General features: G+C 44.3%; 1 long non-coding RNA gene across 1 annotated transcript; it reads left to right on the forward strand.

Annotated features, from left to right (window-relative positions):
- Window positions 1-1568: 1568 nt before the first annotated feature.
- On the forward strand, window positions 1569-48864 carry LOC119171933 (uncharacterized). The gene is made up of 3 exons (XR_005109902.2): window positions 1569-1745; window positions 45735-45805; window positions 47410-48864. It is a non-coding gene; the product is annotated as an uncharacterized LOC119171933 (long non-coding RNA).
- Window positions 48865-57386: the final 8522 nt, after the last annotated feature.

The raw sequence follows: 57386 nt of genomic DNA on the forward strand, positions 1-57386 counted from the left end.
CGCACTAACACGTCCTGCGCTACCGATAATGCCATCTACCACGGGGCGAACACGGGATGTATGCGCTGTAACCCGGTTGTTGTCACGTCTCTGAAACGCTACCACGCTATTCGGGGGTCTAGACTTCGATGATTCTCCTATGCAGGAAGCAAAAAGAAGCAGTGCTGGCTACTTTGCTGGCAAGTCGCTGTCTTGTAATGCATGAAAAGCAGAAAAAACTGCCGACGTCAGCGGCGTTGGTGAGTTCGTCTTGGTCTGCAAGACCGCGATTACTCGGTCGCCAACGACAAGCGCGGTCACATATTCCACGAAATAGGGACGTGAAGTAAGCACAAAGTGGGTTAAACTCCCGTTGGTAACAACATTCAGTCAGTTGTACGGCGGCATGACAAGTGAGTTGACCGCCATTTTTCAAAATTCTTTGACTATAGCGCTCCGATTGGTTCGTGGTGATTCGGCGGCAGACGCTGCAAAAATCGGCCCGAGAGCAATCGGCGCGGAGAGGGCTTTTTAGGCGGATATCGCCGCCGCCGAATTGGATTCGGTGCGCTTTCGGTGGCCGAAATGCTCAGTGTAAACGCGCCTTTAGGGCAACACTGCATCGTGTAGGAAATCTCGTTGCTTCTCACGCTACCACGACAAAGGGCCAACCGTTGCTCATTATTATGTTAGCAAAAAAAAACAGCATGTTGTTGTACTACAAAAGTATGACATCACGATCTTTTTCTCGGAGGTGAAATCATTTTTCACCAAGAGGAATAGGCCAATTTAATTTTTTTTTTGGGGGAGGGGAGGAGGGAAACGCTTTCTGATCTGAAGTTGGGGCCGTGCAGGCAGATGTGGTCGAGCATCATTTTGGTCCATGTATGCTGTGGCGAAAAAAAAAAAAAAATCTTAGGGAGGGGGTGCATGAACCCGCAGTGTTGTAGGCCCCTGGCTAAGTTATACTGCTTCTATCACAGCGAGCGAGATTGTTAATGTGGCAGTAGTCGTTTGGGTCTGTCTGAAGCGATCGGTAAGGTTAGACTGACCTCAAATCAATAAGCACTTGCTCAGGCGAGTACCATCTTGTCTTTATCTTTCATTCAATTGACAATGTTCGGTCATTCAAATGCTTTGACCAGCATGTCGTATCACCACGAGGGGTAGCTGCTTACATGCCTTACCGTCTTGTCAAAACGAGCGCTCAGTTCAGCGGGCGTCGCCGATTTCAAACGGCGGCGGGAAATTCAGGCGCTGACGGTTCGTCGTAACGGAGGGCGCGCATTTAAAAACAACGAACAAAAAGACACCGCGAGCCCCTTCTCCTATCTATCTCAAAACGGCCTATCGCGAACAAGCAGTCTATAGTATCAAACGCGGGGCGACATCTTGAAACATACCGAATGGAAGCATGATGTAATATCGAGTAACGCCATGACGAGTGGCACTGGCGAGAAATTCTCGCCCTTTCGCTAACTTTTGCTGTGCTACGCACAGCAGAATTCCGTAGAGTATTCGCAAATAAGGTGGCGACCGGATATAAAACAGGCGGCGCCAGCGTGCCAGTGACAGGCTAATAGAAATAATAAAAAAGTAATTCGGGCCTGCTCACTACCCTGGGGATTGCCTCTGACGTCACTCACTTTCATTCTTGTCACTCACTTTCATTCTCGCCTTCTGCCGAGTAGACGAGCGTATGCACATTCCCGTCGTTCGAGAGAGCAGAATTCGAAGCCTGCCGTTGGGCGCTGGTGTTTCTTTCGGTGAGTGCATGAATATCACCGTGTTTTTCTGCGTCTGTGAAGTGCTGCGTGTTGATGTGATGTGCTTAGTTCACTCACTGAACGTTAGCTAGTGTGCTCTCGCAATGGGGACTACTAGTGCATGCTGGCCTGTCACGAATATTGGCGATGTGCCGAAGGTCGGAGTGATTTCGAACCCATGCAAGGACGAACAAAAAGAGGAAAGGGAGCGTGCCCTTAATCGAGATGACATTGCCATGCGTTGTCTTTGTGATTCGAAGGTATGCTTTTTGATTTCGTTGAAAAGCGCCACCTCTAACACGTTCGGTTCTTTCTGTAAACTGATGTCGTGTGCGCTTTCGAATTGTTAAACGTAAGCGTTGACGTTAGACACTTTTGCCTGAGCATCGCTGACGCTGAACCCCGCGGTAGTGTCACGAGACAGTGCTAGGAGCTGCACAGATTTCGCGTTTTTTCGGTGAGCATGTTTGTCGAGACGTGGTCTGCCTATAGCTGCAAATGACGGCGAAATGAAGTAAGCGCACCTTTACGCTCCGCTTAACCGAATTCACAAGCGGAGCAAGAGATGCCTTTCACGCTGCTCCGCTCGCACCTCGAACCATCAGAATCAAGCAATAAACTTGTGTGTCAATAACTTCTTAGATGAGGCGTTTTTCCGTCAGGGTCACTAAACATCTCGCCACTTGCGTTTAGCACAACGGAGGAGGAGAATAAAAACGGAAGAGCACGTACGGTGGTCAGTTCTCCTTAGCACTACGGCTTATCGTAACAACTCTAATTACTTTGTTTAGGAAAATAAAGGAAGAGGAGAACAACGAAAACACCGCGTGATATGAAGATATACGCGCGGGACAGCAAACACGGGTGTGAAACTACTACTACCCATCGCTCAGTTATTCAATGCCAAGCATTTCTTAGTGAAATTCGGTGAATTTGAGCGTATATATCCAGCCGCTTACGTTTAGGTGCTCTCGTGCTCATCCCCTTAACTTGGTGTGAACCAAAATTATAGCATGGTAGGGTAAGATAGTTTGACGAATACAACGCGCTGGTCGACATGAATAATGTCACAGTCCCGTCGCGTACGTTTTTAAACGCTTCTCGCCAGACAGTGGCACTTACCCACAGACAGGTACGTGCCACTGGTATGCGGATATGTGGCACGGGTGATTGACACTTAGTATTTACCCAGGAACGACAGGAACACACATGGGCAATTTTAACGCGCGAGTATTAAGAAATACCCGACATCGGTAGCGTCGACCCCGATGAATGCAAAGAATAAATGTCAGGGTCCCAGCTGGAATCGTACCCAAGCATTCTACGTGGCCATGAAGCATTTTACCACAGAGCTACGCCAGCTCCCCGAACTACTTTTCAAATGGACGCTAATCTTCGTCAAACGTCAAGGGGGTTGCAGTGCTGCCTACCCAATTTGATAAGCATTACATATGTACTCCTTTGATCCTGACGTCACGTTGAGTTAACGTCAATTGTGATTAGTCGCCATGCGCTGAAGTTGATTTATGTAGCAGTGTTCAGGGCCAGCATCCTCGCGAGCATCCGTGCTTCATATCAGCTTCTGGTGTTTCTGATACGCATGCTCCAGTTGGCATCGTTGCGCAAGTGCAAACAACTGGTTATATAAACATCTGCAACTCTTCAACATATGTCTGTGCGTGCAATATTTGTACATATATTTAGCGTCATTTTATGACGTGTGGCTCAAAAATTGTAACATAATTTCGTCGATTCCCAGGTACGTGGTGTCTGCTGAATTTTTTTTTAAGCAAGCTCCACAAAACTTTGCAAGTAGTTTGATTAAAGATCGTATACATTTCTTGTGAATGCGACAAAAATACGAAGCTCTTCTATATGTAACAAAATATATAATTTTACTATATTTATTTTTTTCTAGGAACATTTGCGAAAAGATTCTTCCTGAATGGTAAAATCTTTTCTGGTTATTACATGTGTCCAGGGTGTCCTTCTGAACCAATATAATAATTGTAGGCTTGATATAATAATTGTAGACTTGCTAAATGTCTTCATGTTTGATGACTAGAATTTAAGGGTTTTTGTCCTTAGAGAAAAACTTTTGCAAAAATGCAATTTTAGTGGCAACACTATTATTTTGCTTCAGAATGGGCGCACACTATTCAGAAAGAAGTCAGGAAAGTTTGCACATGATAGCTGCCGTAGTCACACAAAAAATGTAGCTTTTTTTGACGAAAAGTAGTGTTTGAAGAAAACACCACTTTAAAGTTCGAGTTCCCTCGGTGCAGACACGAAATCAAGTACGCTCGTTTACGTCGTGCACCGTTTACGTCAGGTTATACGCCTGCGGAGAAGCCGCTGTATCCTCCGTGGTACCTAACTCTTCCACGAGTACGTCTTACAATTCCAGGACTGCGTAAGAAATCAAATGAGCCTTCGCCAGCATTAAAAAAAAATCAGCTTGATCCTTTTGCACAAGGTGAACAGTGGTAATTACACATCTAGACCGATGGCTCAACTACAGTGTCTGGTTCTGGGGTATTGGTGGTGATAGTAGCTCGAGGAATAGCCTTGCGAGTCAAGCTGTCACAGGTCACTGCGTCTATACGGCGGTAGACCTTGCGGCTCGGCGCGGTGCCCTGGAGTAAGTCGCAAATCGGAGACCAAGCTAATGGGCTGTGTTTTTCTGTACTTGAAACTGGCCTTACAGTGCGCGCAGTCTTTTCTTCGACGAGGTTGACGCGAACAGCTCACGTACGCGATCGTCAAGCTACATCGCCACATCCTAGAAACAGGCCACGAGGTCAGTTTTCAGTGGCTACCTGGTCATTGTGAAATCAGTGGCTACGATTCCGCAGCCTATGCACATTGCACCAATAAGAGCATATCCTTCCAATTCATCTGTCAAGGACAGACGCTGCAAGGCAGCTTCGTCATCTGGCATGTAACCTATGTCTATTAGAGCGGAACATCCAAAGCATAAGACATACAAGACTCCACAAAATAAACTCTCAACTGGAACCTCAACCTCCATCCGGGCTTCATCGACGTGAAACTCCGCTTCTATGTCGGCTTTGGTTGGGGGTTGCTTTCACAAAAGCATATATAACCCTCATAGGAGTAACCGACAGTGTGGAATCAGAGGTCTGCGGCACCGATGAAGATATTGACCATCTGCTATGCCATTGCCCTCGATTTGCCTTTGAGAGACACGTTGCGACAATTGGACGATCGGCCACTGCTGGAGCACCGTCCTTGTCTTTAGTCGGCTCACAAGGGAGTCAAAGCCCTCTTACGCTTTCTAAGGACTACGGGTATATGTGAACGCCTTTTACTTTGGCATAGTACTACTAGTACTACCGCTGTATGCGCGTCAGCCCATGTACTGACAATTTTATCCTCTCTTTCCATTCTCTTTTCCCTCTTTCGCTCTCATCTTTATACTCTCATTTCACATTCCTCCAGCGTAAGGTAGTAAACCGGGCGTTCGCTCGGTCAAGACGCGTGGCGTCTTGGCGGCATTGAGCGGGCCTGAAGTTATTTTTCTAGGTGGCATTGGACAGGCAGTGAGGGAGTGGGTGAGGGGTGGTGTGAGAAGTATGTTCAAGTCGGTCGGGTAATGTGGTTAGTCGATCATAGAGAAGGTCGTCGACGGGCCGACGATAGGAGGGAACACAATGACGCTGGAGTCTGTTTCCTTGATGAGGAACGTTCGAGACACGTTCCAAAAATTGTGGACTGGATGTGTTTGGTAGATATTCAAGACTTGACGTGTTCTCGAATAGTTTGTAATGCATGATATTGAATTGTTGCACGAGTAGTTTGGTTGTTCTCGATGTTTTTAAATCTCATCTGAGCCATTGGCATGCGAAGAGCTCCCCTTCAAGGAGGAGGGGGGGCGCGAATGTTTGTAAAGACAATGTGTGGGGTGATCTTGCGCCCTCCCCCTCAGAGTCGCAGTGCCCCCTTCCTTATTATGTCAATGTATTAGGCTGACTTTGCTTTGCGCCTAATACATTGACATTCTCGCAGTTTTTTTTAACCACTGATGTTGTTGGGGTAGCCTAAGCTGTGATAGCAACATTCTTATCGAGAGCAATCATTGTTCACCAGAATGTCGTAGCAGAAGATATATACCAAGAATAAAGTTTAAAAGTGTAAAATAAAAAAAATAAACACGCATTCGTGACTTGAGTGCAGGCAGTGGAAGGAACGGCACCACTATCTCCATTTTCATATTTCACCACTGCGCAGTGCCACACGCGTGGCATAAGTCTATCGTCAGCACGTTCGTGTATTCTCTTTCATGAAAAAAATGACTGATGTGTCTTAAAAAATGCTAAAGAAATACATACCCAAAACTGAAAATGCAAAAAAAAAACCTAGCAATTTTTCTGTGTACGAATGCAACCGATGAGTGAGGCTTCCTCTAAATGAGACGTGAACTATGATGTAAGTTTTGAAACTGTTTATTAAAGACATTTTAATCGAAGATTTCTGGTTTTCGCTTGGTCTTGAAGAAGGTAGCCTTGTGCTTGTGCAGGCGTATCTTGAGGGGCTTGATTAGAACGTCTCGCAACAAAATTCGACTATATGTTTAGAACGGCTTGATGTTGACGCAAACATCCACATCGTTTGACATTAAGCGGTAAGTCACTGCGCATCTTTTGAACGTACACTTACACGTTGATGCACTGTTCCTTGACACCTTGTTGACGTCGTAGCCTGGTGAGGTGGCAGCCGTACCTGAAGGGGACTCGGATTGAAATTAGGCGTTCTTCGACGAGGTTCAATCTTGGCAAGTGATGTGGCTTCAGTGGGTAGTAGAAGCCGTTTATCATGCAAAACGATGGCACGTTGTCCTGCACAAGCGATTCGTCGCACGTTCCACACAATGCAGACTCGACATGATCATCCGCACTGGAAACGCAGTTAAGCTTGGCATGACTGCTTCTAAAATTTTAGCATATTCGAAGTAACGAGTCAAGTCTGGAGAAGTTCTCATAACCTCGCAGCATGCCTTGACGTTGCCGGGTGTCTTGTTGTCACAGGGACCACCACATCGGACATCGAGGAAAACGTCTAAAATACACCACTCTGAAAGTAGTTTGGCAAATTTAATCTAGTTCTTTCTTTATTTATTTATTTATTTACCAGACCAAACTGGAAGGTCGCCAAGGCTAAAAGCCGTGAGAACGGCTTGACAAAGGCCCTGGTGACCTGAATATACACATGGCAGTAGTGCGGAAATGAAAAAAAAAAAAAAACATGAACAATACACAATTCAAAAATGATTTTTTAACTGATTATTTTACAATACCTGTTATAAAATGTGTAAAAAAGGGGTTTCAATAAGCAAAATACATCATGCACAGACAGTCGTATACATTGACACTTATCAACCTAAAAAGAAACATATATACATTTATGTGAAAACACATACATTCATATCGCTAATACAACGCAAAATAACGAGATATAACATGATACAAAAAATTACATAGACTGTGAGAATGGGTTGTTGCGCATGTTCCTATGGAGCCAGAGAGCAGAAATGTGAGTGTAGTTGTTTTTTGTTACAGGAGATTGTACTTTCGTGCGTGTTAAGTGTTGTGGGAACGTTGTAGGCCAAGGCTTGGTGTCTATATGTAGTGCGGAAACGCGGTACGAACCAAATATCTGTATTTCTTGTAGGAATCGTAATGACACGACGCTGTAGGCATGACAGTGATCTAATGAAGTTGGAGAATTCCTTATTCGAGAAATAAAGTGTGTGCAATAAGCGAAATGTGTAAAGGTTGTCAGCTCGTATTATATTAAATTCTTGGAAAGCTCCACGCGTCGTTCCGAACGGTTCAATATTTCCAATCTGGCGGACTATTTTTTTTTGCAAAGTAATGACTTTATTGATGTTTGCTTTGCTTGTCGTGGCCCATACAAGGCTGCAATACATTAGATGTGAATTAAATAGCGCATAATATATCTGAAGTTTCACTTTGAGCGGCAAAATGTCACGGCAACGAGACATCACTCCTGTTACCGAAGAAAGCTTTTTACAAACAAAATTTACATGTGTATCCCAGCCTAGATTGGAAGAAAAATAAACTCCAAGTATTTTGTAGCTATCAACAATATCAATCGGCACTGATTCAAGAACTAAAGGTTGATGGGTAGCGAGTACTTTATTTTTGGCACGAAAAACAATGGCTTTGGTTTTATTTGGATTAATTTTAAGCTGGTTCATTCTGGACCATGACGAAATTCTTGAAAGTATATCATTTGCTTTGCTTACAATGTCATCTAAGTTAACACCATCAAGGATTATTGTTGAATCGTCCGCATATATGACGTATTTAACTGTTGTGTCCAGTTGAACAATGTCATTAATGTAAACATTGAACATCAGCGGACCAAGTATACTGCCTTGCGGCACACCACGAGTGAGGGGCAAGAATGACGAGCTATTTTCATTAATGTAAACACTTTGGCACCTATTGCTAAGATATGATCGAATTAAAGATTTGGCAACACCCCGAATGCCATTTGATTCTAATTTGTCTAACAATATATTATGATGAAGCGAGTCAAATGCCTTACTGAAGTCTAGAAAATATGCTGAGTGTGAATTTATTTTGTTCAAAGTTATGAAGTATAGCTTCCTTTAATGTCAACAATGCAGTTTCAGTGGACTTGCCGCTTATAAAGCCAAACTGCGCATCTGTTAACACATTGTGTTTATTAAAAAATTTCGTTATGCGGACATGAATAATTTTTTCTAAACATTTAGAGAAGACAGGAAGGACCGATATAGGCCTGTAGTTACTTTCACTGTTGCGGTCACCACCCTTAAAAATGACTGATACGCGAGCTTTCTTCATGGCTTCTGGAAAAACACCATGTTCAAGAACTAAGTTATATATATAGGTTAGTACACTACTAAGTAAATATAAAACATGTTTTATTGGTGTGATCTGCAGGTCATCGGCATCAAGAGATTTAGTACTATTTAGATGCTTGAAGATTTCGCATACTTCACTTTCGTTAGTTGGGTCAAGAAAGATACTTTGGCTCACGTTACTGCATCCGGCGACAAAATCCGCGTTATCATTGCACAACGCTACTGCATTTATGAAGTAGTTATTAAAATGATCTGCGAGTGCTGCACCTCTAAAATCTTTACCCCCAAAGGTTATGGACTCAGGCAAAGCATTTTTATTATCACGACCGAGTATGGTATTAATTAGCTTCCACGTAGCACTTGAACGTTGCCGATTGGCATGTACAAAGATACGCTGATAGTAGGCTTTCTTGGCACGTTGAAGTTCAGCGTTTAATCTATTGCGAAGCTTTTTAAATTCTTTCAAAGTTTCGGCAGAGCGCGTACGCAGAAAAGTGTGATAGCAGATGTTTTTACGCTTTATCATACTCAGATGCTCGCGAGTGACCCAGGGTTTCCTTGCCTTTCTTGCAGATTTTAATGTTTTAAATGGAAAATGTTTTGCGTAAATGCGTCGAAAAGTTTGGATGAATGCATCATATGCGTTATCGGCATTTTTCTCCTTAAATACAGATGACCAGTTTTGTTTGGATATATCGAGCGTAAAAGCTTCAAGACTTCGAGATGTAATATGCTGTATGGTAGGCAGCACCCGCCGCGTCCCTTTATCGAGAGGTTTGCAAAAATAGTTCATAAACACAGGACAGTGGTCACTAATATCAGATGTTATTGTGCCTGCGCTATAAATTACTGTGTCAATATTGGTAATGACAAGATCCAGTGCTGATGAAGTGGAGCATGTAATTCGTGTTGGCGTATTAATTAGATTTTTAAAACCACTCGAGAGCAAAAGGTTATTTAGCTCGCGGGTGACACAGTTTTCCTCCAGTAGGTTAATATTAAAATCTCCTGCAGAAATAAGGAGGAAATTATTACAACAAGCATACTCCAAGAAGTTCTCGTAAAATTGCATGAAACTTGCCATGCTTCCATTTGGCGGTCGGTAGGTTACCGAGATAAGCTCATCTTTAAACTGGACTGTAAGTATTTCATATTCATCTGTTATCTTACTGAATTCAGGGACGACGTGGCAACTCTTTTTTGTCGTAACGAGCAAAGCAACCCCTCCCCCTCGCTTATGCGTCCGATTAAGATAGAATGTATTGTAGCCATCCAGAGTAAAAGTAGGTTCATCATTTGTACCCCAAGTTTCAGTCATCATAATGAGGTCAAATTTTATTTGGAATTGCTCTAAAAAGAGTGCAACGTCGTCCCTTTTATGGTTAAGTGACCTCGTGTTAATATGCAGAACTGAGTTGCCTGTTTGATTGTGTAAGCAGATATCGCGAGGAAAAGCAAGCTCTAGGTAATCCATAGCGAAATAAATGCTATTTCAAAGTTTCAAGCAAGCACATCAACTGACATTATGCAGACACAGAACTATTTTGCCCTCCAAAAATCCTGTCGATATCACGCTCGCTGGGTATGTGTACAGCAGGTGTTTCGTCAGTCTGTTTAGCGTATATCTTCCCGTTGTAAGACCATACAGATTTCCATTTCATTTCGTACTTCTTTTTTACAGCGGTCGCGAGCAGTTTTTTCAACGTCGGGCAGAGATGTTCATTCACATACACAGGCGGTGAAAAGGAAGTTGAGTTGCCAATGCCCAAATCTGCATTTGTAAGGCGCGCTTTTTTTGCCTTCTTTAGCACCCTGTCCCGTTTGACGCGGGACTTAAATTGAACAACGATGTTGCTCTTGTTTTCCGTTCTACTCGGCACACGGTGACACGCCTCTATGTCATCCTTGCTAAGCGGCTCTCCGATAACCGTGCCTAGCGTACAAAGTAAGTCGCTGACCGATTCAGTCTCCCTTTTCACAACGCCTTGTATTTCTATATTGACATTCCTAGAGTACTGTTCACAGCCGGTCAATCGATGCTCCAATTCAAATACAGAGGTTTTCAAGGACGCGTTTTCTAGGCGTAGAGAAGCATTATCACTTTTAAGGCGAGCACTTTCAGCGACAGCTTCTTCTAATTTTTTCTTCAACTCCTCAATACTGTCGTGAGCGTAGTCAATGCTTTTAGTCATGTTCCTTTGTTCTGTTTTCAAGTCTCGAATTTCATTCCTGAAATCCCTTACCACAGAGTCACGGAACATCTTAAGTTCCTGCTGCACCTCCTCCTTTAACTTCACACATTCAGTCTTCATTTCCTCCTTCAATTTAGCCATAACAAATCTTAATGATTTACGAAAGAAGCAAGAAAGCACCACAGATAATTCAAAACAATTTGGCAGTGACGACGGAACACACAAAAAAAAGCTATAAGCAGCTCAGTATACTTGGTCACTGACCTGTACAGAAAGCAGATTGCTTATTACGACGTTCACAGTTCCGCCGTCACTGCCAAGTGATGCAGCCGGCGACCTGAGCGCTCTTCTTGTAGGGTGAATTTGATGACGTGGACGAAGCTGCACCGCGCAGGACACGGCAGCACGCAGGCGCACAAATGAAGCACGCAGCAGCGTAACTATGCAGCCAGGGACCACGGTACCTTTCCTTCCAGGGTTGGGTATCACCGGTGAAAAACGTGCGTCAGCCTGTACAGAAAGCAGATTGCTTATTACGACGTTCACAGTTCCGCCGTCACTGCCAAGTGATGCAGCCGGCGACCTGAGCGCTCTTCTTGTAGGGTGAATTTGATGACGTGGACGAAGCTGCACCGCGCAGGACACGGCAGCACGCAGGCGCACAAATGAAGCACGCAGCAGCGTAACTATGCAGCCAGGGACCACGGTACCTTTCCTTCCAGGGTTGGGTATCACCGGTGAAAAACGTGCGTCAGCCTGTACAGAAAGCAGATTGCTTATTACGACGTTCACAGTTCCGCCGTCACTGCCAAGTTCATGCGCTCACGTAGATCCGACTCGTCGTGTAAGTTTCACTGCAGATGTGCAATCATTCGCTTGGATATCCTCAAGTTCATAAGGCAAAGAAGATACGTGTCGGAGAATCTGTTACAGCGAGGGCCTAGAAAAATGCACGCAGTTATTCTGAGCTGAAAGGAAGCAGATCGACAACTAAGCACCGCAAGCTAGGGAACTGTTCAATAGCGTTAATGTAAGGTGCAATGCGGCTAGAATAGTGTGGCCTCGTTTTGTGTGCTCCATCTTGCACGTATCCGTCCGTTAAACAAATTGCCGGTATGCATCGGTGTAAGATGAGAGTCCGCATGGTCTCGACGTGAACTAAGCTCGTAGCCAACGCCTCGACGTCCGCAGTGTGCAAGCAAAAGCCGCGCAGCTCCAAGTTCACGAGCGTCGTTGATGTCGAAAGCGCGGAGGCGATTCCACTCACGGTTATGTATTCGTGCCCTACCGCACTCTTTAGGTGCAACGTCTTTAGCGTATTCCTTCTTGCCAACATGTTCAGAAACAAAGTAGCTTCATTTTCACCGAAGCAGGTGACATCAAGCGAGAGATGGCAAAGTGTCTGGCACTGCTGCAGGGTCAGCAACAAAGTGCGCCCGAATCGGGTAGCATTTAAAAACCAGTCCACCTTGAAAGTCGAGAGTTTGGTGTTTCGTTCGATGACACCCGCCAGAATGGCCATAATCCCCCTGTTTGAGTCACGTATTCTTTTAAAACACAGCTCCTCAAGGTTCTCTAAAGAGAGGCACCCTGTAAGCAGCTGTCGGCAGTAGGTGGCCTCGTCGTTGACTGCGTTAACCCTCAGTGTCTTTAGGCCCCTGCATTTGCTGATGCCGTTGCAGAGAATGCTGAATAGCCCCTGATTGCAGAACCGACCCAGGTCATCCAGCACGATCGTCGCCACGCAAATGTGTTTGACTAAGAGCCTGTGTAGAAGGACGACCGCCCGTTGAACGCGTTCCCTCGGTTCCTCTCGGTCGGAGGTCGTCGCGGAAAAGCAGACTGCCACCTCCCTGGTTTCGACCACTTCATCGATGTGTACTTGGATGGCAGCCAGTACGTCGTTACACGCAGCGATATGCTTGAACAAGTCGCAGTCACGGAGGTTCTGCTTGCCGCAGGGTGCCATGAAGTCGGCACCTTTGTTGTTCAGGATCGTCTTGACCTGCTGGAACGTCGCGTACGCGTCTTCCGCTGATCGGAACATGCTGGGACACATCCCCTTGAAGCATGTCGAGTGCAGTCGTAGTTCCGAGTGTGTTGGATTCTTTACCTGCAGTGAGAAATGCAGTAAGGTCTCAAACAAAGATGTTTACTTTTTATATTCAAGTTAGCGCATTCATACTCTGTTGGAATCAATAAAACACGTGATAACGATAAAGCTTGGCCAGCCCTTCCAAGCACAAGTTGGCTTATAGGTTAAATAAAAAAGTTTTTACGCTATAGTCGCTTCGCGCTTGAAAGCCCGTTCAAGTTCTCTATACTTTATTGGAATCAACATGATGCAATACGAGGAATTAATAAACATACTCAAAATTCTCTGTACCATTTCTGCCTCGAATGGCCATGCAATTTCCGTCTTTCTCATACCTATCTGCCTTTTTCCTGAAATAGTATATGATGTTTAAAGAAATCTCGTTGAGTATTTTAGGTAAGCTTTCGTTCAACCATGCAGAAAACACTGCTCAATGTTTTTGTATTGTCCATTTGTCATATGCACAACAGCACAAAGGGGACGGGTATTGCGTATATTTGTACTAACTAAACATAACTCTGAAGCTTTGTCGGTTAACCATGATAGTAAAGACGACACACAGCGCTCGTGTAGGCGTGTGTTTCTTCCTCTCGCCGTGCTTCACGTTCGCGCTGTTCTTATTATGTAGCGCTGTTCTACTGTTCTCTACAGTACAACTGCGCTACCTGAATCGTTGTGGCAATTCATTTTAGTTAGAGTAATGAAATCACGTCTGCGTTAAAGTTAGCCAAGAGACAATAATTTTACGGCCAAGCAACGTAGTAGGACCCCAATCGAACCAAAACTCCCGATTCGTAATGTTATGGAAAACTTAACAATGCACGCAATATGAAATTGAAAATGGCATCAAGCGGTTCTCATTGTGGTGTGTGGGTGAAGATTTGCTCTTTATAGCTGATTATGGCTGACGCGACAAAAATATGAAAAACCGATTATAGTTTTTTGTCCTCTTCCTCTTTTGAGGCAACAATAATTCACCTCGGTAGAAACTTAAATGGTCACCTTGAAGAAGGAAACGTGAGTGCTTGTTTATAATGTTTGGAAATCATGTGATCATAATCGTGGTTCCAGCTTTGATTACATAACCTAATTACGAACAGCAAAAAATTATGAATGTAACTAGTTGAGGATATATTCAGAAATTCTAAGTAATCGTTCAATCTCCACACAATACTTTTTTGCTCGGGTGCAGCGAGGATTCCTATTGAAAAGTGAAGGAATGCTTCGTAGCATGTTATCATTGGGTAGACTATGATAATATTAATACTTGAAGTTTTCCGTCCCAAGTCCATCATGTGGTTATAAGAGACGCCGCAGAGGAGGACTCCAGAAATTCCAACTACCTGGGGTTCTTTGACGTTTACCTAAATCCAAACACAAGGGGCGCTAGCGGACCCACATATAAGCGGCCGCGGCAATCGGGATTCAATTCCGTAACCTTCAGGTCAGCACTCTAACACTGTTACTACTAGAGCGTTGGGCCAGGTTGCTTAAAAATTGAAACTCTCAAGTTGAAAAGCATCAAAATAAAACAAAGTAGATCGGTGGTGTACTTGTGTTCCAGACTTACCCGTGCTGTCTGGGACATTTTCCAACGAAGCCGGCTTCTTGTGGATGACTACACGCTGGTCGACGTGAGTTCGCGTATGTTGACCCCCGAGAGACCGGCTCGAGTCTGCAGGAGAGTCGAGATATCCGCTCCTCTTAAAGCCATCGCTTTTGAACACGGCAGTGAAAAGAACACAAGGCTATCAGACGAAGCGCGTGGTTCACCATTCCCATAGTGACGGGTGGTTCACATATACCTCGATGACTCACGAGCGTGACTCACCCATTCACGGCACGTTCGGATGGGAGAGTGAGATATAAGGAACAGAGTACGTGGAAGATTAGGGTAGAAAGCGAGGTATTAGCTGTACATCGATGCGATTATCTCATTGCACAATGGTTGATCAGAACACCTATATCTCTACTGGACTCATTTGGAGTTCTAGCTGTTGGTGTTTCTTTCATTCGGTGCATTGGCGGCACGACTACGGAGTACATCGTGTCAGGCATAGGCCTGCGCAGGGTTACTTTTCAAAAGGCGAAGGTTCGTCGCAGCTAGAGTTAGCTGTATACTGAAGGTAGCATACACAGTACTGCTCTAGTCACAGCCCCACCCTCCTCTAATAATTCAATCTATGAAGCAGACTTTGCACCCCAATATCTTAAGTTAAAGGGGAAGAGGATGCCCCCCCCTCGTGCGCAAGTTTATGGTGTGAGGTTTTACTGTCTGTTGGAGACTGGACTTCCACATTTGAGGTATCGAGCCGTGGCCTCTATTCTGTAGGTCGAAAAAAGAAAAAAAATGACTTTGTGTCTCGCTGTCAATTCTGTGTTTTTCTATCTCGTTCTTGCTTATTGGCTTATCTGTTAGCTAAATAATAAATAAATAAATAAATAAATAAATAAATAAATAAATAAATAAATAAATAAATAAATAAATAGTTTTTATTTTACTTTACACCTCCTATATATTGTGGCGAATAAAGAACCATGGATGCTCGGTTAATCGTTAAGATTTGTAATATTAGGAAGGCGAAATGCTTCTGAGGTATATATTGCGCACATAATTAAAATACAATGACTTCGGCTTCGTTCCCACTTAGGTATTGGTGTATGAATGAAAAGTCGAGTGCAAGTGGAAATTCGTTGCCACGTATCTTGAAAAGGGTTACCTTTGTTCTGCCGCAGTTACTTTTTTTTAAACATGATCCGCCCACTGTTCTTTTCATTTGTGACGGAGTAGGTGGGCTTCTTTCCTCTGCAGGCTGTTTTTCTTTCAGTTCCAAGTATGGTTTGGTATTCAAGAAGAATAGTAGAAGAAAATGCACCATTTCACTCTCTTGGTTTCTGGGAACGCATCAGCAGAATCCACTGGACACAGTGGAATCTGGCCGAGCATAACCGAATGGTGTTAATGTACATCAAAACATTGATTGTAGCTGCAGCTCTTGCTACTTAGACCGCTCTTCTTCCTCATGCGTTTACCTGATTTGTTGATTCGTATTTGGAAGGCGTTTTAAAACTCTACATGTAGAAGCTGTCAGTTTCGTCATGCAACTCGGAGTGACCATTTGTAGGTGATACCATGTGCAATGGTGCCCATTTTTCGCCTGCCATTTAGAATTTGCAGTAAAGTGTTTAAGTGCAAAAGTGGCGAAAGCGCAGCTTTTGGTATAGCGTATGGCCCCGACATAAGCACGTGCAACTTTCGCCGGGGCTAATATTGAGGCATCTTGGCACGAGTGCTGCCAAACTTGAAGATAGTGCGTATATAGTTTTTGTTCTAGTTCTTGTTCTAGTTCACCTATTGCTCGTGGCGCATACCCCCTGTGGGGGATTGGCCGAGAATTGACGAGTTCTGTAAAACATTATTTTTTCCATGAGGCTCTGCGGAGCCCCGCTCTTTACGACCAAACCTGGGCGACCCAGCATGCCCGTCAGGCAGCGTCGAGGCAAGCCCTTGACGTCCCCTCATGGGAGACTTAGGCCCGGCCACCTAAACCTACTGGTTTATTATAATAAAGTTTATTCCTTTTCCTCCTCCTACATTTATAAAATACTCTCCAAATAATAAAATAAAATATTTATAAAATAACTATAAAATACTAGTGCGCAGCTCAGCAGCCTCATTCTTTAGTCTTTAATTCCTCTCTTAATTCTGTTTCGTTTTCGTAATTTCTAAATCTTGCCCATATTTTTCTTTGTTTTCTTTTTATATTATTATGTTTCGTTTTTTTCTATTTTTTTTCTAATTTCTCGCTTGCTTTCCTTTTTTCAATTTTTACGTGGTTTTATTTAATGTGCTCCACACTTATTAACATCATTGGTGTACTCGCAGAACAAAAGAAAGCGGCCTTTATGGCGCGAGTGCGTGCTCAATATGCCACAGATGGCACTGTTCTTCATGGTTTTTTTCCTGCGTTAAAATCATCAAGGCTCTCGAACAACAAAAGGAAGAAGGCTTATCATATAGGGCCACAAAAATTGTGTTTATTTTTGGAATTAACGGCTGGAAGTCTAACACCTGCTGAGGTATAGTTTTTCGTTACGCAGTAAAAAGCTGGGTCGAGAGAAATCAGTGGTCAGTCCGTTTATTTCAGCTGCACATTCGCACGATGCATATTGAAGCATTAACTCCTGTGGAGCGCTACACGCAATTCATGAAGCCTGTTTTTTTTCATTGTGATGTGTAGAAATGTTGACACTCTAACAAGGTACCTGATGCTCTTAAGGTCTTGGTGAATCTAGCATACAACACAAAACATTGTTTCAGTAACACCAGGAACAACAAGATGCGGCAAATAAAAACTATCAGAATTTACACAGTAAAACGAGTGCATGAAAAACATAAAATAAGGAAAAACAATCTCGCATTAGGCGTGAGTTTACACAATGATTATTGTTGTGCTGATAATTGCGCGAAGGATGTCAGAGCAAGGATCCACGAGTAATGTGACTCATGTCACACAACTAGCGTTATGAGAAATTCGGAAACATAGAGTGGGTGCCAGAGCCAACGTGGGTACTTTGAGGGTACACAGAAATCTCAAGGCTCTAACTGATTTCCTTAGCTCTTGTGTGTGCATGACTCAGCCTCCCTCCCCCAATCTAAACAAAGGAGGAAGAGGGAAGAGCGAAAATAGGACAGGCCGCCATGGCGAATTGGATGAGTCGGAAGGAACAAGGTATTCCGTGAAAAAGAAAAAAAAAGTGGGATGGGGGAGGGGGAGTGGACCACGTGTTTCTGAGCTATAGTAATCGGTAGAAAGCATCACTGTAGAGCTGAAATTCCTAGAACGAAGATTTAACACTTATCGGCGCCCGTTGTTTATGTACCATATCGCGTGGACTCAAGGGCCCCTTTTGAAATGTTTACACCTGCTTGGCTTAAGCGTAATAAACATGAGTAGGGTACGACTCTGCATATTTTTTTGTCTCTTGGGGACAGGAGCTTTAACTGAGAGATGTAAACATTGAGATAGTAGAAGTAGTGACCTAGTACATTAAAATCTGTGCCACTACTTTCGGCAATTTCTTCGCTGTGTCATCGTGATTACCGTTTAACCGAACGGGCTGTCTTGTTTCGCCAATGTACGGTTTGTGTATTTTACGAGCTCTCATTTTATGGTGCGCACATTTTTTTTACGCGCTCTCTGTACCGTGGTGCCTTGAATGCTTCTTCTTTCCCCCAGGAGACGGTAATTGGAAGACACCTTCAAACATTGCTGAAGTAAAATGCAATCACGTTTACATCGCATGTCGCATGTACTTAACGTAGAGTAACAGTTGCCTCTTTCTGCAGAAGAAAACTCATCGTGCACTTAATCTTTCAGACCTTGTTTTTTCTAAGTAGCACTTTCATCACATATATTCTTTGATTAGCTTGTCATGTTCGTGCTGCAACAAAGTGTTTTTTTTATGCTTAACCAACAAGCGCGCGCCTTCTCGTATGGCTCACCTAATCGCGTTTAGCTCAACTTCCATAACTCCATTCACTGATGTCACTCACGGTCTGTTTTCAGCCGTTTCTTCCCTCCAAGCTTCGGGACAACGTGAATTTGTTTTGAGCGTATTTGTCTATTTATCTAGCTGCCTAAAACATTTAGCTTTCCTGGTCGTTTCGTTAACGCTATCAATACCAAACTTGGTATGGCATAACATGACTGCATAAAAAACATACTTGACAAGTCGCAACATGAAAACCATGACATGTATGTCATGAATGTCATTATTTACATGTCATGGTCCTGCAGCTCTTGGGGTGGTTTCGTTCACCGCATGTTGAAAAACTGGTGTGGTATGGCATGATTGCGTGGTGAACACAAGCAACAGACCCTAACATGAAAATCATGACATCCGTGTCATGTAAACACATGACTACATGTCACGCTCATGATGCGCTTACGGCCGTTTCGCTAGCGTCACATATACCAAATTCGGTATTATGGTACGTGAATGGATGACGAAAGTATGTGACTGGTGCAAGCATGATAATCATCAGATGCGTGTCATGTAACAACATGGCTATATGCCACACTCATGATGCGCTGGCAGCCGTTTCGCTTGCTTCACTTATACAAAATTTGGTATTACGGGACGTGAATATATGAAGAACCTATGAGACTGGTGCAAACATGCATGATAAACGTGAGAGGCGTGTCATGTAACAGACTATATGCTACGCTCATGATGCGCTCGCGGCCGTTTCGCTAGCTTCAAATGTACCAAACTCGGTATTACGTGACGTGAACGGACGACATAGGTAAATGACACATTTAAAAATAACAACGACCTGTGTGTCATGTAACAACATGACTACATGCCACACTCATGATGCACTTGCGGTCGTTTCCCTGGTTTCACATATACCAAATACGGTATTACTTGATGTCAATGGATGACGAAGGCATGTGACTGGTGCAAACATGATAATCATAAGATGCGTGTCATGTGAAAACATGACTACATGCCACAGTCAAGACGCCAATACATCTTGACGTGACGCGGTGCGCGTTCTCGCCGCCGTTAATTTCGTCGCGTCACGCTGGCGTTGCCACGCCAGGCGCCGGTCATGCCATATACCTGCAGGCGCGCGCCGCGCTGCGTTGCTTTGAGGCATGCGCGTTTCAGTGCGTCCGGCCTCCCTTCGTCACGCAAAGAGGGAGACGCAGTGTTGTCTGGGTAACGCATCGGCGCGAAATGCAGCATGTCGGATTTCGCGCCGGTCGCCGTCGGGTCTCGCTGACGGACGCTGGTCACGCCTGGCGTCAGACTATAGAGTGCTCGCGTTTTGCTAACGTATAGCGTCGCTGTGCCCAGCGTGCGTGTGCGTCAACGCTACATTGGAGTATATTGGGCCCTTCATGATGCGCTCACGGCCGTTTTGCTAGCTCGACATGTACAAAATTTGGTGTTACGTGACGTTGTTGGATGACGAAATGTATGACTTGTGCAAACATAATAATCCTAACACGCGTGTCATGTAAGAACATGACAACATACTACGCTCATAGTGTGCTCGCGGCCGTTTCTCCAGCTTCACATATACTAAACTTGCTATCACGTGACTTAAATAGATGACGAAGGTAAACGACATATTCAAACATTAGAATCACGACACGGAAGTCACTTACGGCATCATTTACCTCCACCTCGTAATGTTGTGGTGATTTTAAAGTGAAATATCAACATTTCTCATTCATGCTTCGCATATCATCGATTCCCGCTGTACGTGGGATCTGCCGTTTTTTTAAAAGTGAAAGCCGTTATGAAGTCACAACGAGGGTCGTGTGCGCCGTAGTTTTCCACCGCCGGTGTACGTAACCACTATCGCGCGAAATGGAAAAGAAAAAAAAGAACTTAGTAAATACAAACACAAAGAACAAAATGGGATTCAAACCAGGGTCCCCTGCGCGCCAGCCCAGTATTCTACCACTGAGCCGCGCCGGTGTCTGAAGCTCTGTTGCAAACTTCCCTCAGTCAGGTTTGATGCCGGGAAAGTAATCGCATTAATATTAATAATTATGTGTTTGCAAACAGCAAAGGATCAACCAGGCGTCACATAATGTGAATTGCGTAACGAGTAACCCGCGACGGTGGTCGAGTGGCTAACGCACTCGGCTGCTGACCCCGCCGGTCACGGGATCGAATCCCGACAGCAGTGACCGCATTTTCGATGGAGGTGAAAATTCTTGAGGTCCGTGTGTTTAGATTTAGGTGCACGTTAGTAACCCCACGTGATCGAAATTTCCATAGACCTTCCTTACGGCATCTCTCATAACCACATGGTGGTTTTCAGACGTTGAGCCCCGACAATTATTATTATTAAGTACGCGTTATGAGTAGGCCGTTGAATGTTCCAACCCATTACAAACGCTTCAGACATAATTCTTTATCGTCGTCAGCGACAGCATCAAAGTAACTGCATCGAAAAAGTGCACCAAATTCTTGGCAAGTGTGTAGCCGGTACCACGCTTCGCCGAAGAATGATTAAGGATGGCATAGTGAATGCCTTTATACTACACAAAACTTATGATAATTATTGGCGTAATGAATACTGTACAAGCTTGTTTGTAGTAGTTACACAAATAGTGTTTAAAAATGCCCTGAATGACCACTCTTCCTGTCTGTGCTGCGCGTTTCCCGCAGCCTGCAGATTTTCTTTTTTTTTATCGTTGCCGCGATAACCGTTCTAACTTTATTCACTGCATACATTGTAGTGGCGAGTTGAAAGTAATGCGGAGAAACGTAAACCAGCAGACAGCAACAACAAAAAAAGAATCCTTTGGGGAATGAAGATCTTTTATTTCAAACACATCAGTCTTTTACCAAACAAAATAAATTGCATAGGTAGTCAAATCACCGTCTCAAAAACATCAAACATATTGATGAGCATTAAGAATCACTAAAGTCATAAAAGTACTGTCGATAAGTACAATAAAAAGAAAGTCTAAGATGATAATGAACACAGGGTAATGATAACATATACATCTCGTACACTAGTGAGCAAGAAAAATAAGATTAAAAACCTTCAAAGCAGTCTCGGAGGCTTGATCGAAATCAATCCCGCACGCACAGACACAACTACCGTACTGCTTCTACGAGAAGTGAGAAGTTACCCACTCGCTATTTCGAATATCAAAGGAAAACTTAATAAACACACATGAGTCTACAGTAACTCCTTGCTTCGTTAGAATATAAAGCCTCATTCTTCAAAGGTGCCAGAAGGTTCGCGAGTTGATAGAAATACCGATGCTACTAAACTGGATGGAACAATAACGCAACTTCAACAAGCTACGTATATAAAGTGAACGGGTGCGTTGTTCAACCGGTTAAATTGTTCATACATGGCTGCACGCATGTCACATCACGAAACAACACTCGCAAACGGTTATGTACACTGCACAGCGTAAGCTGCTTACAGTCGTCACTCTGCTAACACTGACTAGAAACCGTTAGTCATGGCAATAAAATAAATACATATTGTAAAACAAGTAAAATATACTAAATGTAATATAAGGTTGTACTTTGATTTTAAAAAGTGCAATATTGTTGCCCAAAATAAAATGGCGTGCTGACATGAATCCGCCACTCTTCGGGAAAGAATTAGTTAGGATACATATTAGTTCACATTAGTGACTTGAAATGCTAACAAAATGTCGAATTGCGGTGGTGGCATTCAGTAACAGATGATGCGGAACGTTTGCAAACGCCTAATTAATCCACAGTATATATATCAAGGCGAATATACTGTTTCGAAAGGGTGAAACGGCTAATTTGTTTTGGATAATCTGCAAACTATTGTTGGCATGGAAGTACGTTTCTGAATGGAAGTGACATTTCCGCAGGAGCGTAGCCAGAAGTTTCTTTGCGGAGTGTGGGGCAGTTCAACCATGCTTTATGTTTGTTCGTGCGTGTAGTTGTACGTGTGCGCGCATATGTACGCAAACAAAATTGAAATATTTATGGAAAGGTTTGAATCTTCCCTCTCCTTGCCTGAATACGCTCCTGGTTTAAACACATAAAGACTGAGTGATCAATTCCACACTATTAGCATGCACCTTGAATAGATTAAAGTTAACTAATTAGGTGTTGCTAATCTAGTCTAGGTTTACTAAGAGATATCATGTCAGCAATGCCATATTTTTCGAGATATCTACATCACACTGCAGAAGCTGTCAGTATTCCACATTTCAAAACCCTGCTAGAATTATAATCAACCTAAATAACACTTCGTGTGGACAGACATTCACCCCCATCGAAACAGGGTAGTCAGTACAGCATATCATCAACGTTGCAATAGTTCAAATAGAGAAGGCGTGTTTCTAGGAACTATTAGGTTCAGGCCTCACCACGTCCGCGACGCTCAAGTATCTTCGAATGGCCAGCCAGCAGTCTGCGGGTAGCGAGTCGAGGCGGGCCCATCCGTCACTGCTCTCTTCGCAGACGACACCAGCGTTGGCAACACCGGTGATGCTCATGAAGACGTCCATGTCCTTCAGAAACCGCACTGCGTTTTGCACCAGACTCACAGCCTCGCACTCGTCTACGCCTGCCAGTACCTGAACTCGCAACGGCAGCAAAGGGCTTGAAGTGACCGCCTCGAAAGCTTCAGCGTTATTTTTGTGGAACCACTGGCATGCCACAAATCTCGCCCCCCTCTCCAGGAGAATGACGTTACGCGTCGTGACATTCTGAATGAATGCCCAGTTCTTGGCGTTTTCCCGGCGCTCGAAAGTCTTCATGGACACGATCGTGAAGTTGCCCGCAATCGACTCGGAAAGCCGTGAGAAGAACGTTTTCGAAGGAGCCATGCTTTTCTCATTGTAGGTCAGCGTGTGTATCACCTTGCTCGAGCTGACGATGTCTGCCAGGAATTTTGCACTACGTTTTGTGCAGCACCAGCACTCAATGCCGAGGCTCGTAATGCTTGAGTTCCGTGATAAGCCATGAAGCAGAAGCATGTTCGACTCTTTGCTCGCACTAAAGTTCAGCGTGACTGCTTCCAAGACTTTAGTAGCTTCAAGGTATCGCGCCAACACTTCAGCGGTGCTCAGCACCATGAATCTTCCTTTCATGTCTAAAGTGAAGCTCACTACATGATCAATAGTTCTCATACCTGTGAGGCATGCGTTCAAGTACGGATTCTCGTTGTTCCAGGTGCCATGCTCGACCTCAAGGACAACGGCTCCAACACGGCACTCGGTGGGTAGGTTAGCAAGTTCAACCTCGTTCATGCAAACAGGACTCAAGTGGATCCGGCTCGACGTGCCAGTTTCTGTGGCGACGCGCGATAACACGCATGGATATCCTCGAGTTTCAGCAGTAGCGAAGACATGAATCGGAGAAGCAGCTGCAGCGAGGACTTGGAGAAATGCGCGCTGGTCTTCGGAGCTGAAATGAAGCAGGTTGAAAGCGAAGCATCGCAATCGCGGAAGCCAATGGATAATGTAAATGTAGGGCACAATGCGGCTAGAAACGCGCGCCCACGAGCCGTTAGCCTCGACGTGCATGTGTCCATCGGTAAAAGAAAATACCGGTATGCATTGCTCGATGATAAGAGTTTCCATAGTCCGGATATGAGCCAAGCCCATTGCCAACGCCCACATGTGCACAGTGGACAAAGGAAAGCCAAGAAGCTCCAAACTCGCGAGCGTCGTTGAGTTTGACAATGCGAAGGCGATGCTGTTCACTGTTATGTAATTATGGCTTAGCGCACTCCGAAGGCGCAACGACTTGAACACATTGTTCCCTCGCAGAATGTTAAGAAACAAAGTGGATTCATTTTCATTGAAACTAGTAACGTCCAGTGAGAGATGGCTTAATGTCTGGCGCCATTGCAACGCCTGCAACAATGCTGACATGTATCGGGTTTCTCTGGAAAACCAGTTCACATTAAAAGTCACAAGCCGGGTGTTACGTTCGATAACAGCTGCCAGGATGGCCATATTCCCTGTGTTCTCTGAATCATCGATCGCTTCAAAACGCAGCTCCTCGAGGTGTTTTAAATCCAGGCATTTTATCAGGAGCTTTTGATAGTAGGAGGCTTCGTCAATGACTGCGTTTACCCTTAAAGTATTCAGGGCCTGGCATTTGCTGATGCCATGGCAGAGAAGCTTGAACTGGTCCTCACTGCAGAACTGATTCAGGTCATCCAACACGATAGTCTGCACGCAGGTGTGTGTGACGAAAAGCCTGTAGAGGAGGACTACCGCTCGTTCAATGCGTTGTCTCGTTTCCAGTTGGTCGGACATTTTCACGGGAAAGGAAACTGCCAGCATCCTGCTTTTGACGACTTCTTCGATGTGTACCGGTAGCGCGGCTAGTATGTCATTCCACGCACCCACATGCTTGAGCAAGTCGCAGTCTTGGAGGTTCTGCTTGCCACAGGGTTCCATCAAGTCAGCACCTTTGTTGGCCAGGATCGTCTTGACCTGCTGCAACCTTGCATACACGTCTTCTGCAGATGTGAACATGCTGGGACACAGCATCTTCAAGAATACTGAGTTTGTCCATAATTCCTTCTCTTTTAGACCCCTTACCTGCAACAAGAAATACAGTAACACTTTAAGTGAGCACTCTTTTTTTATTTGGTTGTTTATTTAGTTAGATCATGTTGTGTTGATGTCCTAAGCGCATGTGAAATTGTCAAAGTTTGTCCAGCTCTATTTAACAAAATTTGACTGGTGTGCAGTACGAAATATTTACGCTTCATTTATTTAAGCTTAACCGAAATGCCAGCTTCACATCAGCCGTCTTCATTAAAATCAAAATCGTAGAATTACCAAACCTGTCCACAATTGATTGTTCCAGCTCTGTCTTAACTCACACTATATTAGTCATTGCTCTAATAATTTTATTTTCGTGTCTCTCTTGAAACAGTAAGTAGATGTATAAAAAAGCTAGTCTATTTGGTGTAAAAAAAAACAAAAAAACTTTAGTTCTGTTCTGTCGAATACACTTCACCATGCTCTTTGTATCGCTCTTGTTTTGATTGCTAATCTATTGTCGGCTTGTAGTTATACTAGCACGAGAAAAGCGTACGTTGCTGATACTTGTAGCAACAGATCATAATTGTAAACCGTACAGCTACGGCACCACGATCGGTGTGGCAATTCATGACTCTCGGTAGACACACCACCTTTTTTTATTGAAGTTCGTGATAAAGCAATTACTTTGCAGCCAAACATAAAGTTGGACAAGAATCTAACCGAAACACTTGTTTTATTAATGCTCTTGAAAACCCAATGCGCGCAGTTAAAAATGCCGATGACGTCAAACGGTTCTAATTGTGGTAATCTGGTAAATATTGACGCTTGCGAATTACCCGCAGCAGGTATGTAAAAAAATGATTTTGTTCTTTAGGTTGCGCTCATGAACTGCGCGCCAAACTTCACAATTCTCCCGAGAAAGAAATGAGGCAGCTTTTTTAGCATTTCTGAAAGCTATGCGAGTCTTATCTGAAATGCGATTCCAACTTTATTCGTACAACGTAGTTGTGGACAGTAAAAAAATCACTAGGAAAACTTGTTTAAGGGAGGATGATATTCCTGAATTTAAAGTAATCCTCAAATTTTCACATGTTTTTTATTACTCGGGAACGATGAGGCTTCGAATTTAAAAGATTAAGAAGCGCTTTGTGGCGTGGCATCATTGAGCAGACGAGAAAATACGTAAGCAGGAGACGTGTGCTCTTGCCGACGTTTCTAGAAGTAGACTTGTTCTTTTCAAGGCTAGAACTGATTTCATTAACGCTCCTGCGTGTTTGCTTTATACCCTCTTTTCCAGTTGAAGCGAAGGGGGAGGAGAGGGCAACTGCGACGGAGGGGGCGAGTGTGAGGCTGCTGTGATGTAAAAAAGTATTCCGTAAAAAAAAAAGGTAGTCGGGGGAAGGTGGACATATTTTAGATTTATGGTTGTCGAAAGGTGGTACCTCTAAGCAATGGCACGCTAGGAATCATAAGAACAAAACTTAACTCTCCTTTGTTTTTGTTTTGTATATACCATACCGGCTGAATTCAAAAGCCTCATCAGAAACGTTTATAACTGCTGGATACTAGCAGTGGACACACCAGGCTGGACACACCAGTCTTTACCTGCTGAAGAAAGTACCACTTCCGAATAAACTTCTGAATATGACTTCTGGTATGACTTCGGATAAGGTATGGCTGTATATATATTCTGCCTCTCGGGGAAATGATGTTTGACGTTAGTAGGTAAAGTGTTAGACTACCGAAGTTGTGACCTGCTACATTAAAATCTTGTGCCGCAGCTTGTAGTAATTTCGTTGTCGGTTCCATGCCCGTTTAATATTCGTAACATTATCAGGCTATGCGGTTTCGCCAACGTACAGCTTCTCACAATATACGATCACGTGGATAATGTTGAAACACTCCCATATCTCTTGTTTACTAATTTTTTTTATTTGCAAGCTTTCATATTCCCCTACCTCACGTGATTATCAGATCATGTTAAGTAATGTAATGATACTAATAATAATTGTTAGAGTTTTACGCCCATAAACCACGACATGGTTTTGAGAGGCACCGTATAGTATAGATCTCCAAAAATTTCGACTACCTTTCAGCTACTTCTTCGTATCTCCTCCCCCTTCCCGCTCCCTCGAGTAGGGTAACAAACTGGCTTTCCTAGACCGGCTAGCCTCCCTACCTTTCCTTCGCTGCCATTTTTTCTCTTCTAAAATACCTTAAATTTTTTAACGAGTACCTAAATCTCGGTACATAGCTGAATTTCACCTGCATCGAAATGCGGCCGGTGCCACCCAGTTTGAATCTCGCGACCTTCGGGTCGGCACTCGAGCACGCTGCTGACTCGAAGGTCGCGCCGTGCTCTGGACTGTCGCGGCGGGTCGAGTTCCGTAATAACCGAAATTCTCAAGTTAAATATTATCAATATAAAACACGATAGAACGGTAGTACACAAATGTTGCAGACTTACTCGTGTGGCGTTGCACGACATATTTCGACGAGGCCAGCTTCTTGTAGGAGACTTTGGTCGTCGAGGTGAGCTCGTGTGTTGACTCGCGAATGACCTGCTTGAGACTCTGGGAGAACCCAGATTTTGTTCTCTTTTAAAGCATCTTTTTTGAACCCGGTTGGTCAACGGACAAAAGGCTCTCAGATGAAGCGATCCATTCACCATTCACTTAGTGAAAGGTGTGACTCATGGGTGTGACTCATGGGTGTGACTCACGCAGTCACGGCGCGTTAGGATTAGACGGGTAAGTCAGAGATAGGTGCGACAGTGCCTGGGGAGAAGGGGCGAAAAGCGAGGTATCAGCTAACACGATTCTCTCATGGCGCATTGCTTCTTCTGGACCCTATTTTCCTTTTTCACTCGTTTCCTACACAAACAGTTGAGCTTTCTTTTCTCCTTAGCATTCTCAGCGCGCTTAGGTACGTGGTACTCCGTGAGAGGTTTTACAGTTTTGGGAGGGCATGACCTCTGTATTTGAATTGTTGTATTCTGCCTGTGCTTTGTAGGTCAACAAAACATGCCTTTTCTTCTGTCTCTCAGTCATCATTTTACCTGAGTGATATTTTTTGGTTTTTTCCTTGTGGCTTTGCTATTCGGCGTTTATTTATTTACTCGTGTATTCACTGATTGATATTTGTGGTTTAACGTTCCAAAACCACCATATGATTAGAGACGCCGCAGTGGAAGGCTCCGGAAATTTCTACCACCTGGGGTTTTTAAACGTGCACCCAAGTCTGAACACACGGGGCTACAGCATTTCCGCCTCCATTGAAAATGCAGTCGCTGCAGCCGGGATTCAATCCAGCGGCCTACGGGTCAGCAGCCGAGTACCTTAGCCATTAGACCACGGCGGCGGGGCACTTATTTATTCATTAGTTAGTTATTTATTAGTTACGTTGTTAATTAGTTGACAACTCCTAAGTAAAACTTGCAATATATTGTGTCAGAGAAGCAATCATGGGTGCTTGGTTGCACGCGAAGCTTAGTAGCTTGAGGCTGACTAGGTAGCTCTGCGGCCTGTTTAGAGCGTATTGATAGTCTGTATTGATAGACCCTCACGCATTGATAGTCCAATATTCAGCGTGACTGAGTTGCGGCAGTATAAGTTTATTTTTCAGCCGTTCACAGCTTGTAATTGCATGATTAGATCAAAGTTTTTGTCTATGCTAGGGGCGGGTAGTACGCTAACCTCTGCTCCTGTGTCGACCGAAAATGCAAGTCCGCAGAGGGAGTCTTAAATGAAAAACAGTCAACCATGGGAGACAGGCGGGGTTTACTCGTCGCCGTTGATCTGCCAAAGGCATATCATCGGATTTCTATGGCTCCGGACGATATTCACAAAACTGCCATCACAACTCGTTTTGGATTGTTTGAATTTCAGCGAATGCCATTTGGCCTAAAGAATGCTGCGCAGAGGAGCTGCTGACCAGCGAGAAACTGGCAGATCAGTTGAGTCTGATCAACCGGGCCCGCAAAGCGGCTGTTGCAAGCGAAACCCGAAACTAAGCCCCCCCCCCCCCCCCCCCCCCCCCCCACCGCAAGCCAAGCATCTCCGACTGCTTGGTGCTTCTCCGCAGAAAATTTTCTGTAAATAAATAAATACATTTTCACCACCTTCGTTCCAACGATTTATTGACGCAGTCGTCCTTGGGTTGACATTTGCATTCGCTGACAATGATGACATTCTGGCCACATCTCAAAAGAAATTCATCACGAACACCTCCGTTTGCTTTTCAACCGACTTCAAAAGCATGGTCTTGTGCTTCGGAGAAGTGCCGATTTGGTGCGATATCCCTGGAGTTTCTTGGGCACATTGTAAACAGCCATAGCATCGAGCCTCTTCCTGCCAAGGTTCAAGTTAGTGTAAACTACCCTCGTTCAAACTCAGTCCGACAACTCCAACGCTTTTTAGTAAATTTCTACAGGCATTTCATACCTTCCTGTGCCACAATACCTTATCCGCTCGAAGACCTGCTAGTTCATGCAAAGCCCAGTCGCATTAACACCAGCATGGACAGACGTCCCGGAACAAGCTTTTCCCTGACGCAAAGGGCGTACCGCCCTGCCGACCCGTTTCATGTGCTAGCCGCACAGCCGCAACGCACGTGCCAGCACACCTGCCGCACCAAGGCGGAGGGCGAGAGAGCGTCGCTAATCGGGTTATTTGTCTCCCGCTTGCGTGCGGCAGGGGTCCCGGCGCGTGCGTTGCAGCTGTGCAAGTAGCGCGTGGAATGGCCCTTAGGTACTCGGCTGCTGACCCGCAGGTGGCGGGATCGAATCCCAGCTGCGGCGGCTGCATTTCCGAAGGAGGCAGACATGCTGTAGGCCTGCGTGCTCAGATTTGGGTGCACGTTAAAGAACCCCAGATGATCGAAATTTCCGGAGCCCTCCACTACGGAGTCTCTCATAATCATATAATGATTTCGGGACGTTAAATTCCAAGTATCATTCAATCATCATCACAAAGGACGAACTGAATTACCGCTTTTAACGCGTCTGAAGCATGATGTCCCCATCACTTCCATGGTGGATGCTTCGCGTGTGGCTGTTGGAGGAGTTATTCAGTAGTCCAAAACGACTATTGGTAGCCTTTCGGCTTTTTTTCTCGAAAAAGCTGTCCGGGCCGGAGCGCGTTAGTGTTTTTGGCCGTGAACATCTTGCATACTACCTTCAGTGAAACACGTTTGCTATTTTCTCGAAGGACGTCGTTTACATTTCTTCATCGACCATAGATAAGCTACTTGTGCGTTGCACTCTGGAAGAACAAACTACTCACCTAGAGAAAGTAGGCAGTTGGCATACCTTGCCGAGTTTTCAGAGCAGGTTGAGCACGTCAAGGGTTCGATGAATATTCCGGGCGATGCACTGAGCCGAGCCGAAGAAATAAGAGACGCACGGGTGACCGACGTACAGCTTGCATCAACGCAGTTGGAGGACGAAGAACGTGAGCGCATACGTACATTGATGGACTTGCAGTTCAAAAATCTTTCATTACCAGGCGCTAGCGTGCGACATGTCGACCGGCTCGCCGAGGCCTTTTGTGCCACTCAGTTTAAGGCGAAGAGTATTCAAACATTTTCATTCCTTTTCTCATCCTGGTAATAAAGCAGCGCAAAAACTGATCAGTGAACGCTATATGTGTTGCCTGTAATGAACAATGATCTCAAAAATTGGGCCTGGGCATCCCTGCCTTCTCAGCGATGCAAAATATAACGACATACCAGAAGTCCTATGCGAAAATTTCTACTTCTTGGAGACTGTCTTCTCAAAGTACACATAGACACCGTCGGACCTCTTCCTCCTTCTAAAGGATATTATTACCTTCTTACAATCCTCAACAGGTTCACCAGGTGGCCAGAAGCAGCACCAATTAGCGACTCCTCAGCTGAAATTATTGTCAATGCTTTTGTTAACATCTAGGTACATGAATCGGAGTTCCAGAAGAAATGGGCACCAACAAAGGCCAACAATTTTAATCAGCATTTTTCCACCACCTCTCACGGCTTTTGGGAATGCACCATCAGCTCATAACAGTATATCATAATAAAAAAAAATGGCCCGGTAGAGTGCTTTCTCAGGCAATTGAAAGAAGTGCTGATGGCTTATGATGACACTGACCACTGAATTGACGCTTTTTCTCTGGTACTTCTTCGCATGTGAAGTATATTTAAAGATCTTCAGTGTTTTCCAGCGAAGTTAGTCTACGGCACTTCAATACGACTGCAAACTTAGTCCATATGCCAAGAGCAGCATGCTCAAGAAAACAATCTGGATACCCCCTCTTATCTTAAACGCTTTCAAGCTGTTTTCAAGGCAATATGGCTCGGAGGTGGCCCTCGTTTGAGTGTGGCCAGCTTGCTTCTAACCATAATTACTTACTGCCACCCATTTTCACTAACTAAGGTAAGAAAACATCTAAATTTTCTACCATTCAACATTCGAATAGTTTGGCGGTTCCAATATTTTCAATTCTCAAAAAATCTATAAAAGCTTTTTTTTAACTTCTGATCGCTCACCTTAGTTATGATATATAATTTTTTGCACTTGTCTTCACCTGTTTTATTTATCTTTATTTTTCCATGTAAAGTTTTTTTCTTTCAGTTACATTTCTTTTGTGCACAATTTCTGCTTTTGTTCCGTATTACTTCTGTGTGTCGTGTTTGACTTGGCATTGCAATGCTTTTTATATTATAGTTAGCAGTGTGCCTTTCATTTTATTGTATTATATTTTCTTGGTGCTTCTTTTGCCTTGTATAAGTATATTATTACCATACTGGTATTTTGAGTGCGTCAATAGACAAGGAACGAAAGATAGATGTAGACAGACGAGCGCTCTGCCTCTACCTCGGTCCCTCGTTTCTTGTCTATTTACGCGCTGAAAAAACATTGTTCAACTGCAAACTCGCTCAAATTTCAGTGTTTTTAAAAATATTATTACCACCTGCTAATCTTCTGCCAATTGTTTTCAATTCACTTTTGTTGTAGTTTTTAACTAAGGATCCCGTTTCCAGTATTAATACTCTGGGGCCCTCATCTGTATACAAGTGGTACGTAATTGATGATGTAATTTATACGAGTGTTATGTAATCTGCATCGTGACTTTTGACTTTAACAGAGCCGTGAAAAATAAATAGCAGGCAACACCTCTGCTGTGTTGTTTTGTTCTTTTTGTAAATGGTAATAGCAGCTTAACAGCCTACTGGTTACAAGCCCGTGGTGGTACGATATTGATTCCATGGTTTCTCTACGCGTCTCACTTATCGGCGTTCATCACAGCCGTCTTTCTAGGAGACGCTGCCTCTCGTAACTATTCATCTTAATTTGAAGTCTCATTTCTGGCTGCCCTTGAAAAGAAAAAAAAATGCGAATAACAAATATTCATGTATGATCGAACGATGATAGAATCAGGTTTGTAGTCGGCTTTGCACGCTCTGCCATACCAGAAATTTGATTCACGCGGGACCTTCAAAAAGCCGTCGGGTTTCAGAAAGCCACTTGTAGGCGTCGTTGTTCCTAATTGCGTTTCGCTTAGTCACGGTTTCTGAAAGAAGCTCTATTTAACGATTATAGGTTTGAAATTCCTGAAAAGAGAGCTTAACTATCATTGGTTTTTGTTGTCTATGTACCATATTGTTTCTGATAAAAAGCCCCCCCCCCCCAAAAAAAAAAAAACGTTCATACCTGATGGCTGTAGTGTATTGAACTTGTGAATAATGTATAATGTGTGACTACATGTTTTGCCTTTTGCGGACCGCAAGTTTGACTGAAGGATGTGAAGTTTGAGGTTAACAAAGTTGTGACCTGCTGCACTGAAGTTTCATGCCACTGCTTTCGGTAGTATCTTGCTGTATTCAAACGTTAATAAGTTCACGATATCTGAACTTGTGAACTTATGTTAACTCATGTCAGTGATATGTGAATTTGTGAGAGAGTGTACAATTCAGTTTCTGCGTTACCAGATGCAAGGTTCCAAAACCACAGTAAGAAACCTATAAACAAAAATTTCACTGTCAGGATTCCCCCAAATATGAAGTTGCTAGATGGGTTATAGCGTGAAAGGTTCGTTCGCACTACTACGTATGTTTTTATTTGCTGCCCTTAGGCTAGTTTGGACATGTGTGTTTCCTTCACGTGTTCTCGCGCGTGTACCTCACTTGAATGATCCTTTGTGCATGCATGAGTGTTTTTGTTTTAGCCTGCTTGGTCTTGTTGCATATCCGTTGCCATTCCTTTCACAAGTATTAGTCGTGATTCAGCACTCGCTCCTTAAGTTTTTTTTTATTTTCCTCAGGGTACACCTATTGAGCACTGTGTGTCATCCGAGATGATTATCCGGTAGGGCGCAATGTATAAGTTGCAGCAATATGGCCGCGGTTGAAGTCGCAAGTCTGAATGGTGGCACCAGTAAATGTTTTATGCGTGTAAGAAAAACAAAAAACACCGGGCCTGCGAGGAAGGCGCAGCAGAGTTACAGCGAAAGCTATAGAAGAGCGGCCATTCAGAGCCTTTTCTAAACACTTATTATAACTGCTGCAAGCATGCTTGCGTGGTACCCACTACGGCATTAATAATAATTATTTTTGTGTAGTAGGTCGGCATTTGCCATGCTATTTTTCATCATTCTTCTGAGAAGCATGGTATCCGCTAAACACTTGCAAGTAATTTTGTGACAATTGTTCATGCAGTGGCTATTGACGACGTGGAATCGGGCCTGAAGTGGGTATGAGCCACAGTTAATAGGTGAACAAGAACAAGTTTTTGTAGCGGGTTGGAGCATTGGACGACCCACTCGTTACGCTATTGGCATTGTGCGATGACTGGTTGGTCTCTCGCTGTTTTAGAACGCTTTATAAGTCGTATTAATGCAATTGATTTCCCGCCCTCAAGCCTGCCTAAGGCAAGTTTCTCATTAACTTCCAAGCACAGGCGTGGCTCAGTGGTAGAATACTGGGCTGGCACCCAGCGGACCCGGGCTCGAGCCATGCTGGGTCATAATACTAAACATTTGTTTTTTCTAAATTCATGCGTTGTGGCTACGGACACATGTGGAGGTGGCAGCAACAGCGGCGGCGGACAACTACGGCAGCTCGTGACCTGAGTTTTGATCTGATAACAGCTTTCGCTATAATACCAATAACTGAAACACCATTTACTCCACTAATAGTACCTATGTCAGCACTAGCTTGCTGGTTTGACGTCACTTTGAGCGCGGACAACGTGCTGCTACTCATATCGGGTGTGACTGTATATGCAATAGAAAAGATATAAAAGTAATATGAAAACTTGAGGTAAAAATCAGTTTGGTACGGAAACTCCTTGAGGAGCGGTAATGCACACAATTCTGCGTGGACATTGAGGGATAATCAGGGTGAACAGTGGAAGTGCCTCAGACAGGCTGGCCGAAGTTTTCGATAAGAGGACCTATATTTTTCAAAGGTGGTCCTCTTTTTCAAAGATAAGTCCTCCTATCGAAACGTCGGCTAGCCTGTCTGAGGAACTTCCACGGTTCACCCTAATTATCCCGCTACGTTGTTTCCATGTGTCGGCTCCAATCTAGAATGCGCGGACATCAGTGACACGCGACATAGGGGATAAAAGAATTCACAAAATTAAGAATAATAGAATATTGATGAGGCATTTTTATTAAATATCGATCAAGTTTGACAACATAAGAAAACATACAATAGACTGCGTTAAGTAAATCATTAATACATTTTCAACACTGAAATAAGGCACAAATATGCTCATACCATTTACGACGCTCCGAAGCAAACACCCATTGATTATATTTCTGCGTTCGACAAGAAAAAAAAATTGTGGGGAATATAAAACCACTGTTAACCTCGAACCAGATTGTCCATAGAGGTTGGCATCATTTGCTAGGAAAATATTGACTCATTCATGTAAAATTTAAAAACAAAGGCCCTGTTAATTATAACATAACTAATTTTTTGATTAGAAGAGTGAAAAGTTAAGAACTTTTTTCTTCGTTAGACACAATAATAATGCGAACTAAAAGACAGTGACGCCTGGGAAAGGGGAGATGTTAATAATAGTAATTGTAACATAAATGCGAAGAAAGCAATGTGAATTAAAAATAACGTTCGTCGGGGAGGGACCAAAACGGTGACCTTCGAAAAGCACGTCTGATCACATCACATCAAAACATTCGCATGAATTGACATGAAGTATGGTTGAACCAGCCGCAAAAAATATTCTGGCTACGCCCGACAAGTTCAAATACCAGAAATGTTTCTTAGGACGTGTAAATAATTTCTCTTGCTTGTACGTCTTCTTACTGTGTTAAAATTACAATAAAACAAGAGAAGTCGTGATGGGCACAAACATGCTTAACAACAAAAAGAGGAGGGAGAAATAGGCGGAAAAGCAGGGAGCTCAGCCTGCTAGTTCTACGACCTGGTGGCTACACTGCGCTGGGGAGTGGAAAAATGAAAAAAAGAAGAGAGAAGATTCTTTACAAAAAAGAAGGAAAGGAGACATATACACAAAAATAAAGCAAACGATGGCGCTGCTTAAAGTCTCTACGTAAGATCGCTTGCTTCCGAAAATCCCCGGCAAGGCTTTCAACGTCTTCTGTGCTGAGGACGTCTCAACTTGTGTCCGATGAGCCTTTCATCCGACAAATTTGCCTTGCCTCTGTTCCCTTTTTTACACACAGTTATAGCTAATATAAAGAAATGGGGTTGCTAGCACCTATTGCACCTATTATGCACCACATCCGCGACACTCAGGTATTGTCGAATGGCCAGCCAGCAGTCTGCAGGCAACGTGTCCAGGCGGAGCCGACCATCGCTGCTCTCTTCACAGACGACACTCTCCTTGACGACGCCGGTGACTTTCATGAACCCTTCGAGGCCCTTCAGTTTACGCAGTGCTTGCTGAATCGTATCTGTTGCTTGGTGATTGCCTACTGACGTCCCTCTGTTGCTTGGTGGTTGCCCTCTGCTGCCGTGGAAGGTGCCTACTGGCACCTTCCACGGCAGCAGAGGGCTTGAAGCCACCAGTTCAAGAGCCTCGGCGTCACTTTTGTCAGACGAAAGCTCAGCAACGAATCACGCGGCTCTAGCCAAGAAGACCGTGTTTCGCGTCGCAACTCTCTGAATACGCGCCCGGTATTTGGCATTCTTCCGGCGCTCGAACGTGTCCACAGATATGAGAGTGAAGTTGCGCCCAAGCGAACGAGCTAGCCGCGAGAAAAATGCTTTTGCGGGAACCCTGCTTTCCCGATTGTAGGTCAGAGTGTGAATCGTGTTGCTTGACCGGACAATGTCAGCGAGTGCTTGTGCGCTCCATTTGCTGAGGCACCAGTTTTTCACACGAAGTGTCGTTATGCTCGTGTTATGCTATTACTCGTGCAAGGGCATCGAGTAATAGCATGCTCGATTCCCTCATTGCATTGAAGTTCAGAGTTACCGTTTTGAGTCGTTTCGTATTCAGCAGAAAAAGCGCCAGTAACTTAGCTGTTCTGACCTCAATAATGCCTCCTGTAAGGGGGAAAGTCATGTCTGTTACGTGGTTGAGTGTGAGGCGGTCAGTAAAGCGTGCGTTAACAGTAGGCATATTGTTGTTGGAGGCGTTTGCTTTGATGTTCATAACCACTTTTTCGAGACTGAACCTATTCGGTAGGTTGGTAAATTCACTCGCGTTCATTGCAGTTGGGTTACAGAACAGCCGATTGGCAGTACCAGTTTGAATGGCATTGCGAAATAACTCGCTGGGGTAGCCGGCATAGGGTATATCGAAGGAGACGTATTTCAGGGCCTCGTTTTCGGCCAGAACTTGTAGGAATGCACCCTGGTCTGCTGGTGTGAAATGAAGCAAATCCAACGCAAGAATTCGTAAGCAATGGAGTTCTTGCAAAATGTAAACGTAAGGATTAATGGTGCCAGCATTGAGTGTCAGCGTGTTATAAGCTTCTGCATAATTGTGTGCGTCGGGTAAAGAAAATGGTGGCACGCAGTCGATGAGGGCGAGATTCTGCACAGTCTGGGCACGAACCAAGGACATCGCTAGTATGCACGCGTGGCGAGTCTGCATACGAAAGCCGACCAGCTTCAACTCTACGAGCGTGGTCGCGTTAGAAAGCCCAGGCGCAACGCTGTTCATGCGCATTTCTCTGGGCAACATTTTACCTTCTAGATGCAAGGACTTGAGGCCGTTATTCTCACTCAACATGTCCAGTAGCACGCTTGCTTCATCTGCAGTGAAAAAGGTGACCTCAAGCGAGAGATGGCTTAAACTCTGGCACCGTCGCAAAGCCTGCAAGGTAGTATATACATGTCCAGAAGGGACGGCGAACTTGTCGACCTGAAACAACGTCAGTTTCGGGTTGCGTGTAATCACAGCTGCGAGGGCCGCCATGTTTGCTTCATTCTCAGCGGCGCGGATCGTTTTAAAATGCAATATCTCAAAGTGCCGTGAAGAATTGAACGCTGTCAGAGGCTGTTGGCAGTAAGAGGCGTCTCCGATGTCCGTACTAACTTCGAAGCATCTTAGACGCTGGCACTTGCTGATGCCGTCGCAGAAAAGAGTGAACCAGTCTATGTCGCTGAATTGCGCCATGTCATCCAGGTAGATTAACGTCATGCAAGCGTGTTTGACTAAAAGCCAATGCAAGAGAAGTACCGCCCGCTGTATGCGCCCTTCCGTTTCATGTTGGTTGGAACTCTTGACTGAAAGGCAAAGTGCGAACTCCCTGGTGACGACCAGATCGTGTATTTCTGCTTTTATGGCAGACACTATCGTTGTTCCACGCGTCCAGATCTTTGACCAAGTCACACTCCCGGCTGTTTTCGTTGCCGCATGGCACCGTGAAGTCGGCCCCGTTGTTGGCAAGTATGTGCTTGATCTGCTGCAGCCTCGCGTAAGCGTCCTGTGTTGAGCGGAATGTCATGGGACATATCTCCGCCAGAACAGTTGCGTGCGTCCATAGTCTCTCATCTTGCTGTGCCATCACCTGCAGCAGTAAATGAAGCTATGTGTCAAGCAGACGCCGGCGTGATCTAGTTTTGCTGATTTTGGGCTCGCTGAGGGAGGCTCATTAACAAATTTATAATCAACAAAGCTTGACTGACTGCTAGTTCCTACTGGTGTAACCATGAAAACCGGTTCGTTGGCTGTTCAAGATATTTAAAGTAATATCATGCATGAACTCAACCACGTGCATGCCTAAACCTACCCGCTGTGCTTCTTTCCTGCCCTGCATTTAGCGACTGTAAGCAATGTTTCTAATTTTCACCTGTTTTCCTTTCTCCTGTATCACTATTTCGTAGAATTCACATCTGTCCTTTGCGTCTTCCTTTTCAATGAGCTTTATTTTTTGTTTTTTTTTTGTTCGTGGAGGTGGTTATACACAAGTTTTCCAAGGTTTTTGTTTGTAATTGCTGCGTGGGTCATAAATATTAGATTTGTCTGCTTTGCCTGTTCAGAACAACAAACCGTTCTTCGGAACAGGCCGAGGGCGGTGTCTGCAATGCTGTTCAGTTTCGTATCTCTCATGGCGAGCTGCGATTTTCTATAATCAAATTCTTGTGACAGCAAGAATATTTAGCGAAATGAGTGTGGAGCCGAAAAGTGTTCAAAAGCGTGTGTTTTTGTAATGTCGTGGAAACCTGAATGACAGAAAATTAAACCACGAAGCGCTCAAGGTATATGAAAAATCTGGTAAGCTGGCAAATAAAGGTTTTGGACAAAAATATGAGAGAGAAAAGAAACGTGAGTGTTTCAATTTTATTGTCTGTTGCGTTTTTATTTGTGAATCGCGAACGTTAGTTTACCTGTGAATTGAGGTAACGAAGTGCAATGGTTCGTTTATTGCTTCTTGAAACCATGTGCGTACCTCAACTAACCTGAATTCACCGTAGCCTTAGTGCGGACTTTATAAAGATTATGGTATAAGTGCCTTAAAAGAACGTAATTGGTGGCAGTAGCTAATATAGTCATTGAGTTTCCGTATGTGTACCATAGCGTTTTGTTTTTGTTTTGTTGTTTCTCGAGGTGCGGTGACACTTTGTCTGGAGTATTCGGGTATTACGTCTAGAAACTACGGTAAGATTATGTATGGGTGACACCACAGTATATTAGGCCTCCGAAAATTTCGATGGCCTTAGTCTTTAACGTGCAACTAAATCAAAGCACGCGGGAAGCTGGCATTTCGACTCCGTTCAAACGTGGCCGCCGTGGCCGGGATTCGATCCCGAAACATTCAGGTCAGCGCTGAAGCTCCTAACCGTCAAACTGCTGCGGTGGGCAACGCTTCGATTAAGGAACGAAGTGACATAGCGTTGAACGCTTATTAAGCTTATTAAGAATCTAGACACCCTAAAATAAAAAAAAGAACCAATGTTTGCTGGCATTAAATATACATCGAATACTTACATGTAAAGCTGCGAGAAAGGTTCTTCCACGTAGACCGCTTCTTGTAGCTACCTTGTTGTTGCGGTCGCTGGCGTATGCTGACTTGCGAGTTATCTGCGCGCGTCTGTAAAAAAAAAAAAATCGAGTTTTTTTTTTTTACCCGCAAACCGCAGACATTCTGCAAACGAAAGTATACAAACATATCAGCTTAAGCAGTAGCCAATGTTCACAACACGCCCCAAATGACAGGTGAGTCACTGATCATTGCGAGTCAGGCACGGGACTCAAGTGCTCATGGCGCTTAAGAGTATGACGGAATAGTTATAGGCAGCAGAAAGGAAAGCTTGTGGAAAACCGAAAAATGATAGCTACTGCATAGTGACATATAATGTGATTGACTTATCACTCTGACGCTACGTAGTGCTTCATAGGTCGTGCCACTTGATTAAGGAGCTGATAGTATCAAGTATTCATGTAGTTGCTCAGATTTACAGAACAAAGTTTAAAACCAGTTTTTGTGCGACTTGTCACCTAGGGCGCCAGAGTCAGACTAAGCAGTTGAAAAGGCTGGAGGGAGTGTTTTGTGTAAGGCGACAGCATGAACTTTCGACATCGTTTTGTGTAATGCCTGGCAGCGGCGAGGTCATGGCATGTTGCGCCTTCTCCACCGATCTTTATCTCTCTCTACCTGTCTGTCTATGTCTTTCTTCCTCTGCTCCTTGCCTAGGTCGCGGGTTCAAATCCCGGCTGCGGCGGCTGCATTTCCGATGGAGGCGGAAATGTTGTAGGCCCGTGTGCTCAGATTTGGGTGCACGTTAAAGAACCCCAGGTGGTCGAAATTTCCGGAGCCCTCCACTACGGCGTCTCTCATAATCATATGGTGGTTTTGGGACGTTAAACCCCATAAATCAATCAATCAATCTCTGCTCCTTGCCTTCATTGGTATGTCCGCTTATCTCTACTGTCGGAGCGATAATTTGGTAAGAGTCCAGAATGCAGTTGTTTTATATTCAGTGTGTGCGTCTAATTGATCACCGCTGAGTTGACTATCCTTCGGCATCGCTTCACAAACAATTTGTCGGTGAGCACAGTTTAACGACTTGATATCACTTCGACATACGTTGGCAGATTATTCTCCATGTATTGTCTGGTTATTAATTTTTAAAGTCAAACAAAGTTTGTCAAAGGTACGCAGATTGCATGAACCCCATGAACAACACTCGGGTTCAGCGTGCTGCACTCCTCGCTTAGCGTGATTTACTCGGTCGCATAGTATAGATCTTGTTCACGGAGACGAAGGTCCCATACTCTCTGGACTGTTGCACGGTAGCACAAAAGCTGTTGTCACTGCCTCGGCATGCGCTTTTGAGGGGTTACGCATGTTTACAACAGCCCAGAGAGAAGGTTGGGGCTGCCCAGGGAGCTGTCAGGGCAAAGTCTTTGTGGGGGCGTGCACTGCACAGGACTACCAATATACTGACAATTACTCCGGAAGGAATCTCAGATGCGTCTGAAGGGCTGCTGCCGGGAAGAGTTTACCAAAGTATTATTTACTGCGATATTGTAGAAAACACGTTTCGCTAGGTAGGTTTCAAAATTTGTTTTAGCTATTTGTGGAGGATTGTTGCCTTTCACGTCTTTCCTTTCTGCATTTCTCTGTATCCTGTTCCCGTTTTATTGATTTCTCTCTCAGCTTTGTATGTTTTTCTTTTTCTTTGTCTTTGTCACACGTTGGTTTTTTGTTTGACACTCACACATGCTGTTCATGACAGTGGCGCTGGCCCTATTCCTGTAGCGCATGCCTACCTGAGATTTCTGGTGACACAGCTCAATCCACGTCTTTATCTAAATAATTGTATGCGTTAGATGAAGCACCACACTGTCCTAAGTTATCGGTAATCTTTCTATTATATCTACATTATTCTAAATTTGAACAATAATTTTTTAAAACCACTCGATTTTTGGCCAAACCCCCATAGTGGGTATGCGCCCATCTCAATAGATGTACAAGAACAAGAACAAGCACAAGCTATGGCGAGGTACAACTGCTCGGCCGTTAAAAGCCGATGCTGAGTGGAAGATCATAATATTCATAGTCACGAGGTGGAAGTATAGCTGTAGGAGGGAGCTCGATTACTTTTTACCCTATGAGCATGCGACACTAGCTCGGCACCGCGGTCTCATAGCAGCCTTATAAGCAGGTCATGTTCTCAGTCAAACATCTGGTCCCCGGATATATTCCCGAGTGATGGTGTGCTTTAACTCTCGAATAGTCCGATATCGTGTTTGGCGTACATTACAGGATAGCGTCACAAGACTTTGGTTCATGCAAGACCCCTAGAAGGCAAGAAAGCATAAAGTGCACGTCGACGAAAAAGAAGTCGCTGGAATTCGCTCAAGAGTAGATGAAGAGTATTCCTCGATTCGGACAATTCTATCACAAAATAACGAGTCTCTCTGTACTGCCATGCACAGTTGCGTAGGCAGACATATATTTGGCGGGGGCACATCTTCTTATCCGAATTGAAGGCCGGGCAGGCAGGTGCCGTCGAGTGTCAGTTTGTGCACTGTATCCCACAGTAGAAATAAATTACGTGAGATGCACATGCCCGGTGTTTCACCCCCGGACTACGCGAAGTCGGCGTATGGTTTTGTTGGTGAAAGGGACAAGTTGAAGTTGACACACGGGAAAACTTCACTGTTCGCCTCGTGCGCCACCGATGGCGGCTCATGAACGGTGCTGCATGCATTGGCGCAGTCAGGGGAATTTGGCTTTTGTCGTGTGCTATAGGCTCTGGCTGGAGCAGCTCCATCTTCATTGCAGTTCGCACTGGTAGCACAGCTCTCCTCCATAAATAGCTTTATTTTCGTCAAGTGCTAGTCCAGCAGATGGCTGTCAACAATGGAGAAGGACAAAAAGATGTTGTTATTTAATGTACCTTCTATATCTGCAGTCATGGCGGTCAAAATTATGCCCCCCAAGTAGGCAGTGTAACTCATTTGACTAAGTGTTTTGAAATATCTTACTTGAAGGCGTGAAGGTCTCTCCAAAAGAGCCATCCCCTATGCCCCTTTAGAAAGGAAACGCGAAAAAAATTTGAAGTTTATTGTCGAAAATCGGAGTTGAATAAAAAGCACTTGAGGCACTTTGTTCTTGAATACCGATTGCTTATCCGTAAAGGTCTTTCGTAAAGGTCGTCTGGTCAGTACGGTGGCTATAGTGAGGGATCTGCTCGCGACTCTAGGAGACACCCAATATACTTTCCTGTTAAACACTGGTTTGGACATGGTAATCAGAGGCACGAGGCTATCTGCCGTAGCACGCATTTTACTGTTCGCCATTCACAATGTGACGGATGATTCAGTGATCACCGTGATTCATAAGCGTGACTCGCGCATTTACGGTGCATTGTGGTAAGATGACGGATTGAGATACGTAGAGTGAACTGGTAGAAAAAAAAAACGCGATAGCATCTGCATGGGGACATGACTCACTATTCACTCAGTAGAATGTCGGACTTGCGTGCTTTCTTCTATCTTCTTTCTCTTTTTTAACTCCTTAGCCCCATTTCCTCCAGTGCAGGGTAGCAAACCGGACGCGCGTCTGGTTCACCTCCCTGTCTTTCATTTCTTCACCTTTTCTTCCTCCTGGTTCTGTTCAAGTGGTTTTTTTTTTTTTGCAGAACTTGAAAAAAGAAACGAAAATGTGTCACGTGAGGCTTTTCTATATCTCAGGAGCAGAGTGCCCGTAATTAACGTCTTGTTTGTTGATTGTAAACCTGTATCACTAGCGTAGCTAGGGTGGAGGGGTGGGCGGGTTAACATCGTTTTTCCGAAGCGTCTTAACGTTGTATATGCATAGACAGGCAGGCACACAAACCCGTGCACAAGCATATCTAAAGTACTTCTGTACCGTCGCCCCCCTCCCACATCCACTCGCTTTGTATGTGAGCGGATGTTGCTATTGCCTTTCCGACATTCTACCAGTGTGCATTTTCTTCATTCGTGATCACTCACTGACAGCACGAAATCATCTAAACTGAGAATTCATCAAGCTTCAGTGCACGAACGCTACGACTTCGTGACGTAGCCGGCTCGTCTTCCCAGTTTGAGTACCGGGACCCTGGCCTCAATTATGCTAATTAGTGCTCCATGTCTAACGATTCTTTTTTTACCTCGATTCTCATTGTCTGTCTCGCTTTTTTTAAAATGTTAACAAGAAAAAAAATTTCCTGAAGACCTGCAGGCAGAGTGACGCACTTACAGGTCAAGCACGAACCCTCTCTCGAGCATCACTGCATGCTTAATATATCGACTCTGCCTAGGATGGGGCCGTTGCACGTCTCGCTTGATTTTGCGTCGCTGGCAGCTAAGTGAAATTTTACAACCGTGGACCATTATATTTTCTACAGTGTCGCCACGTAACGATTCGTGAGCTAGCGAAAGTTTACCCTATTGAACAGGATACGTGTTTCATAAATTCAATCCGTAGCACCAATTTTTGGTGCACTGCACCTAGAGCGACGTGTGTGTCGTGTACGTAACTATGGCAAGAGCTACGGCAGCTGATTCATTAGCCATTGATTACCGCCGTGCATCAAGAACGGCTGAATTGATGGATTGGGTAACGACAATACCTCATTACACTGAAGAACCACGACACTTTCTTGATTGTAATTGGTGGAAGTGAGTCTTTTCATTCTCTGTGCTGCATGGAATTGGTCCGGTATAGACGCTCTGGCTGCCATAAACTCCCACCTTACCCTCTCGTCCTCCGTCTATTTTGCCTACTTTATGGTTTTCGCACCATTGTCCCCGCACTCTGTCGTCCGATCTCTGCTTTAATGAGCCTGTGCGGGTGCATACGAATAAGCCTTTTATTTCTTTTATTCAGCAGTTCTAAAAGGAACTCTTCATATGTTAAGAAGCTGCACGAGCCACATTAAGAACAAAAAAGTGGGGTCAGTTCGCACTAGCGTATTTCACTGCGGAATGCGTAATTGCGATCGTTTTGAATCTTTTCGTGGCAGCCACTCGTTTGTATAGCCCGGCACACCATGCCGCCGTCGCTGTTTCTGGACCGTCGTCGGTAGGCCGTTAATTTCTCTCGGCACCTTTATTGTGCGTGTACTATCCTGCCCGGGATAGCTTGTGTTGTGACTCATTGTGTCATACCATAGTTACCATTCATCATGCCTCCTTCTTTTTTTTCTTTTTTTTCCTTACACCCGTGAGGAGTAGCAGGCTAGAAACCCACTTTCTAGACAGACCTCTCCCCCTTGTTCAGATCAAACATCTTCTTCGTATTGCCCTGTGGTCGCGATACCATTAAACGCAATTGCCAGCGTCACCCATCAGCTCATCCAGCTGTTACGATACGTCCGTGGTTTTTTTGTTTTGTTTTGTGTCACCGCAGCTCATCGATCAATCGTCGACCTTGGTAGTGTCTCCGGCAAAGTGATCCTCTGGGGCAATACAGAGCACATTGAAATTAAATATTCGCCATTTTTTTTCACTCAAGAAGCCTGCAGAAATGTGCACACTGAGTTTCAAGCCAGTTTAATATACAGGCGGCATGTGATGCGCCTTTGAAGTAGAAGTTCACAAATGTGGACGCCGTGACTGAAAGAGCTGAGCTGCGATCACTCCCACCTGGGGAAACTGTTTACACGAAGCAGTGCCAAGCTCTAACTTTAACACATCTTTCCCAGCAATTCAGTAATCGCCCTTGGAGATAAGAGCCACGAAAAATAAGTCTCGATTGCAATAAATAGAAGGTTCGAAATGGAGAGAAAGGATGTACAGTTCGTCGTAGGGGCGATAGTAAGGTCGACGCTGGCGTGATAAGCTTCATATCGCTTGCGACTGTAACACATTATTTTTGCCTGTGGGTGGTGTTAAACTGAACAACCGGGCCGGTGCTTGAATGCTCCCTTGAAGGCACGGCCTATTCTCACCTTGCGCTGAATTGCCGTGATTGCAGATGTGAACTAGGGCTGTCTGACTCATCTGTCATTTTCAGACATGACTAAAAATTAACACAGGATATTGTCGAAGCCATTCCGATGAAAAAGAAAGCTGAGGCGTGTGTCAGCCAGCCTGCACTGAGTCTCCCAGATCAGTGTCAGTCACCCTTTCCTGTGGATCACCCTCCTCTTTCTGTTTCTCTCGTTCAATTATGTTGCTCTTTTTTTTCTCTCTCGCCCCCCCCCCCCATCCCCGCGTTTAGCTGACTGCTATTCACCACTCACTCGTGACACCGATTCGTCAATGCTTCATTATCGATAAGTTAGTGATGCTTTAGTGAGTAGTGAACGATAGCCCACGCTGCCTTCCTTCAGGTCAGAGGCGTTATAAAAAAGCGTTGAGAAAATTTTCTACTGCAGACGTCCTCAGCTTCGGAAGTGACACTTGGAGCTCTACGCCTAAGACCTGACATAAGCCGAAGACTGCATCGGTAAATGTTTCACATGTCCTTGTAAGTCGAATGTGAACTGTGTGTGTATGTACTCTGTCCTAGTATTTGAAGAAACAATTATAGACGTCCCTGCTCCTCAGCAAACAAGCATATGTGTCAGGCTGTGTCTGCCGCATTTTACTACACTTACCCTCCCTAAACATGAATGTTACGAGCAATGCAGAACAGCAGGCGATACCGAGGATTACGGATTTGTAATCAGCCGATCTAGCATTTTCCATAGCTAGCTCAAAACTTACTGCTCTAGTTAACTTCTCTCTTGAGTCTTGCGGGTAAGCAGCTTACTAAACTGGATCATAACCATGCTCATGGCCGAGGCTTCCCAGACACAGAAGCTAGCACGTACAGGGGTGGTCTAATGTTCGCATGCTGCTATCCCACCCTACGATCATTTCACCACCCCACGTACAGTCATTGCAAAATGTTTATGGGCCACGAAACACGAGAAAAAGCTTAAGAATCTAGCTGCTCTGGCAGGTCACTTTAGACAAGGATTTTCGAGCGGCTCTAAAACGTGTTAGCATAATTTCCTAGGCAGTTCGGCCGAATACGATGACAAATATTTTCAAAGTCTTTTTGAATCTGGTGCACTGTAAACGTTGTACGGCCACTGTACATTTTCTGTCAGTGAGACGTGTCACAAGAGGGGCTTGAAAGGCTTTTTTCGATCTTCATGCGCTCAATTTTTAATTAATCAAAAAAAGAAAGAAGGAAAGAAAGAAAGACAAAGATACCAACAGATTTTCACTGACCACAGGCCTTGAGAAAAAAAAAAACTTTTTTAAAATTTGCTACATCGTTGGTGCCTCTGTGGCTGCAAGCTCGTCGTGGATAGTACCACTATACATTGCTAACTAAAAAATGTTTACAAATCATGATTAACCACCTTGATATGTGGAGCAGGTAGCAATTTCTTTTCGAATAGCTTATTTCCAGCAATGTTTTCTTGTATGCGCTGAAGCACCTGCACATTCTGGTATGCAGGCCCTTCTGCGAAAAACCCGAAGAATGCTTGAGGTTCGTCTTCAAAAGTACAACGCGATAGCGCATTCGGGCGTCGTGCGCATCGCCTCCTCATTGCTAGCACAGATTCAGTCCTCGGTGCACGCCTCAGCCAGTCTCTCTTGTATGCTTACAAGTATTACCCGGCTAATAAATGAAGCAACACATACAAAAAACCTAATGTATTTGGCTGTAGAGATCGAATCAAAAGTTTAATGAAAAATGACAATCTTCTCAGGCCCGTTGGTTTAGGGAGTTGTGCAGCATTACTGGTAAACGCAAAACAAAGCTCAGTTGCGAAAACATTGAGTAATTTAATCAAAGTGGAAGGCAAGAAAAGTCGCTATGTATAGGTCTTTTCGCACTGTAAAGTTCATACTCGCTTTTTAAGCTATAGTGGCACATTAGTACCTCGATAGTGTGTCATTTACCGACAGTGATTTAGCTTGGCTCACGTTTTTGGAGAAATAAGAGGAGCCTCACGATTGTACCTTTGTTAATTACACTCTCGCACAGTACGCAACCTTTAGAAATAGAAATTGTTGTGCTTGTCTGACACGTTAATGCATCTGCTGCTGCAGGAGATGGTGCCGTGAAGATGATGGACTAGGGGAGCACTCGATGCGTTTGACGAATATAGGTCCAAGCATGCATTTCCCTCTGCAAAAGATGCCTTCGCAAGATCGCAGCAGATTATGCTCCACCTGGCCGTAAACGGAGGAGTCTTCATGAATCCATGTGGCAGAGAAAGTGGCGGAAGCTGGAACTTGGTGAAAAAACTGACTCTGTGGAATGACATTGTGACTGCCATTGACGTACAAGTAAAATAAAACTTCGGCATCATGGAGCTGGAAGTACAATTTCCCCATAAGCGCTTTTACCACCGGCAAACGGCTGACAGCATTCAGCGATTGATGCTTCCAACGATAATGCAGCGATGCATCCAGCTATGCTGCCGACAATGCTGCCGTATATGCTGCCGACGATGCTGCCGACGATGCGACCAACGGTGCATCCAACAATGCAACCAAAGATGCATCATACGATGCATCCAACGACGCTTCCAACGATGCGTTCTACGACGCTTCCAACGATGCGTTCTACGACGCTTCCAACGATGCGTTCTACGACGCTTCCAACGATGCGTTCTACGACGCGTCCAACGATGCGTTCTACGATGCGTCCAACGATGTGTCCAGCGATGCGTCCAACGATTCGTGTAACGATGTTTCTCAAAAAGTACAAAATTAACATGCCGAGTGGGACGTTTCTCGATAGGGCAATTCTCATGGTCTAAGCGAATTCCCTGGTGGCTTCATTCCAACGATGCTTCCAACGATGTATCCAACGATGCTTCTAACGATGTATCCAACGATGTATCCAACGATCGATGCAACGACAAAGAGTGGTTCCAACTTCTCTGCAACGGCATCCGCCAGTACCAGCGACTAAGAACATTGAATATAGTTGCGGTATTCGGTGGAGCCCGCTCCTATCGAGAGCTGTTGACAACGTGCAGCATCTTACAGCACGTGGAGGTGGTGTATCTTCCGGAGGTTTGTGATACCGACAGTACAAAGAACAATATTATTCTGATGGATGTGTCCCATCTCATCGACAAGCTAAGGGTACTCGAGGTTTATGGCTTCGTCTCAACGCCCAAGTTGTGTCGACTCTTTTGTGGGCTTTTCAATTGTATGGAAGTGCTTGTACTTAATTGTAATTTCTTGTATTGTGCATTAGTGATCATATAGTTGTTTTTATATCTGCTGCATAATTCAGTGTTAAATTATTTATGTGTATGCTTGGGTACCTTTAATCTTGTTTTTTATTCTTTGTTCCACATTTGTTTACAATCGTGCACGCTATTCATCTTCTTGTATTCGTATTTATGTATGTTTTCTTGATGAACCTATAGATTGCTGCTATCTGTATGCTTTGAATTTCTTTCGTGTATTCTCCCTCTCCCATTTTAATACCATGTGGCGCTGTGGGTATGGCATAAATGAATAAATAAATAGCTTGACCAACTCTCATACGTGAGGGCTCTTTCAACGCCGAACCTGCAAATACCTCCTTCAACACGTTGAATGCCAACAGTACGCTGAAGTCCCTACGTCGAGGTGCTAAGGATAAGCAAGGCAACATCATAGCGAAGACTGTCTTCACTGCTTACAAGAACACCACAACCATCGCGAGACTGGAGCTGGGTGACTTTGAATTGCCCGCTTCAGACGCCTGGATGTTGGCGATAACTTTGGTTCATGCTCAAACTGTACAAGATCTCCACCTCGCAGACAGCACTACGAGCTTTTTTGCGGGTTTCTCACAAAAACACCTAGAGGGAAATGTGGCGCCATCGTCTGTGCGAATTTTTTAAGGGACCTTGTTGGAGTGCTAGGAATGACGGTATATGTGTCTGCAAGGATTGTGTTGGGTGGTCTTGAGCGAGACTTTGGCTCAAAAGTGAGTACCAGTGCGCAAATAAAGCTTCTATAAAACAAAACGTGTATAAGCGAATCTCAACCACGCATATTACACTGTAAAATAAAAGTCTACTCACCTTGACGGCACAACAAATGTGAAAGAAAGAAACAGACGGCATAAGGTGAAGAAGAAAACGCTCGCTTTACCGTCTGCTTGCCAAGCTTTGCGGCTGTCGGTTACTTCTTACGCTTCGTAAAATTGTACATCGACGCAGAAGGCTCCAGTGTTAAACAAAACGCATTTCCGTGAAATTAAAAAAAAATGAGTAACTCATTACGTGCTTTTTAGTAAAAAATCAACCACTTTAACGTGAAACCAGACGAATCTTCGAAATATACAAAATCGAGTCAAGTTCGAAGCTCACATATTCCTGCATTGCCTTGCAACCAGCAGCTCACTAGCGCCAGATTTTTCTGTAAGTAACTTTGTGAGAAACTGTATGATTTTTGGACCGAGCACATATACGCAGAAGCTCATGGCTCAAAGGCAGAATTCGCGTCAATGCACATTATATCTTGCATATAAATTCTTCGAAAGCTTCCTTGCTTGCGAAGCTTCATTTTCCAGCAAAAAAAAAAAGCAGCATGACTTTCTTCAAGATGTCGCTGTGAGTGAATTCTTCGAACACGTATACATTAAGCCACTGCATTGTGGATTCCCCAGCGAGTTTTCCGTAGTGTTGATAAAACAGGCGCCACCAGCCGGATTCGCTTAACCTTTGTTGTCATATTTGCAAGATGTTTCAGCGCGCGAACAAAGGAATAAGGACAGGGTAGACAGAAAGAGCGCTCTTTCTGTCTACCTTGTCCTTTTTCCTTTGTTCGCGCGCTGAAACATCTTGCAAATATGACTACGCACCAACTAGCCCAAGTTTCCACTCTTGTGACTTTGTTGTCACTTACGAGACGGAGTTCGCCAATATGCCAAGCGGGACATTCCTTGATGAAGTAATTTTCGTGGTCCAAGCGAATCACTTGGTCAAGGAGAAACCACCAGTAAACAGATGCGTCGAAGACCTGAAATCGCTTGACCTTGTAAGAGACTTGTCTTTGGTGATGACAGGAAACAGTATCCAGCTTTCGTCGACAAAACTTCTGGCGACTTACATTCAGAATAAAAATACCTCTAGCTGGCCACGCTGAACATACACGCACGCCCCGCCACAGAGGTCTAGTGGCTGAGGTACTGGGCTGCTGACCCGCAGATCGCGGGATTTAATCCAGGCTGCGACTGCTGCGTTTGTGATGAAGGCGAAAACGCTGTAGGCCCATGTGCTCAGATTTGGGCGCACTTTAAAGACCCCTGGAGGTCGAAATTTTTGGAGCCCTCCACTACGACGTCTCTCATAATGATATGGTGGTTTTAGGACTCACAATTTATATATATATATATATATATATATATATATATATATATATATATATATATATATATATATATATATATATATATATATATCATCATCAGCCTGACTACGTCCACTGCAGGACAAAGGCCTCTCCCATGTTCCGCCAGTTAACCCGGTCCTGTGCTTGCTGCTTCCAATTTATACCCGCAAACTTCTTAATCTCATCTGCCCACCTAACCTTCTGTCTCCCCCTAACCCGCTTCCCTTCTATGGGAATCCAGTCAGTTACCCTTAATGACCAGCGGTTATCCTGTCTACGCGCTACATGCCCTGCCCATGTCCATTTCTTCTTGATTTCAGCTATGATATCCTTAACCCCCGTTTGTTCCCTAATCCACTCTGCTCTCTTCTTGTCTCTTAAGGTTACACCTACCATTTTTCTTTCCATTGCTCGCTGCGTCGTCCTCAATTTAAGCTGAACCCTCTTTGTAAGTCTCCAGGTTTCTGCTCCGTAGCTAAGTACCGGCAAGATACAGCTGTTATATACCTTCCTCTTGAGGGATAGTGGCAATCTACCTGTCATAATTTGAGAGTGCTTGCCGAATGTGCTCCACCCCATTCTTATTCTTCTAGTTACTTCAATCTCGTGGTTCGGCTCTGCGGTTATTACCTGCCCTAAGTACACATAGTCTTTTACAACTTCAAGTGCACTATTACCTATCTCGAAGCGCTGCTCTTTGCCGAGGTTGTTGTACATTACTTTCGTTTTCTGCAGATTAATTTTAAGACCCACTTTTCTGCTCTCCTTGTCTAACTCCGTAATCATGAGTTGCAATTCGTCCCCCGAGTTACTCAGCAATGCAATGTCATCGGCGAAGCGCAGGTTACCAAGGTATTCTCCATTGACTCTTATCCCTATATATATATATATCTATATATATCTATATCTATATCTATATATATATATATATATATATATATATATATATGATGGAAGTCACGTATAAAATTTAGAAAGAGTATAAGATTGCTCAGATAAACAACTAGGGTATATAGCTGATAGCTGATTTGTGCAGGAAGCATAAAATTCTGGCCTCAGATAAAGAAATCGTGGGCGACATATATATCTTTTGTGAGCCCTCTGTATTGCAGTGTTGTGCTAGTGAGCGCGCCCCCCTTCCCCAAACTTCCGCTGACTGTTCCTTTTTTGCTTGAGGGTCCCTAATGAAAACACATTTAAATCATCCTACGGCAAATGTGAATCGTGTTTACTTCGCGCATCGCATGCATTTAAGGTAAACCAGCAAACGTGGACTGTTTCCGAGAAAGAAAGCCCGTCAGGTTCATTATTTCAAAATATGTTTTGTTCTAAGTAGCGTGTTGTCACCTAAATTATTTGGTCCAATTGTCGCAATCACGCTGAAAGGAAGGTAGTTTTGATGCTTAGCCGGTATTGCCGCTCTCACACTCCTGAATTAATCGCGTTTTACTACAACTCCCGTAGTTCTACTTGCTACTAGACTTGCTACACGAGCTGAAGGAACATGAGAGACTGCGCTCTTTCCTGTCTCCCATCTCGTTTTCCTTCAGCTTGGGCTGCAAGTCGAGTTTCCCTTAACTCCCTCTCTTATGGGGTCGCTCACGGTTTGTTTTGAACCGTTTCTTCGTCCCACATTTCAGGTCAATGTGAATCCACCTTTTTACCATTAATTCAATAACCGTCGTAACGTTGTTAAAAAGGTAATGCTCATGGACGTGCACATGGGAGATGAGAGGTAGTCGCCCAAGAAGGGGTAGGGGCGAAGTCAGACCCATGCATTGACTTAATAAGGAAGATGGGGAGCTCTGCGATGGCCCTTCGCCTTCCCGCTGAAGGGGAATCCTTCGCGCGCCTATGGTAGTGCTGAATTTAGTTGCATGCAGAAGAATATAAACCAGCCGACAATACAAACAAAACTATTTGGGTAATATAGCTACTTTCTTTGAAACATATCACTGTTTTATCATACACAAAAATCACGACGTCATCAAATCACAGTCGACAACGAAAACCAGCATTAAGAACCACTAAATTCGCAGAAGTGCAGTCAGAAAAAGAGTCAACGATAACAAAGAACAGAGCATAAAAATACCGTATACAAAATGTACACAAGTAGACAGCGAAAATAAAATTACAAACCTTTACAGCAGTTTTACAGCTTTCCGATAAATGAATCACACACACAAACTACTGCTTTATTGAGAAGTCTGTTTATTACAGAGAGCACTTGCCCTCTTGAGATATTGAATAGCAAGTTGGGCTCTTAATAAACAGAAATATGCAGGAACATCGTGCTTTGATAAAATCACAAGCCGCCACCACCAAGCGATGCAGAATATTTGCGTATTTATAAAAAAATACAGATTATACAGGGCAGATGAAAACAGCTCGTATGTACATACACTAGAAAACACATTACATTAGAAAACCGCTCGTATGTGAAATTGAAATAATAGCTGTCATCAAGCTGCAATCATTGTTTAGAAAACGTCAGTCAACGTGCAAGCATATATTTTCAATCGGAAAAAAGAATAAAATTATGCTCAATTTATTAAAAAGTACTATTTGAATAAACACAGGTACAATTTAAGTAAAAAAAGCGGGGAAGTTATTGGTGCTAATAACTGTTGTGGTGACATGGATACGTACGATGCATATATGCTTGTTTTAACGACTAAATGTGTTTATTATCTCCTCTTTACTTCCGTCGTTTTCTGTCGTTCGCTGTCTCTGTACCTCGCTCTCCCCTTCCACTCTATCTCTTTACCTTTTAATCCTATCATTTTAATCTCTCCTTTACCCCAACCCCTCGTGAGCTACTGCTCAGGTGTCCTTTCCCTGAGAAGCAGTTACGGGGCTCAGTTTTCTCTTCTTTTTATTTCAAATCACTCACAAACATAAAAAAAATCCAAGTAGGTATCAAGAAACTGACGATGGACAGCGTTAACAAGTGCCTAATCATATTTGTATTAAAAAGCACATAACGTATAGAAAAGCGAATATAATGTTTACGAAGTGCCAAATGATTTGTCTGTTTGTTTCAGATCATTCCGAAAGCAGTGGTGTCACTGAGAGAAATTTTTTTACTCGAACACATCTTTGTTTTTATTTATTTGGGAAAACGCGAATGGAATGCCAACAATTTTCACTTGTATGAGAAATCTTAATGCGTAGATGCACCATCTTGCGAGAAACATGGTAAATAAATAACTGCCAATTTTAAATGATCTTGGAAAATATCCTTTAAAGCACGCTGAGATAATAGATATATTTGAGGAGACATTGCACAAGAATAAAATTTTAGATTCAGCTGAGCAGTGTGAATTGTTTCTTGTCCTGCGTTTTTTCGCAACTGTCATGACAGTGACGCTCCGTTTTTGGACTTAAAATCTTCGTGTCTTAAATTACGAAGGAGCGTGCCTCAACTTCTAAGGTTGCGGATTTAATAGCTGCGGACGAACATGTAGGGTTTATGAGGATTAAGACGACAGTCGTGCTACGTGCTTTGAAGTGCGTGATTAGATTAAACTGATAAAGTATTGCTGCAGCTGGCGGAGCTTTACTAAGGCTTCTCGTGGAAAGAATGTCTAATTACTCCAGGCATTTACGTCCTACCGTGGTACTTTTGAACATTCCATATTTAAATGTACCGTTAAAAGTACAGTCAAAGAAATTAAAACTTTCTTTGTGGAAACAATCACTGTCATGAGAAACACTTCGTAGAACTTTGCTTCTCTACAATGCCGCTATGCTAAAATACGCAAGGCCAGTTTCAAGCCACTACTATCTCCGCCCGTCCGCGACAATCAGGTTTCATCGGATGGCCAGCCAGCAGTCGGCGGGTGGTGGTGGTAGTGGTTAGAAGATGAGAAAAGGCACCTAATTTCTGCAACCTGGTCGGGAGCACGGCGCAGTGCCTGTCGGCGGGTTGAGGGTCGAAGCAGGCACATCCGTCTCTGCTCTTTTTGCAGATGACACTCTCGTTGACGACGTCGATGATGGCCATGAAGACGCCAATATCCCCCAGACTCCAGAATACTCGTCTCACCATCTTCAAAGCTTCGTGCTCGTCTACACCTCTTTATGCCTGCACTCGCCAGTGCAGCATAGGGCTTGAAGCGACCACCTCGAAATCTTCAGCATCACGTTTCCGAGAAAATCTTCGTGTGACAATTAGCGCAGCCCAGTCATGAAAGAGCAGCGTTACGGGCCACGATCTTTTGAATGAGCGCCCAGTTCTTGGCGTTTTCTTGGCGCTCTAAAGTCTTCAGGGACACTGTCATGAAGCTACCCGTGGTAGACTGAGACAAACGTGAGAAGAACGTTTTCGAAGGGATCATGCTGTCCTTATTGTAGATTAGTGTGTGTATAATTTAGCTCGAGCGGACAGTGTACGTCTGCCCGGACGTTTGTGCTACGTCTTCTAGAATACGACCTCTCCATGCCGAGACTAGTAATGTGCGAGTTCCGGTACAAGGCGTAGAGAAGAAGCATACTTAATTATTTGCTTGTACTGAAATTCAGCGTAACTGCTGCCAGAAGTTTAGTATCTACAATAATTAATTCAGTACTGTCTTCAATACAATGGTGCCATGCTCTACGCCACGGTGCTTCTTGTAATCTCAAATGTGAAGCTCACTCCGTGGTCAAAAGTTCTCATACCTGCGAGGCATGCGTTCACGTTGGGTACCTCGTTGTACCAGGCTCTTTGCTGGACCTCAAGGAAACGCCTCCAACACGGGGTTTATTTGCTTGATTAGGGAAGTTGATCTGGTCCTCTCAGTCAGGGTTCAAGTGGATCAGGTGAGCCGTGCTTGTTTCCATCGCGATGTGCGATAACTCGTTTGGATATTCTGGAGTTTGTACCGCGACGAGGACACGTGTTGAGAACCAGTTGCAGCAAGGACCTAGAGAAATGCACGCTGTTCTTCTGAGCTGAAATGAAGCAGGTCGAAAGTGAATCATCTCAAGTCAGACATATGTTCAACAATGTATATATGTAAGGCACAATGCGGATAGAAACATATTCCGGCGAGCCATGGCTTTGACGTGCATACGCAAGTGCGGTAAAAAAATGAGGGTCTGGAATGGTGGGCGATGAGAGTGTGCATATTCTTGATTTGAGCTAAGGCCGTTGCCGACGCCCACACATCCACAGTGGGCAAAGGAAAGCCAAGCAGCTCCAAATTCTCCAGCGTCGTTCAGTTAGAGAACGCGGAGGCGATGCTGCTCATTTTTGTAGAATTGCGCCGTATAGGCTACGCTCGAGGCGCAACAAGTTTAGCAAATTGTTGCCTTTCAACATGTTCAGGAACAAAGTAGCTTCATTTTCACTGAAACAGGTATTGCTCAGCGAGAGATGGCTAAATGTTTGGAACCGCTGCAACACCCACAACAATGTTAAACTGTCACAGGCTGCTGCGGAAAATCAATCCACTCTAAGCCTCGAGAGCCTGCTATTGCATTCGAGCATAGTCACCAGGATGTCTATAGTCATTATGTTTTCCGAATCACACAACTTCTAAACGCTACTCCCCAGGGTGATTAAAAAGATGTGCACCCGACCAGCTGTGGTCGGCAGTAGGAGGCCTCGTCCACGTCAGCAATTACCCTCAAAGCTTTCAGGCCCCGACATGTGCTGACGCCATGACAGGGAAGTGCGAGCCACTTCGGATCGTAGACCTGACTGAGGTCATTCTGTACGATCGTCGCCACGTATGTGTGTTTGACAGAAAGCCTATGGAGAAGAACTACCACTCGTTGGATCCATACGTTCCGTCGTTTCCCGTTGACGGGTCATTTTCACCGGAAAGCAAGGTGCCAGCTCCCTGGATTCGAACACTTCCTCGATGTGTACCTGAATGGCGGCCAGTACTTCGTTCCAAAGCACCGCTGTACTTGAAAAAAGCCTAATCGTGGAGGTTTTGATTGCCACAGGGTGCCATGAATTCGGCTCCTTTGTTGGCCAGGATGGTTTGATCTGTTGGAAGCTCGCATGCGCGTCCTGTGGGGCACATACCTTGCAAGAATGATGACTGTGTCCATAGGTCCTGGTGTTTTTGGATCCATCCATCACCTGCGGTAAAAGGTCAGTGACGTGTCACGCGCTGTGTTTTTTTTGTTGTTGTTGGTGCCACACGTGTGAGATTGACAAAGCTTGGTGAAACCGTTCTAGCAGGAATTGGCTGAGGTGCAATCAGAAATTTTCAGAGTACAGTTCCTTCGCACATGACCACAAACCTGATTTAGATAATTGATTTTTTATGCATATAAAGAAGCATCAAAGGGGAAATTAAGGCACGCACACTTTATTAATTATTATTACTCTGCCTTGACCGCCAATGCAATATTGGTAGATGTATTGCTACGTTCAGCCGTCCCGAGAGACAGCATATACCTGTTTAAATACATCGACTTTAATTATGAATTTATAGTTCGAACGGTACAGCCACGGTACCTTAACTACTGTGAAAATTCTTTCGCCATGGGTGGCACCAGAGGAACTTTCAGTAATAGGACAATTTATGTTTGGCTTTTGTCGAGATGCTGTATATTTACGGTCAAGTGGGTAGTAGCACCACAATTGAACTTAAACACGTCTTTTCGCAATGTACTAAAACTTGAGTTTTGTAGGCAAGATCAATTTTAAAATGACCTCAAGTGATCCTAGTTGTGATAATCCG

The sequence above is a fragment of the Rhipicephalus microplus genome, chromosome 4 (assembly GCF_043290135.1).
Source record: "Rhipicephalus microplus isolate Deutch F79 chromosome 4, USDA_Rmic, whole genome shotgun sequence".
Classification (NCBI taxonomy): Eukaryota; Metazoa; Arthropoda; class Arachnida; order Ixodida; family Ixodidae; genus Rhipicephalus; species Rhipicephalus microplus.